This window comes from Myxine glutinosa, chromosome 3 (genome assembly GCF_964187855.1).
Source record: "Myxine glutinosa chromosome 3, kmMyxGlut1.1, whole genome shotgun sequence".
NCBI lineage: Eukaryota > Metazoa > Chordata > Myxini > Myxiniformes > Myxinidae > Myxine > Myxine glutinosa.
The window spans coordinates 200929250-201001338 of record NC_136263.1 but is presented as its reverse complement, the minus strand read 5'-3'; the positions used below and the strand labels follow the sequence as shown (position 1 = coordinate 201001338).

At 47.0% G+C, this 72089-nt stretch overlaps 2 protein-coding genes across 3 annotated transcripts; one reads left to right on the top strand and one right to left on the bottom strand.

Moving 5' to 3' along the window:
- Positions 1–13325: 13325 nt before the first annotated feature.
- On the top strand, positions 13326–17274 carry LOC137415517 (zinc transporter ZIP10-like). The gene is made up of 3 exons (XM_078774975.1): positions 13326–13640; positions 14234–14688; positions 15474–17274. The coding sequence occupies exons 1-2, from the start codon at positions 13479–13481 to the stop codon at positions 14384–14386; spliced, it is 315 nt and encodes a 104-aa protein (XP_078631101.1). The 5' UTR covers positions 13326–13478; the 3' UTR covers positions 14387–14688; positions 15474–17274.
- A 729-nt stretch (positions 17275–18003) lies between these two features.
- On the bottom strand, positions 18004–55243 carry LOC137415516 (dynein axonemal heavy chain 7-like). 2 transcript variants are annotated; one of them, XM_078773539.1, is made up of 7 exons: positions 55104–55243; positions 43219–43258; positions 42200–42312; positions 29516–29668; positions 28254–28431; positions 25056–25159; positions 18004–18291 (listed from the first exon to the last, which is right to left on the bottom strand). In XM_078773539.1, the coding sequence occupies exons 4-7, from the start codon at positions 29654–29656 to the stop codon at positions 18085–18087; spliced, it is 630 nt and encodes a 209-aa protein (XP_078629665.1). In that variant the 5' UTR covers positions 29657–29668; positions 42200–42312; positions 43219–43258; positions 55104–55243; the 3' UTR covers positions 18004–18084. The 2 variants fall into 2 exon arrangements, with proteins under 2 accessions (XP_078629665.1, XP_078629666.1); XM_078773540.1 differs by lacking the exon at positions 43219–43258.
- Positions 55244–72089: the final 16846 nt, after the last annotated feature.

Sequence of the window (72089 nt, the reverse complement as noted above, 5' to 3'; positions counted from 1 at the left end):
TTCTAGTACTGAGAGAACGAACTCTCTGCTGGCGAAGAAAAAAGCTCTTCTTGCTGATCTATGTGCAAAGCAAGCTAGAGGAGCGCTGATTCGTCTCCGAATGGAGAACCTGCGTCATTTGGATACCTCCTCCAAGTTCTTTTTTGCACTGGAAGTCCGAACTAAGAGAGGTCAGCAGATAACTTCAGTAAGGACGAAGGAAGGAAGAATAACACACGATCAAAAAGACATCAGGTATTCCCTCAAGAACTACTTCTCTGACCTGTATCGCGCTAAGGGAATCGATAACGAGATCACGGGATCCTTGACTTCCTCGTTACCCACCTTGTCGGAGTCTGCGTGCCTGCAACTGAACAAGGAGCTAACCATGGAAGAACTCCATGCTGCTTTACAAACCTTACCTTCAGGTAAGGCCTCTGGCTTGGATGGGATACCTGCAGAATTATACAAAGCTTTCTGGGACCTCCTGGGACCAGAGTTACTCGAAGTTTTGGTTGACAGCCTACGATTAGGCTTACTGCCGCTAAGCTGTCGTAGGGCGGTACTCGCCCTGGTCCCAAAGAAAGGAGACCTCCAGCAACCGCAAAATTGGCGTCCCATCTCGCTGCTTTGTACGGATTACAAAGTTTTCTCCAAGGCTCTTACCAACCGGCTCAGGCCCGTGATTGGCGACATCATACACCCCGATCAATGCTACTGTGTTCCGAAAAGGACAATACATGACAGTATTTTTATCGTGCGTGATTTAATTGATATCTGTGATCTTAAACAAAGAAATGTTGGTTTGGTTTTTTTAGACCAAGAAAAGGCCTTTGACACCATTGATCACTTTTATCTTTTTTCGGTTTTACGTGGGTTTGGGTTTCCAGAAAATTTTATCTCTCACGTACAGTTACTGTATAATAATATCTTTAGTCGACTCAAGGTTAATAATATTTTATGTCCACCTTTCCCGGCCAGTAGAGGCATTCGCCAAGGATGTCTTTTGTCTGGCCTCCTGTACTCCCTCGCACTTGAACCTTTGCTTGTTCGCTTGCGTGCACGTCTTCTCGGTTTCCTTCCGCAACCAACGGCGCACCCAGTTAAGGTGATCGCTTATGCGGACGATCTTTGCGTAATCGTTCATTCGGATGAAGATGTCTCAGCCTTGGTCCAATGTGTCCATGAATTTAGTTTGGCAAGCTCTGCAAAGGTCAATTGGAAGAAGAGCAGTGCTCTTTACCTTGGTCCACAAAATGGAGCCATTCCTCCGACTCTTCCCGAACAACTTGAATGGACAAGGGATGGAATCCTTTATCTCGGTGTTTTTCTTGGCCCTGGAAACTTCATTTTAAAAAACTGGGAGTCTCTTATAATCAAAACTGAGAGACGGTTGCTGAAATGGAGGGGTTTACTCTGTCAACTTTCTTATCGAGGCCGAACCCTTGTTATAAATAATCTTGCGGCATCAATGCTTTGGCATGTTTTAATGGCACTGCAGCCCCCAGATCCCGTTCTCAAAAAGCTACAAGCTACTTTTATCGACTTTTTTGGGGGAGGTAAGCACTGGCTTCGACCTGGTGTGCTCAGCCTGCCTGCTGCTCAGGGAGGACATGGACTGATTGCTGTTTCTAGCAAAGTGATGGCTTTTCGCCTCCTTTCACTTCGTAGGCTGCTGTACACCGACGTCTCGTGGAAAGCGTCGGCTCACTGCCTGCTTCAGCAAGCAGGGAAACTCAACTACGACCAAGAACTGTTCCTTATAGACACCACGAAAGTTGATGTAACACCAGTTCCTCTATTCTATAGGAGTATGCTGAAGGCATGGCAAGCGGTTCCTGTTCGCCGTGACAACAGGAACTATTCTCTTGAGCTGTTTTTAAACGAGCCCATCTTTCTAAACCCCATATTTGAAGGGGTCTGCAGTAACCGTGCTTTTATGCAAAAGTTTATCGACGTTGGATGCATCAAGGTTAAACATCTCAGAACCCCTTTTCCTTACAAATGGAAGCCAGCTGCTGACATTGCTGTAGCCACCGGAGTTCGATCCATTTGAGTCATAGGAAGGATCTTTTCTGTGATCCTGCGTTTTTTCAAGGGAGCCGGGCTAAAATGGGCCCCACAGGCGGAAGCTAGCCCTTCTTTATCCGAATTTCTCTTTCCTAGACTTCTACTTCATTTTCAGGGCTTCACCTCTTTTCATTTGATGGAGAAATCTTGTGTTTATGCTTTGTGTGTTTTAACCCTTGTTCATGATGGACCCGCAGAACCGCAAGCGCACTGGGGGAGAATGTTCCGGACCACTCCTTTCACCACCATCAATTGGCTTACTATGTACAAGGCCCCCATCGCCAAGCGCTCCGGAGACTTACAATGGCGGCTGGCGCACTACATTTTACCATCAAATGTTTTATCGCATCGCATATGTTCCGATAACACGGAATTATGTCCGTTTTGCGGTGCGACGGAAACCATTTCTCACATTTTTGTTGATTGTCCTCGGTTGGCACCCCTTTTTACAGTTTTATCGCGTGTGGTCCGGGGGCTTGGCCTAATTTTTACGCATTGTGTTTTTATCTTCGGTTTCACCACTTCCCGCCTGTGTAAAGATGAGTGCCTTTTAGCCAACTATTTGTCTTCTGAAGCAAAACTTGCCATATACTTGTCGAGAAAACACAGGATGCAAAATGCCTGTAATTCTGCTGATGATGCTGTTCACCTCTTTAAAGCCTTCGTCACATCGCGTGTAAATCTCGAGTTTCAATCGAATGATTGCACAGTGTTCTCACAACGGTGGTGTGTCAAGGCATCCTTATGTCAACTGGCTGATGGTTCTCTTGCAATGAATTTATGATTTATCTTGTCTCCCATTTTAAACTTGTACAGCCATCGCCTTGAATTGTTTTTTTGGGTTTTCACTGTGAACAATGTTTTCCTGGCAACAAACGGGGACAAATGTCGAATGTTTCTCTCTCTCTCTCTCTCTCTCTCTCTCTCCCTCTCTCTCCCCCTCGCTCTCTCTCTCTCTCTCTCTCTCTCTCTCTCTCTCTCCCCCTCTCTCTCTCCAAATTTGGGGGGGGGGGGGGTTACAGCTCGACCCGGGGGTAAATGAGTGAACTGATCACCGCTGTAGCCCCAGAAAGCTTGCAACTCCAAAGCTTCATACAAATGGAGCATCTGTAAGATGGAGAACCTACAAGATGGGGCACCTGCAAGATGGATGACCTGCAAGATGAATAACCTGCAACATTGCGTGCCTGCAAGATGGCGCACCTCCAAGATGGAGCACCTCCAAGATGGAGCACCTGCCCATTACGATCGGCCTTTTTTCAACACCTCTGGAGTGGCTCACAAGTCCCCAGGTTCATCAAGGAAAACATATCTGAAAAGTGTTATGATGTAATGCGTTCACAAACATTCCTCCAACAGTGAACATGGTGACGTGTTACATGGTGCATTCAGAAAGGAACACGGATGGGAAGGACACGGATGCTCTGTCGCTCCTGGCTACTGGTTGTGCGAGGTTTGTCTCCTGGTCTGTCCATTTGGATCGCATTGGGATCACCAATAAAAAAAAAAGAAAGAAAAAAAAAGTCTCTCTCTCTCTCTCTCTCCCTCTCTCTCTCTCCCCCTCCCTCTCTCCCCCTCTCTCTCTCCCCTTCTCTCTCTCCCCCCCTCTCTTTCCCTTTCTCAATTTTTCACTTTATTTAATCAAACGCTTAATTTGCTCTTGATGTGTTCATAGTTCTTGTGTGAGCATTTCCTTTAAAATTGTTTGTGGTTACTGTTTGTGTCCTCACCTTTGGTTGGTAAAATTTTTATACTTGCTGATTTCTTTTGAATATCCTTTGTTCTTTTTTGGTGTGTTTATGATCCTTATACAATGTTTCTTTGAACTCGTTGCTTGGTTTAACACTGCTTTGTGGAATGGTTTTATACTTTTATAATAAAAAGATACAAAAGTCTGTCTCTCCCTCTCTCTCTCACTCTCCCTCTCTCTCTCGCTCTCTCTCTCTGTCTCTCTCTCTCTCTCTCTCTCTCTCTCTTTCTCTTTCTCTTTCTCTTTCTATCTCTCTCTCTCTCCCTCCCTCTCTGTCTCTCTCTCTCTTTCTATCTCTCTGTCTCTCTGTCTCTGTCTCTGTCTCTGTCTCTCTCTCTCTCTCTCTCTCTCTCTCTCTCTCTCTCTCTCCCTCTCTCTCTCTCTCTCTCTCCCTCTCTCTCTCTCTCTACCTCTCTCTACCTCTCCCTCTCTCTACCTCTCTTTCTCTACCTCTCTTCCTGTCTCTCTCCCTCTCTCTCTCCCTCTCTTTCTGTCTCTCCCTCTCTCTCTCACTCTCCCTCTCTCTCTCTCTCTCTCTCTCTCTCTCTCTCTCTCTCTCTGTCGCCATCTGCTGGCTGTTGGTGCGTTGGGTGCGGTGTCATGGCGTCTGCTCGCTTCGTGTCGTGAGTGCTCTGTGTTGGCTGTTTCCTATTTCCCTTATTCGCTCCATTGTGTCCTTGTTTCTGATTGTAAAGTTTTCCCCTTGTTTCCTGTGTGTGTTGAGACTTGAGAGAGAGCGGGAGAGCGCACGGTAAGTGCTTTCGCAGGTTCTTGTTGAAACCTTCGGTTTCTGGGCCTGCGTTTCATTTGCCTTGTTTTTCCGGTCGAACCGCTCGTTGGTGGTTTTGATTCCTCATTTATATATTGTTTTTCCTTATCTTTTTCCTTTACCTTCAGTTGCTGGTTGCTTGTGACAGGTTTCTTTTTGTTTAACTTAAACTTCCCTTATTTTTTTTTTCAGCTATGGCAAACGGACGTTTGTTCAATAGTGTGTACGAGTCGCTCACTTGTAAGGAGGGAGTAATAATTACTCCACCTGATGGAGTTAGTGTTGAGAATGTGGTGATTGGTTTAGGAGACCTTGTTGGAATCGAGAATGTTCTTGCAGCTTCAACAATGAATCATCGCATCGTGGTTTTCCTGTCGGACGCGCGACACGTGGCCCAGGCGGTTGAAATCGGTCTAACCGTCCCGCCGGATTTTTTGGGTAACATCAATCCTTTGGACACAATGGCCGTTCGGTTAACTCTGTCCAATATTCCTCCTTTTTTCGCTAGTGAAGAGATCGTCTCTGCACTCAGTGTTTTTGGCACAGTTGTGTCGCGGGTCTCGATGGGACCGCTTCGTCTTCGCTCTGATGCCTCGGTTCGGCATGTTATGTCGTTCCGACGTCATTGTTATATCATTTTAAAAGACTAGGGCATTGCCCGTACTATATCTATATCTAAAATTATATCCCCCCCCCCTCTATTTACATGAAATGGTTTGGTCCAAAGCGAACGGCTTGCGAGTACGGTGACAATCCCCCCCCTCTATTTACATGCAATGGTTTGGTCCAAAGCGAACGGCTTCCGGAGTTTGGTAAAGAAATCGCCATCGTGTGCACAAACGCGCAGGAAAGCGAATGAATCGCAAATTCGGTTTTATTAGTTTTAAAACATAGTTTAACGCCAACATAGTTTGCAAACGTGAAATAAATGAATACGCTCTCAAATGTGCCATCCGAGGCAGAGTGTGTCCTCCACGTTCGGCACACGCGATCGTTCGCTGCTCTCTGATTGGTTGAATCGTTTTTTGGACATAGCTCGGTAAGTAATTGTCCGATTAATATGAAACCTTGAAAAGGCACATCCTCGGGTCCCCAGCAATATACCTGGCAAGTTTCAAGTATATCGGACCGGTAGTTGTCGAGAAACAGCGGTCACAGACAAACAAACAAACGTACAGACGTACAGACAGACAGACAGAGATTACTGGAATTATAGATAGATAACGCTCAATCACTCAATGCAGTTATGACGTTGAAATATAAAAACCACAATTATCAAATCTATATTGCAACGGAAACTACAACTTGCTTTAATTGGGGTGAATCGGGGCATTTAAAAAACGTTTGCCCCAAGAATACCGCCGGTGGTGCATCGATACCGGTGAAGACCATTAACACTAAAAGTGGTCCATCTAGAGTCGGGGACCCTCGTGATGTCCCAAACACGAGTAATTTACCTGAGGTGGCGGGGGTGGCTCAACCCCAGGCAGATGGTGAGGGTTTTACCGTTGTTCCCTATAAAAGGAAATATAAATTAAAACATTTAACTGATAACAGTCAGGATGTGGCGGCGAGCTGTCCAAAAAAGATGGCACCGGCTGACGAACACGACGAGTCCCGTTTGGAAGCAGCAATATCTGATGTTTTTAAAACAAGAAATCAGTTCGACGTTCTTGCTCTGGAGGATGATAATGCTTCTGCTTGTGGAGTTGGTGAACTCGAGCAGGAAGTTGGTGTGGTGCAACAGGAAGCGCATGTGACCACTCCCATGGTCACAGGCACCGTGTATGTGAACGCCGAGTCCACTCTTGTCCCTCTTCCTGCTGGGGGTGAGGTGTGTGACGTTCCTGAGTTGCAGACAACCTCGAGCCAAGGTGAATCAGAATGTAAGGCATCAGCTGATGACGTGCCGGGTTTGCCCCCAGCAGAATGTGAAACTTCTCCTGATAGTACATCTCTTCCTCTCCCTCTTCCTTCTCCCACTCCCATTCCTCCTCCCACTCCTCCTCCTCTTCCCACCCCCCCTCCTCCTCCCACCCCCTTCCTCCTCCCACTCTCCTTCCGCTTCCCACTCCTCTTCCTCCTCCCATCCCCCTTCTTTCTCCTCCCGCCCCCCTCCTCCTCCTCCCGCCGCCCTCCTCCTCCTCCCGCCCCCCCTCCCCCTCCTCCCGCCCCCTCCTCCTCCTCCCGCCCCCTCCTCCTCCTCCCGCCCCCCTCCTCCTCCTCCCGCCCCCCCTCCTCCTCCTCCCGCCCCCCCTCCTCCTCCTCCACATACTCCTCTTCCATCTGCTTTGGGTGCGGAATGTGACGTTTCCCTCGTGAAGCCACCAGCTCCATCTCAGGAGCATGAAATTGATGTCATGGACATGGACCGACACTCGGAATGTAATTCGGACGGGACCTCGTCGCTCGCCTCTGCCGGGAGTTTCGAAGCCTGGAATGACCCGGGTTTTCCCCAAGATTTGGGGGGTGAGACCAGTGTTCCACCCTCCGAGATCATAAAATTTCTCCAGGACACTTTTCGGAAGAAACGGGTAAAAATTAAAGATTTTTTCCCTGACCTAATCGGCTTTGTGGTCTCTGCGAAGCGATTGCTTGTTAAAGCCGGACAGCTTGGCGTGACCGAATCACAGGTCTATCGTCTCCGGAAATGTATCCTGAAAGCGAAGAAGGAGCTGCAGATGTAGCCCAGCCAAGCTGTTTGGCACGTTTGACACGTTTATATACACCCTTATATCATGGCTTTCTCCTTCGCCAGTTTGAATATTAATGGGGGACGTTCTTCCCTACGTAAAATTGAAGTTAAACAGTTTGTTAAGGAAAATTGCATCGATATTCTACTTCTACAAGAGACAAGATGTAGTTCCTCTTGTATGGGGGAGTGGCAAAGGATAATGAAAGGAAAATGGTTTTTTAGTAGTCTGCAACACCCAAGGGCTGGGGTAGCTGTCTATTTACAGCCTTCCTTCTGTAGCTCTCATATAGTTTTTAATGACATAATCAAAGGGTATTTAATTTCAGTCACTTTTACACACAATGGTTTTAAACACACCGTTATGAACATTTACTCACCTAGTGATAGCACAGAAAGACTTGCCTTTTCTACTAAGTTGGAAACATCTCTCATGCACATTGATTTTAATGGACTTGTCTGTTTGGGTGGAGATTTTAACTGTACCGTGGACCCTGCCCTTGATCGTAATGGAGAGGAGCCTCACCCAGCAAGCGCAGTGCCTCGGTTAAGATCCTTGTCCAAGTTCTCCCTTGTTGACGTGTGGAGAATCCGCAATCTTTCTGTCCGCCAATACACGTGGTGTCGGTGCTCAAAGAGTCGTCTCTCGCTTGCAAGATTGGACCGGTTCTATATTAACAGTATTTTTCTGAATATCGTGAGTGGCGCGGACATTGTCCCGAGTGGCTTCTCAGATCATCACATGGTTACGCTTTGTGCTTGCCTACCAGTTCGGAATCGTGGTGCTGCCTACTGGACCTTTAATGTGAGCCTTTTGGAAGAAAAAATGTTTGTTGATGCATTTCATGCATTCTGGAGGGCCTTGCTCCAACGTAAACCATCCTTCCCCCACCTTGGGCAGTGGTGGGACAATGCCAAAGTACAGATGAGATTGTTTTGCCAACAATATGGAGCTTATCGTACTCAACACAACTCTGCCCTTCAATCCCTGATTGCCAAGGAAATATTATCCTTGCAATCCAACCTCTCGGCCTTTAGTACTGAGAGAACGAACTTTCTGCTGGCGAAGAAAAAAGCTCTTCTTGCTGATCTCTGTGCAAAGCAAGCTAGAGGAGCGCTGATTCGTCTCCGAATGGAGAACCTGTGTCATTTGGATACCTCCTCCAAGTTCTTTTTTGCACTGGAAGTCCAAACTAAGAGAGGTCAGCAGATAACTTCAGTAAGGACAAAGGAAGGAAGAATAACGCACGATCAAAAAGACATCAGGTATTCCCTCAAGAACTACTTCTCTGACTGACTAAGGGAATCGGAATCGATGACTAAGGGAATCGATAACGAGATCACAGGATCCTTGACTTCCTCCTTACCCACCTTGTCGGAGTCTGCGTGCCTGCAACTGAACAAGGAGCTAACCATGGAAGAACTCCATGCTGCTTTACAAACCTTACCTTCAGGTAAGGCCTCTGGCTTGGATGGGATACCTGCAGAATTTTACAAAGCTTCCTGGGACCAGAGTTACTCGAAGTTTTGGTTGACAGCCTACGATTAGGCTTACTGCCGCTAAGCTGTCGTAGGGCAGTACTCGCCCTGGTCCCAAAGAAAGGAGACCTCCAGCAACCGCAAAATTGGCGTCCCATCTCACTGCTTTGTACGGATTACAAAGTTTTCTCCAAAGCTCTTACCAACCGGCTCAGGCCCGTGATTGGCGACATCATACACCCCGATCAATGCTACTGTGTTCCGAAAAGGACAATACATGACAGTATTTTTATCGTGCATGATTTAATTGATATCTGTGATCTTAAACAAAGAAATGTTGGTCTGGTTTTTTTAGACCAAGAAAAGGCCTTTGATACCATTGATCACTTTTATCTTTTTTCGGTTTTACTTGGGTTTGGGTTTCCAGAAAATTTTATCTCTCACGTACAGTTACTGTATAATAATATTTTTAGTCTACTCAAGGTTAACAATATTTTATGTCCACCTTTCCCGGCTAGTAGAGGCATTCGCCAAGGATGTCCTTTGTCCGGCCTCCTGTACTCCCTCGCACTTGAACCTTTGCTTGTTCGCTTGCGTGCACGTCTTCTCGGTTTCCTTCCGCAACCAACGGCGCACCCAGTTAAGGTGATCGCTTATGCGGACGATCTTTGCATAATCGTCCATTCGGATGAAGATGTCTCCGCCTTGGTCCAATGTGTCCATGAATTTAGTTTGGCAAGCTCTGCAAAGGTCAATTGGAAGAAGAGCAGGGCTCTTTACCTTGGTCCACAAAATGGAGCCATTCCTCCAACTCTGCCCGAACAACTCGAATGGACAAGGGATGGAATCCTTTATCTCGGTGTTTTTCTCGGCCCTGGAAACTTCATTTTAAAAAACTGGGAGTCTCTTATAATCAAAACTGAGACACGGTTGCTGAAATGGAAGGGTTTACTTTGTCAACTTTCTTATCGGGGCCGAACCCTTGTTATAAATAACCTTGCAGCATCAATGCTTTGGCATGTTTTAATGGCACTGCAACCCCCAGATTCCATTCTCAAAAAGCTACAAGCTACTTTTATCGGGGAGGTAAGCACTGGCTTCGACCTGGTGTACTAAGCCTGCCTGCGGCTCAAGGAGGACATGGACTGATTGCTGTTTCTAGCAAAGTGATGGCTTATCACCTCCTTTCACTTCGTAGGCTGCTGTACACCGAAGTCTCGTGGAAAGCGTCGGCTCACTGCCTGCTTCAGCAAGCAGGGAAACTCAACTACGACCAAGAACTGTTCCTTATAGACACCACGAAAGTTGATGTAACACCAGTCCCCCTATTCTATAGGAGTATGCTGGAGGCATGGCAAGCGGTTACTGTTCGCCGTGACAACAGGAACTATTCCCTTGAGCTGTTTTTAAACGAGCCCATCTTTCTAAACCCCATTTTTGAAGGGGTCTGCAGTAACCATGCTTTTAAGCAAAAGTTTATTGACGTCAGATGCATCAAGGTTAAATATCTCAGAACCCCTTTTCCTTACAAGTGGAAGCCAGCTGCTGACGTTGCTGTAGCCACTGGAGTTCGATCCATTCGAGTCATAGGAAGGATCTTTTCTGTGATCCTGTGGTTTTTCAAGGGAACCGGGCGAAAATGGGCCCCACAGGCGGAAGCTAGCCCTTCTTTATCCGAATTTCTCTTTCCTAGACTTCTACTTCATTTTCAGGGTTTCACCCCTTTTCATTTGATGGAGAAATCTTGTGTTTATGCTTTGTGTGTTTTAACCCTTGTTCACGATAGACCCGCAGAACCGCAAGCGCACTGGGGGAGAATGTCCGGACTACTCCTTCCACCACCATCAATTGGCTTACTATGTACAAGGCCCCCATCGCCAAGTGCTCCGGAGACTTACAGTGGCGGCTGGCGCACTACATTTTACCATCAAATGTTTTATCGCATCGCATATGTTCCGATAACATGGAATTGTGTCTGTTTTGCGGTGTGACGGAAACCATTTCTCACATTTTTGTTGATTGCCCTAGGTTGGCACCCCTTTTTACAGTTTTATCGCGTGTGGTCCAGGGGCTTGGCCTAATTTTTACGCATTGTGTTTTTATCTTCGGTTTCACTACTTCCCGCCTGTGTAAAGATGAGTGCCTTTTAGTCAACTATTTGTCTTCCGAAGCAAAACTTGCCATATACTTGTCAAGAAAACACAGGATGCAAAATGCCTGTAATTCTGATGATGATGTTGTTCACCTTTTTAAAGCCTTCATCACATCTCGTGTAAATCTTGAGTTTCAATCGAATGATTGCACAGTGTTCTCACAACGGTGGTGTATCAAGGCATCCTTATGTCAACTGGCTGATGGTTCTCTTACAATGAATTTATGATTTATCTTGTCTCCCATTTTAAACTTGTACAGCCATTGCCTTGAATTGTTTTTTGGGTTTTCACTGTGAACAATGTCTTCCTGGCAACAAACGGGGACAAATGTCAAATGTCTCTGTGTCTGTGTCTGTCTCTGTCTCTCTCTCTCTCTCTCTCTCTCTCTCTCTCTTTCTCTTTCTCTTTCTCTTTCTCTTTCTCTTTCTCTTTCTCTTTCTCTTTCTCTTTTCGCTTTTCTCTTTTCTCTTTTCTCTTTTCTCTTTCTCTCTCTCTCTCTCTCTCTCTCTCTCTCTCTCTCTCTCTCTCTCTCTCTCTGTCTCTCTTTCCAAATTTGTGGGGGGGTGGGGGGGTTACAGCTCGACTCGGGGGTAAATGAGTGAACGGCCCAGAAAGCCTGCAACTCCAAAGCGTCATACAGATGGAGCACCTGTAAGATGAAGAACCTGCAAGATGGACAACCTGCAACATTGCGTGCCTGCAAGATGGGTACCTCCAAGATGGCGTACCTCCAAGATGGAGCACCTGCCCATTACGATCGGCCTTTTACCAACACCTCTGGAGTGGCTCACGAGTCCCCAAGTTCATCAAGGAAAACATATCGGAAAAGTGATATGATGTGATGCGTTCACAAACATTCCTCCATCAGTGAACACGGTGACGTGTTACATGGTGCGTTCAGAAGGGAACACGGTTGGGAAGGACACGGATGCTCTGTCGCTCCCGGCTACTGGTTGTGCGAGGTTTATCCCCTGGTCTGTCCATTGGGATCGCATTGGGATCACCAATTAAAAAAGAAAAGAAAAGTCTCTCCCTCTCCTTCCCTCTCTCTCCTTCCCTCTCTCTCCTTCCCTCTCTCTCCCGCTCTCTCTCCCCTTCTCTCTCTCCCCCTCTCTCTGTCCCTTTCTCAATTTTTCGCTTAATTCAATGAAACGCTTAATTTGCTCTTGATGTGTTCATCGCTCTTGCGTGAGCATTTCCTTTAAAATTGTTTGTGGTTTCTGTTTGTGTCCTCACCTTTGGTTTGTAAAATTTTTATACTTGCTGGTTTCTTTTGAATATCCTTTGTTCTTTTTTGGTGTGTTCATGATCCTTATACAATGTTTCTTTGAACTCGTTGCTTGGTTTAACACTGTTTTGTGGAATGTTTTTATACTTTCATAATAAAAGGATACAAAAGTCAAAAGACTCTTTCTATATCTCTCTCTCTCTCTCTCTCTCTCTCTCTCTCTCTCTCTCTCTCTCTCTCTCTCTCTCTTTCTCTATCTCTATCTCTCTCTCTCTCACTTTTCCTGTTTATGTATTCCCTTGCTTATTGTGTGCAACTCTTGGCCCACTTTTACCACTGTCAGTTCATACCATCCTCAGTCAATTTGCTCTTCCATAAACCTCAATCTTATAAAGAAGATGAAAGAAAGGAAAAAAATCTCCATCTCTCACAAATGGATTGATGGATAATTTTTGCACAAGCAGAAAGATGCTCATTAATTCAAGAATTTGTCGAAGAGGTTTTGAATACAATTTCAAATCTTCACATTGATATGCACTTTAAGATAAAGTAGGGAAACTCTTGTTTGTGCAGCCACCTTCATTATTTGGCCGTACATCGATAAACATTTTTGTAAGAAATAAAATCTCAATGACACGGCTATTTTTTCTTCAGATATTCATTTTGTTTGTTCAAATTGGCGACATTTGTGAATGGATAAATCATGCATGCCTTTTGTAATTTGCTGATTTTATTTAAGGGTCACGCTGAGATGACATTGATTTTGACACGCGTGCTTCCTTTGACATCATACGTATCAGGCCTCCGACAATTAGTGCATTTGCGCCTTTTCCTTGTGATTATGTAAAAATAATTAAAGTGTTTACACATTTGTTTGTGTGTGTGTACATTATTCTTGCACGGCTGAACCATAGCGCATAGATGCTCCAAATTTTGGGTGTATGTAGGCCTACTTCAGGATCTGGGCAAGGTTTTAAGCTACCATATGTTGGCCTTGACGTCCGTTTTGAGGCCATTAAAGGCTGCTCTAAAGTATATATTGGGATGTGGGCTCAGGCAGTGCGACCAACAGCCCGCAGATAAAAGGTAACCACCCTGAGGTCAATAACTCCATATCTTTTCCATGTCAAACACTTCCTGAAACCACCACCAGGAAAAGGTCACCCAGCCAGGCAGTGCCAGGTATCCGCTCGCTGTTAGTAGTCCATAAGGTTACAATGTTGTCTTGCCTTTTGTGTATGTGTCGATTATATTAGAATTCCATCCTTGTTTTCCCGAAATATGTCTGAAAAGGTACATACCTGCCATATTGTCTTGTGTGCCTGACAGGCGACTTCGCTGTGTTGCTGAAGGCTGGCATGACAGTACGGCAGGCCATGGTGTATAACCTGCTTTCTGCATCGCTTGGATACCTGGGCATGATTATTGGCACAGAAGGTGGGCAGTACACCCATACCGTGACGTTGTGGATCTTTGCCATAACAGCCGGAAGGGTTCTCTACGTGGCTCTGGTCGACATGGTATGGAACTTCTTAAGGTGGGTTTTCACGGGACACGCGAACGGTTCGCGAAGGATGCGAATGTCGAAAAAATGGCAAAGTCCAACATTCGTATTTTAGGCTCCAAAAGTTCGCCAAACATGCGCGGGGGTTCGGAAGCGTCGTCAATTGTTCGCAGGAGTCGTTTTTTGTTCGGCGGGTATTTCAAAAATGTTTGAAAACTCCTGCGAACAATTGACGACGCTTCCGAACCCCCGCGCATGTTTGGCGAACTTTTGGAGCCTAAAATACGAATGTTGGACTTTGCCATTTTTTCGACATTCGCATCCTTCGCGAACCGTTCGCGTGTCCCGTGAAAACCCACCTTAAACTATGCAACAAATCAATGTTGCGAGTATTTGGTGTTTGAACCCAAAATCCCAGCATCTTTCGCTCACTGCCACATGGGAACACCAAACTGTCTCGCATGATTTACAACCCATTTATCAGATATCAGGGAATGAAGGTAAATCAAGAGGCCTGGCATACTATTCGGTTTCAAGCTTAAAACTCCATTTCAACTTGAATTGTAACAAATCCCTCTTGTGTTTTCACTCGCCCTCCACTTCCTTTAGTTACCGGAGATGCTGCACTGTGAGGTCTGCAGTCATAACTACGGGCGCCTCGGCTGCTTTCTGCTACAGAACTTGGGCCTTCTGGTGCGATTTGCTGCGATGTTGCTCATTGCTCTCTACGAGGAAAGTATCCTGGTCAGCATCAAGTTCTGACAGCTATTTTGTCCTTCTGTTCGCCTTTAACTTAGAGGCTGCTGGCTTCCGATGGTCCTTACCAAAATTGATGCATCATGCCGCCTTGAGAAACATGTCATCTTCAGAGTTGTCATGTTTTATGCTGGTGCTTGTGTAGTGCGTGTGCACTGATGGTATATGTCTCAAAGCCACATGTTTGGTCGGGCATGTCATCTTTGTTTTCTAGTCAATCATCATAAGATCCCTCGGTTCACATCAAGGAAACTTTGATGCCTTTTTTGCTGCAGTGCCAAGGAAGGCTATTTTGTGTGTGTGCCACGGCCACAGTTTGGCGCATGTGTTATTTTGGCGCATGTGTTAGTTTGGCGAATGTGTTGGTTTTGCGCATGTGTTAGTTTGGCGCATGTGTTAGTTTGGCACATGTGTTAGTTTGGCAAATGTGTTGGTTTGTCACCTGTGTTAGTTTGGCGCATGTGTTAGTTTGTCGCATGTGTTAGTTTGGCAAATGTGTTGGTTTGGCGAATGTGTTAGTTTGGCGCATGTGTTAGTTTGTCGCATGTGTTAGTTTGGCAAATGTGTTGGTTTGGCACATGTGTTAGTTTGTCGCATGTGTTAGTTTGGCAAATGTGTTGGTTTGGCGAATGTGTTAGTTTGGCGCATGTGTTAGTTTGTCGCATGTGTTAGTTTGGCGAATGTGTTGGTTTGGCACGTGTTAGTTTGGCAAAGGTGTGGGTTTGGTGCATGTGTTAGTTTGTCGCATGTGTTGGTTTGGCGCATGTGTTAGTTTGTCGCATGTGTTAGTTTGTCGCATGTGTTAGTTTGTCACATGGGTTAGTTTGTCGCATGTGTTAGTTTGTCGCATGTTAGTTTGGCGAATGTGTTGGTTTGGCGAATGTGTTGGTTTGGTGAATGTGTTAGTTTGTCGCATGTGTTAGTTTGGTACATTTGTTAGTTTGTCGCATGTGTTGGTTTGGCGCATGTGTTAGTTTGTCGCATGTGTTAGTTTGTCGCATGTGTTAGTTTGGCGAATGTGTTAGTTTGGCGCATGTGTTAGTTTGGCGCATGTGTTGGTTTGGTGAATGTGTTGGTTTGGTACATGCATTAGTTCCCCCCCCCCCCCCTCTTTCTTAATTTTTTGGGGGGGATATTTTTTTGGTGGGGGGTTAAGGGGATTGCATTAGATTTTTTTTTTTTTCCCCACTTTTGTATTATTGTTGTTGAAATGCGTAGACTGTCCCATGAAACAATACAACATTGTTCCGCATTGAATTGACTGTGACGTACCAAGTGTTTTCGCATTTGTCCCATGATCCGACTCGCATTCATGGAAATGGAGCAACGGCATTCAGGATTTCGAACCACTCACAATGGATTGTCCTGATTGCATTGAATCGTGTGGTTCGTCCACATGCTTATCCTGCATCCTGCTCACTAGAAAGCTTGTTGTGCATTGTGGTTTATGTGCTCGAAGTACTTGGTGTAGCACCATCGTGCTTGGTCACGAAGGCAGTTTCAAACACCAACTGTAGATCCAACTGTAATATGGACATGCAGATACTAAATTGAAAAGTGTCTCTCTTGTCTGTGCCTGCTGAGCTTTCCGTATCTCTCTCTCGAAGGAAACCCCATTTGAAGAGGTTGTGCAAACCGAGACTGAGGTCAACTCAGACCTGAGAGCTCAGTGTGGACCTTCAGGACTGTAGCAATGGTGTTTGGCGTTTAGACCATTCTCATAACCGTTGTTTCTGTGGTGACTAAAGAATCGCACAATGTCTCATATCAGAAGTGCATTATTTTCTGGAGCTCCCAGCATTTGTGCTGGCATTGCCATACATGCATCAAACGAATAACGGTCCGTATCACCACTACTGTGCCTGCTGTAGTGTCGCAGATTCTGTTTCATTCGCACATGACATGACGGTGTGTAAAGGAGGTAAATCCCTTGACTATTTTTGCCATTATGTGAATTTGCAGCTTTTTCTCTTTTTTGACTTAAGGTGTGTTCACATAGGTTAGTTCGAAGTAAATCCGAAGGTGCGGGAGCCCAGGTCTGTGTGGATGCAAGTTAGGTCTTCAAAACCTCAGATGAGCGGATCCATTCAAGACCGCTTCATCGGTGGTCGGAAGAAAGTCGGGTATGAACACGGTACAAGTATTCGGTCCGAGGGCACGCTGCAACGGTATTTACGTGACCCATTGGAGTCTCCTGGCTCCTGTTAATTAATTTTCACGTGACGAGCAAAACTCAGTGGATCAAACTTCTTCGGAATCAGTAAGGGAGAGTTGCTCCAGGCGATCTGTGTGAACTCAGCTTATGTTTTGATGATTGTTTTTAATCCTCAGAAGTTAGTGATCCTTAAGAGCTTTGGCATTTGACTTGGTTAGGTCTTCTATTTTTGTTCCTCACATTCGGCCAAAAACAATCCACAATGACACCACGTTTGTGGGTTTATTTATTTATTTATTTGACTGCACAGTTTTTTTTTTTGGGGGTGATTTGAATTGTTGTCTGTGGCTGTATTGTATGAATGTTATTTAAGTTTTGCAAGTAAATAAAATTTGTTTTATGTCTTACTCCGTTTGTTCATACTTTGTGGGAGCTGATTGCATCACTCCATCAAACTCATGATCTTCTGGTTCAGTTGTTCCTAAAGTAGGGTGAACTTGGGGAAATACAAAACGGCCGCATGTATAGCTGTGGAAATTCAGGAGATCAACTACATGGTATTCTTATTATACTTACCCTGCGCGGTCAACTTGGTGCGAGCCAACTCTTCTGTTTTTGAAGGGTTTTTTTGTTTGATCCAATATGGCTGCCAGATCACGTGAGGAATGACATCATAAATTTATATTCTCTAATATAATTGTTGTGTAGATCACACTCAATAAATTTCAAACTGATCAGACTAAGCGTTGTCCCTGTTGAATTATGACATAATTACGGCACCAATGACGTCATCATTAACAACACTTATTCCCCATGTGGAGTTCTTTACACTGAGCCACGTTTCAATTTTTTTTTCCATGGAGTGGTTTTGGAGATAGAGGTGCAACTTTTTTCGATTTTTCCAAGATGGCGCCTGGACCACGTGACCTATGATCTCATAATTGTCATTGAAATATTCTACAGGAGGAGGAGGTGCTCCTATGTTGAAAATTTCATGTCAGTCGAACCATTAATTGCAGACAAAATTCATACTGATCGAAACAAGCGTTGTACTTGTCAAATTATGACATCATAATTAAGGTACCGATGACATCATCAACAAATCTTATTCCCCATGGGGAGTACTTGACAATGAGCCATATTTCAATATTTTCCCATGGAGCGGTTTTGGAGATATAGAGGTGTAACGTTTTTCCTAGATGGCGTCCGTACTACGTAGCCTATGATGTCATAATTATGATTAAAACAATTCTACAGGTGGAGATGCTCCTATGGTAAAATTTCATGTCAATCAGACCAATGGTTGCCGAGAAAATGAATTTCAAAAACGCAGACACTCACGTTCGCCACACGTACGCACCCGAATGCCTAACCCTGCTTTTCGCTTCACGAGCGCAGGGTAAATATGGTATGACTCGTGTGAGGAAGTAGTTTGTTTGGACCGACACCACAGACATTAAACAATCCATGAAACTATGAGGCTTTATTTTGTTCAAGGTTAATCGTCCAACCCCCCTTGATTCCTTCTTCTCCACACTAACATGACTTTCTAGTCGTTAAGTTGGCACAACAAAGCAACTCCACAAAGAATCCAGTGTTCCTGTGGCAACTCGGAGGGGATTGCCATGGAGCCGACGAAGTTTGTAGAATGTCCTGTTGTGGAAAGCACACCACGTCGCTCGCTTGTCTTGTAAAGAGGAGCCAAATAAGCAGGACGAATGGGAATCTCTGAACGCTTCAGTGGTTTCAGCCACATCTAGGGATTTGGTGAGGGAGTGAAGAACAAAAAAAAGAAGAAGTAAATATCGTCAGAAGCTTCATCTATACTCTCAGTGGAAAGTTCATAGAACACCTTACCCGACGCAGTGTTGAAATACACTACCGGTCAAAAGATTTAGAACACCGCAATTTTACCAGTTTTTATTGTAATTTACTCAGTTTAATGTCTCTATGTACTCTGAAATTAAGCATAGAACAAATAAACCATTGGAGATAAAAAAAAAATCATAGAATCATTTTGTTTAACAAAATTTAGTTTAAATTTTTGACTCATCAAAGTCATCACCTTTTGCAGATACAAACACCGAACACACTCGTGGCATTCTTTCTACAATGGAAATCAAATATTGTTCAGGAAGTTCTTCCCAACACTGTTGCAGAAGTTCCCACAAATGTGTTGCACTTGTAGGTTGCTTTGCTTTCACCCTTCTGTCCAGTTCATCCCAAACCAGCTCGATGGGGTTTAAATCTGGAGACTGTGCTGGCCATTCCATGATTTGAAGCCGACCGTCTTGTTCTTTTCCTCGAAGGTAGTTTTGACATAGCCTGGAGGTGTGTTTAGGGTCATTATCTTGCTGTAGGATGAACCCCTGACCAACTAGATGTATACCAGAGGGTATTACATGACACTGCAAAATGCTGTGGTAGCCCTTTTGGTTCAAGGTGCCAGTCACTCTGTGCAAGTCGCCCACACTCTGGATCCAGCAAAAGAGCCCCAGACCATCACGCTTCCTCCTCCATGTTTGACAGTTGGTGTCACACACTGAGGAACCATTCTTTCGTCTACTCAATGGCGTACAAAAACCCTGCGTGATGAACCAAAGATTTCAAATTTTGAATCATCGGTCCATAAGACCTTCTTCCAGTCTCCAGTAGTCCACTGGCGGTGCTTCATGGCCCAGACAAGCCTCTTTTTCTTATTTTGCCTTCTTAGCAGTGGCTTTCTTACTGCCACTCGACCTGTCAAACCTGCAGCTCGAAGTCTTCTCTTCACAGTTGAAACTGAGACTTGCTTACTTCGACCAGTGTTAATCTGTGCTTGAAGCTGTTGTCCTGTGAGCCGCCTATCACGCAAGCTGTTGACTCTCAGAAATGTGTCTTCTGATTCTGTTGTGGCTTTGGGTCTGCCAGACCTCTTCCTGTCAGAGTTTCCTCCAGTTTCCAATATACTACTTCCTGCAGTGCAATATTGTCCAAATAATGCTTCAGAGGGTGTAATCGCAGTCTGTTCCAATACTGCTTTTATACAAACAGGGGGTTTGTAATCAAGTAATCAGCAGAGGTTGGGACACCTGTAGGAATTCTTTGCATCAACTTTCAAGGTTTAATTTACTTACATTGCTGCAGAACAACTGTAAGTTGTTAACCCATTACTTGTTCCCTGAAGAAGGCCTCTTTTGCAATATAACTGTGCAATTTACATTATTTTCCCGTTTTTGCTGATCTAAACTTTTTTTTTTTTTTTTACCTCGAGCAGTTTACTACTTACCTTTGTACCATTTCAGGTTATTCACTGGACATTAAACTGCGTAAATTTCAATAAAAACTGAAATAATTGAGGTGTTCAAAAACTTTTGACCGGTAGGGTATGTCATTAAATTGAAATAAAATAATGACTTGAAGGTCATAAAGAAATTGATTCCAGACTGCCGGTGATTTACTGCCGGTGATGCAGTTAGCAATTACATCATCTTATCTAACACTTTACAATAGTTATTCGTGCCGGTTGTTTGTGTCCTTTATAACGTCCTTAAAAACAGTTTGTTTCCTTTTTGGATTGATTGTCAATTTTATTTGACTGCCAGATAGGCATAGAGAAAGTAAAAAATTGTCTCACTCGCCGTAAAAGTAAAAACATAAATCATCGCCGCAGTCTCAGGTCTTTTGAATTCTGAAGCAGGTTCTCCGAAAGGATTTACCTGTATTTGGCTCAATTCAATGTTCCCTCCATCCTTACAATTCTCTCAGTCCCTGCTGCTGAAAAGTATCCCCACAGTATGCTGCCACCACAATGTTTCATGGTGGAGATGGCGATGGGTAGGCGATGATCTGTGATCCGTTTCCGCCAGATATAGTTCTTTGCATTCAGACCAAAGAGTTCAATATTCGTCTCAGCAGACCACAGAATATTTTTCTTCCTGCTTTGAGTCTTTCACGTGCCTTTTTTTAAACTCCAGGTGTGCTGTCATGTGCTTTTTTCTCAGTCGTGGCTTCTGTCTGGCCACTCTTCCATAAAGCCTAGATCTGTGAGGTGCTGCAGAGACTGTTGTCCTTCCGGCAGGTTCTCCCATCTCAGCCAAGGAACTCTGTAGTTCTGTCAGAGTGGTCATTGGGTTCTTGGCCACTCCCAGACCAAGGCCCTTCATGCCCGGTTGCTCAGTTTGATCAGATGGCCAGCTCAAGGAAGAGTGTGGACAGTTCCATATTCTTACCATTTCCTGATGATGGAGCTCGCTGTGCTCTTGGGAACTTTCAACACTCTAGAAATGGGTTTTTACCCTTCCGCAGATCTATGCCTCCTCACAATTCTATCTCGGGGTTATACGGACAGTTCCTTGGACTTCTCTGGTCGGGTTTCTGCTCTGACATGCACTGTCCACTGTGGGACCTCATATAGAAAGGTGTGTTTCTTTCTAAAATATGTCCAATCAATTGAATTGGCCACATGTGGATTCCATTCAAGTTGTTGTTTCGTATGTAGCCTGTGGCTGCTGGTTTGCATCATTTTTCTGGAAGCGCGATTGTGCCGCTGATGCAGTGCCCCAATTACCAGTGAGCTGGTACTCAATTTGCCGACCTCAGAAGGATGACAGGCTGAGTCAACCCCCCTGGCGTTAATTCAATGATCGACCGGGATTCAAACTCAGGATCCTGGGATCCCAAGCCGGCACCCTAACCGTTAAGGCTTAAGCCAACACCAGACTCCATTCAATTTGAGTCATTGCAAAGGGTTGAATACTTGTTGATTCCAGACATTTCAGCTTTTTAAAATTAATTTGTAATAGCTGGCAGTGATGGTAGTGTTTCTAAAAGAAAAATTCAAAATAAAAAATGAAAGTAAAAAAAAAAAAAGTCAAGGGGTGTGAATACTTTCTGAAGGAACTGTATGCAGTGATCTTGAATTTGGGAGTTTCACCAGAATGTTGATTGTGAACCATGCACCCTGGAGGGAACTGGGGAGAGTAGGTGGGAAAGTGGGAGGGTGGCGAGGCGGATAAAGAACGGAAAGAGCGGAGTGTGCAATATCAGAAAGGATGTGGTACAAGACAGAGACCACTGATCTGGAAAGTGTGATTACCTTCGCAAAAGCGGAAGGTTATGTTTTGATCGCTGTGTATTTATTTGTATGTCTGTGTGTGTGTGTGTGTGTATGTTATTCGCATAACTCAAAAAGTATTCAACCGAATTGCATGAAATTTGGTGGGATGATTGGTTATTATACGGGACACATTTGATTAGATTTTGGGAGCAATCGGGTCAAAGGTCAAGGTCAAGGTCACGAAAAGGTCAAAATCGTATTTTTGTTGTTCTGTTCCCTACACTCCCATGCCAAGTACAGAACAGTAGCTGCGGCGAAGGTATGCGCTCTACCGAGTGCCCGTTCTAGTTATACATTGTTTAGGCTCATGGAAGAGCGAGGACGCATAACAGATCAGGACACACAATGACAAAAGGGAACAGCAGGAGAAAGCGGAAATGCCAATAGCAAGGTGGAGAGGGAAGGGAGATGGAGAAACGAGGGATGCAGGTAATAATGACTTCCGGGAGAACGCAAGGGGTGGACAAGATGGATGCATAAGCAACATTTTTGGAGGGGAGGGGTGCCTCGTTGGTGGATATGAGTTCAGGTGTGCCAAGGAAGGATTTTGTTGACGACTGGCTTTGGAAGTCTGCCGAAGAAAGATTTTAGCCGATAGTGAGACCCAGGAGTTTGAGTGACTGAACTTTCTCAATAGGATTGCTGAGAAAGTAGAAGGATGGGGTTTGCCAAATTGGTGTGTGTGAGGGTGTGTGTGTGTGTGTGTGTGTGCGTGTGTGTGACAGAGAGAGAGAGAGAGAGAGAGACAGAGAGAAAGACAGAAAAAGAGAAAATAAATAGTTCTGGATTGAAAGACAAGATATTTTACATATATCTTGACGGTCCTTTTGATATTAAGACCTTTACACTCCAAAAGCCCCCGAACAACTATTGGAACATACTACCCTTTCAACCCTTTAAACATTTTTAAGACCCAAGGACCCTTTTGACCTTTAAGGCCTTAGACACCTGAAGACTCCTGTGACCCTTGAGACACCTTCGATCTGAAGACCTTTTAAACCCCTTTAGAGCCTAACTACTATTTGGATGTGCCCTTTATAACCCTTATAGACCCTTTGGACCTTTACACCTTTGACCACACACACACACACACACACACACACACACACACACACACACACACACACACACACACACACACACACACACACACACACACTACCATCTCTCATCACTTTGTGAATGGCTGAGGCTACTAATGGGTCTGAGTAAGTACTGATCTTCAAGGTGCCCCACAACCTACAATCTTCCCCTCCACCTTGCACTTCACTAATTATTTGGGGAAAAATGTAGAGATCACATGGTGCTTTTCAAAAACAAAAACTCCACCCTGTGCATTTTCTTTACAGGCAGCCATGTTCATTTATGGGTTGATGATTGCAGGACTGGAAGAAGGTCTTTGAAAGCTGGACACTTGGTGCGGATAGGGGAAGAGAGAATGGCAAAGAGAGGGGATAGGTTGAGGGAACAAGGTACGAGGAAAAGAGGTAGACCGTGGTAGAGATGGAAGGATTGTGTGAAGAGGGATACCAGGAAGGTGGGGGTGGTTGGAGAGTGGAGAGAGTTGGCTGAGGACAGAGGGGAGTGGAGGAGTATCGTGATCGAGGCAGAAGCTTGATGCCATTGGACCTCACTCCTTACAAAAGGGTGGTTAAAAGAAGAAGAAGATTGACTGCAAATGTATGTGTAACGCATTTGGCCGTTTATATTCAATCCATTTTGACTGAAGACGTTTCAAATAGGCACGAGTGTATTTGAAATGGTAATTTATTGTCATAACATTTATGACAGTAAGACATGTGGTTTCATCTCGAAAGTTCTTCTGGAGAGCGTCCATGTGAACTTTGCGTCATTCGTTCTTGAAGACCATGGTACATAACTTGAATTATGCAAAGATGAGTTCGTTGGTTTGCAGTACTCTGGCCTAATTTCCACAGAACACGTTTACTGTACTCCAAAGTAATTTTGAACCTGACGAATGGGAAATGAATTTGAAAGTACTGTCATGTGACTACCCCGTAGTGAACACCGCAGGGAGACACAGATAACCAAACGAGCTTTACTCCAAGGCGTTCAATCCAAAAAGGACGGTATTCTTTACACGCGAGGGAAAGCAGGATGACAAACTTACCTGGACGGCTTCTACCCGACTTCTTCGCACCTGGATAATTAATCAACTCAAACGACAAATAATTTACTGCACCAAAATACCGTCTTTATTAACGAAATGCTGGTAACAAAATAATGTACGAAAAAAAGAAAGTCCTAATTGGCGCACCTCTACACAGACTCAAATACAAACTTTGGGAAAAATAACTGTGAAAACAAATGCATTAATTTGTGGGCAGTTAGCTCCGAGCTGCTCTTGAATCTCATCAGGAATCGTCAAAGATCATCACAGGCCTCTACGGCCTTGTGCGCAAAACTGCAGGCTGCACTCCCCGTGGGCACGAACTAGGCCTCGCCATGCGGTCCACTCATTCCTGGCTCTGTGCGCGAAACGAACAGGCCACGTCCGCTCGGTCGTTCCAGCCGCCCATGTCCTCACAATCTTGTTCACCAACACCAACACCCACGTCTCCCAGCGCAAGAGTACCACAAACTCCGACCAGTGGCCGAAGCAGAGCGAGATATCAAATCGTGACTGTTCACCACCAAAGCCAGAAGGTCAGAGCCAGCCACGAAAAGACAAAGAAGAGAAGAGAGAGAAAATGTTGGGCAGAGCGTTCCTTTATCTCTCAAGGCTCCGACGTCATATGTGCCTGCTCCACCAATCCCACAGTCCCATCTTTGCCGTCCTTGCGCCATTCAATGCCGGACAAATCACTGCTCTTCGGGGAGTGACCCCACGGCCCTGCCTGTGCTCACCAGGTCGGTGTTATCAGCTCCAGTGCTCAATGTCCTGCGTCTGGTTGGTTTTTATTTAGGGTGGTAAATGTGTGATTTCCTGGCTATGTGTGTGTGCTGCATGTGTCATAAGGAACAGAGGAAAAAATAACGCCATTACATACAGGGGATTTACCATTAATCCCTAACTAATTAACATAACCACACCCCTTGTGATGGGAACGAAGATAAACTTTTCCCCGACATATGGCCTGACTTATGTACATCAAGATGGCTACACGACATGCGGAGCATACTACCTATGCAATTCTACCTGGACTAAGGTATTGCCTACCCCCCACAAACGCAATAGTCCGAACCAATTACGTTGTACACAATTTATGCCACGTGGCAGAACATACCTGCCTTTATGGAAATCTTTACTAAAGCTGCTGCTTAACGATGCATCTTATTCAAACAAGATTACAAGCAAATGTTTTGCTTATGATAATAGAGCAATTCTCAGTATTTATTTGTAAAAGAGCAGTCACTGTAGTGATGGCATTGAGTATCCCGAAAAGTGGATTGCAGCTTACCATGGGCATCGGCTCATTGAGGACTTTGGGCAGAGACTCTGCCAGCTGTTTACTTTCCGAGTCCCAGCGTGCTCGGTCCAAGAACAGGCCATGGATATACACCCCTGTGGGTGTAGGGAAACATGTATTTCGGCATAAGTGAATATTTGAACTAGAGATGGTTTTACTCTTGAGCGATAGTATAATCATATGGTGAGAAAAATTTCTGTTCATGGAAGAATCCATAATTTTTTATGAAGCAAACAAAAATATATACGTATTTGCAGCTTTGCTGTAAGACTGAATCTAAACATGGACGTGGTTTTAATGAGTCTTCAAAATATGATTACAAGTAGTTTTTAGTTCAGTTGTCAATAATTGAAAATGGAATGCCTATTGGTGATGCAAGTGGTCTTTATGCCTCTGCCGACGAATCACTGGAGGCATTATGTTTTCAGGTTGTTCACCCGGCTGTTTGTCCGTCAATGCATCCGTCCGTGATAGGTTTTCGTTACCGTGATACCTTGAGAACGGCTGAAGGGATCCAGGTCAAATTTGGTACAGGTATGTATATTGTATAATGAGGTAAAGATGAACTGATTCGATTTTGGGGTTATGGTGTGAAAGGTCAGAGGTCATGTTCGGTAAAAATCATGTTCCCACAATAACGTGTGAACCAGTGATGGGATTTTGACCAAAGATGGTACAAGTATGTATTATGATGCAAAGATGAACTGAATTAATTTTGGGGTCAAAGGTCAGAGGTCATGTCAGGTACAAATGTGATACTTGAGAACAACTGAACGGATTTGAGTAAAATTTTGTACAATTATGTATATTGATATAATAATGTGGGCAGAGGCATATCGGTCGACGTCGCAACGTCTTCGAGTGGTGCTCTAGTTATTTTCAACTCGAGGTACCTGCGACGCCATGCATGTTGTAACGTCTCTTCTCCCCAATCAGCGGGCCAATGAAGATGAAGAAATCACCCCCTTCTTCACCTCCACCGTGATGCCAATCTACTATGTTTGTCTGTGCTCCATCCTTTAATGGATGGGTGTCAAGCAAGCACGTACCCTATAGTATAGTCTTTAGTATGACTCAGGCTACATTTAACCTCCGACCCCCTTAACTCAGAGTGGGTGCTCAAACTGTAACGCCTCTGAGTCTGATGGTGTTTATAATGGGAAAAACCCCACCTTGAGAAAACAACGAAGTTGTAACAATCTGGCTTGTTGTAGACGGGACACTCCAGATTTTTGGCGAGAATTTGGTTTTTCAACTCCCAAGACAAGAAATCGCCAGAATTTGGGTGCAAGGGAATTTTAGGCTTCAGGTGTGGAATTTTTTAGAGTTCAGATGTCATCTTTCCTGAATGTTTTTACTGTGGTGATGTGTGGTGTGCACTTTTCATTGCCATGAGTGTTACTGAGCAGTGTTCATAAGGCAGGACTTTGGCGCCTGCACAAAACTGCAAACGATACAATTATGCTTGTTTTGAAGTTGATTTTGGATTGCTTTACTGTCGTCACATTTCTATAGTAATTTCCAGTTTGAACAAAATGCACTGTTGTCGACGTGTCTGCATGAGCCTGTGTATATCTCCGACTTCATAATGGTGAGATAACTTTGCATATAATTTTTAGCTCACCTGGAACGAAGTTCAGGGGAGCTTATGCAATGGCGCGTCGTCTGTCAGTCCGTCCGTAAACACTTGAAACTTCTTTCCCCAAAAACGCTGATGGGATTGCGACCAAATTTGGCACAAAAGATACTTGTTGTGTTGTGACTAAAGTTTGTTCACGGCTTTAAAAAAAATCGGGCTTTAAGGGGGTGTACTGGGGGTCAAAGTGGATCCAGGTTTGACCCCCCAAAATAGTAATTTGCTTTTTCCTCAAATTACACACACTATTTCGATGAAACTTTATCACAACCTTCATCACCTGTGATTTACCGAAGATTAATCATGGCATTAAAAAAATCTGCCCCTTTGGGGGTTAATTGGGGGGTCAAAGTGGGTCCAGGTTTGACCCCCCAAAATAGATATTTGCTTCCCTCTCAAAAACTACACACACACAATTTCGATGAAACTTCACCACAACCTTCAACACCCATACCATACCAACCTTCAACAACAATACCATAGTTTGTTCACGGCATTAAAAAAAATCTGCTCCTTTCGGGGTCTACGGGGAGGGGGCGGGTGGGGGGAGGGGTTGCCCCCAAAAATATGTGTTTGTTTTCTTCTCAGAAACTACACATGCAATTCTGATGAAACTTGACCACAACCTTAATTACCCGTGTTGTACCAAGGTTTATTCCTGGCATTTAAAAAATCGTGGTCTTAGGTGGTCTCTGGGGGTAAAGTCCCGTACTGATCAGATAAAGCATTTGACGCATCCAATTATGATGTCATAATGAAGGCACCGATGAAGTCATCGTTATCAAATGTTCTCCATAGTGCGTTCCTGATGTGTGCCAAGTTTCCTTTTTTTTCGTGCACTGGTTCCAGAGATGTCCGAAGTTTTTCGGTTTTCCAAGTTGGCACCAATACCACATGACCTATGACGTCAGAATTATCATTTTAAAATTTTACATGATTAGATGCATACTATAGTGAAAGTTGTGTCAATCAAACCATTTTTGTCATTTTTTCCTATGCATCACTTTTAGAGATATAGAGGTGCAAAGTTTTTCGGTTTTTCAAAGATGGCACCCATACCACGTGTCCTATGACGTCATACTTATCATTTAAAAAATTCTACTGGAGGAGGTGCTCCTATGGTGAAAACTTCCTGTCAATCGGACCAACGGTTGCAGAGAAAATCATATTTATTCTGTGTGGACAAACAAACAGACAAACAAACTGACTCAAATGCAATACCTTCTCCTCTTGCAAGGGAAATAAAAAAAAAACAATAGGGAATCTATCTTTGAAGGATTGTATCCCGAATAATCACACTTCACAGGCTAAAATTCTCTTGTTCCAAATGTGCTTCTACATTTTGATGTTCGTGGCACACCAAGTCTTTGTGAGGCCTAACCTAGGTAGCTGTACAGTAAGGAGTATCGTTTTTACCAGATGACTTCCATCCTCCTCAGACTGGCACATGGCATCACTGGTGCATAATGGTTTCAAATGTTTTGATTACTTGTATACAGTGGGTTGTCTTTCAAAATTCACTGCCTATGCATGCGAGAATGAGTCCGACATACCATCCTCTGGTGGTTCCACATCCTCTCTGTCCTCCAAGACCTCGTAATCGAGACCCAGGAGATCTATTGGTATCGTATACTTGCGAGCGTAGTTTTGCTGAGCACCTGTCAGGAAGGCTTGCGTGAAGAAGAATCCTGAGAGCCAGAAGACTGATGGTGCATCATGGTCATACCAGTCCTGTGGGTTTGATGGGAACAAAAATGATATATCGCACGATAATCTCAAAAAGTTGTGGACGGATTATGACAACACTTAGTGGATGACTTGAGTAAGTTCAGGTCCGGCCTGTTGGTGGGATACAAAACAAAATCTGTTCAGTCTGGCAGAGGTACTTGATCTTACCGAGTGCTGTTCTAGTTAATTGGAGAAAATGAGCTCTTTTTTTTTCTTTTTTTCTTGTATACAAGATCGAGGCTCGTGTAAGAGCTAACATTGATCACAAAAAAGGCAAACTGACACACAAATTGACAAAAACATATGATAAAGGGAGCGGGAGAACAAGATGGAGAGCAGGGACATCGGGAGATCTGTAGGAGGGAAAGGGATTGGGGGGAGGAGGCATGGGAAAGGGTGGGGGGGGAGGGAATTATAAGTTATAAGAATAAGAATTATAAGTTATATAGTTATATAAGTTATAGTTATATAAGTTATTAATTATAAGTTAATAAAAGGATTATAAGTGAATCAACTTTTGTCGAGAAATTAATTTTTCCAATCGTGTCAAGGCGAGAACACAAAACAGATCAGGACGTAACAGTAGGAAGAAGGGTGGTGTGCACCAACAGCAGGGCTGAGGGACAAAATAGAGGGAGACTTGGAGAATTAAGGAATATGGGGACGAATCGGGACGCAGGGGGTTTAAGTAAAATCAGAAAAGGTCTTTTTCAGACCAGTAGTTGAGGTCATGTGCTAATGTCATTAATTAAATGTGCTACTGCCAAGTTTTAAACCAGGTGCTGCCAAATAAAGTGTTGCTCATAGTTATCAAATAACTTACTGGATAACAACCAATCAGGGGCGCAGGAAAGTGTTTCGAAGCAGATACTCAACCATGGATCACCTTCAAACAAAATTGGTCTTGGGCTGTTAGCATTTATTGATTATGAAGCGGCTTCAACAGTGGGAAATGAATACTGACAGTTATTGTGCTCTAAATTGACATATTGAGCAAACTCTTCAACGTTGGAACAGCGACCTTAAAACTTCACCAAAGTCCGAACAACATCATGGTAAAGTCCAACCTGCAATTTGTTGCAAGCACCTGCAAGAAGTTGAGTCGTGCAAGAAAGTCGTTGATGTAGCTGCCGAGAAGTTTCAGGCTGGGGAACGATTTCTTCATCCACATTGCTGGAATTTTGCCCTTGAGGAAACTTCTGACCATGGCCTCCAGCTCTCCTGACATCACAACTAACCCCTGTGGTGGACAGAATCGTTGGGTTTTATTTACCTGTGTTAAATTGAGGTCAATTCTTACTCATCAAGCATTGTCTACATATGTGTGTAAAGTCGAAAATGAGAGGATGGAAAGGTACTGTATCTGCACCTTGCCAAAACACCCCTCCCTTACTACACATGAATGGCCTATCAATAAGCATGATGCATTTTCATAAATTGATATCTATAGAATGGAAACTAGATTAGAAGAGTTCCTTCACAAGGCCTAATGATTAAGCGGAGCAAATCTGCCAAAACAACCTCAAACAAAAAATTTGCTTTCGACAAGAACAGAATCATGAAGATGGATATTAGCAGCTTCTTCAAGAGCTTGCACATGAGCATTTCCACATCTTGTACTTCGGTTTAGGATGGAGTCAGAGTGGCAAATTTTTTTGACCTGAAGTTTTTATTAATTTTTAAATTAATTTTAAAAATTACATTTTAAAAATCTGATTACAAAATTTTTACATTTTTAATGACCCTCATAATGAAATCCTTCAGTTTTCGTGGTTAGACATTAATTTACTGCTGTCTATAGTCACTCTAACAGACTGTCTAGAGGTCTAAACTGTCTGGAGGCTTCTGACAGGGAAAACAACAAGAAAATTCAGATGCTACGCCTGACATTTGAACAAAGTTTAAATGCAATTGGGATGCTTGAGGCTGGTGTAAGCCAGCTACGGGAAGCGGTAATACCAGGTTGAGAGCATCACTTTCCACCCACTCAAACGAATGGCAGTTTTGGTAATGCGGTCAGAAACTACTCAAGTGTTTCTACATACGGGACAGTAGACATGACCTGTCATCAGCCTGAACCCTGTTTTTTAACACATGGCCTCGTATCAAGTTGTTTTATCAACTTCGAGCAATGTTGCTGTAGTTTCTTTTTCAATAATTGTCTTTTTTTTTTAATGGAAATTTATTTTGTGATAAGTAGTAGTGGTGGTAGTAGTAGTGGCAGTAATAGTAGTAAAAGTAGAAAATTAAGTTATTGACTTGTTGAAACAATCATACTTATTAACTACTGCCCATTTGTTATTTTCACGTTGTTCAATAATGGTGTAACATTATTGTTTTAACTAGAAATAAGATCAGTGGAACTGTGTGGTTTTCCCAGCTACGTGAACATTTCTAAGGCCAAGTATACTTTATGGGTGGGACCTGTCTGATTACAAATGTTTTTAGTTCCTTGTTCTCATACATGATCTGTACCCCCCCCCCCCCCCACACCCCCCTCATCCCAAATTAACCTTTCCTAACCTAAACGTGGCACTTCTGGTTTGTTCCCTCCACCTCTCCCCCTCCACCATTCCCCCTCCACCATTCCCCCTCCACCATTCCCCCTCCATCTCTCCCTCTCCACACCCTAGTCTCTTACTCTCAGTCACACACTCACACTCTCACTCTCACTCTCACTCTCTCTCCATTTGTCTTCTCTCTTTCCCTCCCCACCTTGTCTCTTCTCTCTCCCACCCCCCACCCCCATTTGTCTCCTCTCCCTCCCCCACCCCCCATTTGTCTCCTCTCCCTCCCCCACCCCCCATTTGTCTCCTCTCTCTCTCTCTCTGCCCACCTTGTCTACTCTCTCTCCCTCCCCCACCCCCCATTTGTCTCCTCTCCCTCCCCCACCCCCCATTTGTCTCCTCTCTCTCTCTCCCCACCTTGTCTACTCTCTCTCCCTCCCCCACCCCCCATTTGTCTCCTCTCCCTCCCCCACCCCCCATTTGTCTCCTCTCCCTCCCCCACCCCCCATTTGTCTCCTCTCTCTCTCTCTCCCCACCTTGTCTACTCTCTCTCCCCACCTTGTCTACTCTCTCCCACCCCTCCCCCCATTTGTCTTCTCTCTCTTTCCCTCCCCACCTTGTTTCCTCTCCCCCCCCCCCCCCCTCCACATTTGGCTCCTCTCTCTCCCTCCCCACCTTGTCTCCACTTCCTCCCCTCTCTCTGTCTCTCCCCAATTTGTCATGCTCTCCTAAGGTGTGCCCCACTGTAAATTCTACCTTGCTCCTGTAAAAATAAGCTTGAAGGCTGACAATGGCAGTTCTATGATGGGGAGTGCTCAGATTTCTGCAATTTCAGGAAGAAAATTGAAGCGTTCTATGAACAATACAGTAAGAAAGGCCAATTAACTTCCAGTGAATACCAATAAGAATCAATGTTCTACAAGAAAGGCGCATGAAGTGTAAAGTGTTGGACATTCAATCAAAGATATTGGTGAATTGGCAAAATTATGAATTACAAAGTGCTTTGGAAAACTCAGAGCTGGTATTAATCCACAAAGAAAGGATTAGATGGACCTGGAGAATTACTCTCCACTTTTTATAAAGAGTTCCGAATGGATATCACAACAAACTCATGAATGAACTGGATAACAACCAATCAGGGGAGCAGGAAAGTGTTTCAAAGCAGATACTCAACAATGGATCACCTTCAAACAAAATTGCTCTTGGGCTATTAGAATTTATTGATTATGAAACCACTTCAACAGTGGGAAACGAATACTGACAGTTATTATGCTCCAAATTGACAAATTGAGCAAACTCTTCAACGGCGAAACAACGACCTTAAAATTGCGCAGAAGTCGTAACGAGATCGATATCGGAAGAGATGCGAGACAAACAACTACAATCTCACCGAAATTGTAACCTGCTGCATTATAGAGGCATTATAGCATTATAGAGGCATTATAGCATTATAAAGCAGCATTATGGAGGAATAACGTGCTGGGGAAAGATCGAACCACCTTTGATTCACAAGATGGCAGTTTTCATTTAAAACATTGCTGAAAAATGTCATAATGAAAGAGCTCAGACATCAGAGAAAAGATCAGACAAAAAAAGGAATATGGTGGACAAAAATCATGTTCACTATGCAATAAATTGGAATTGATCGTTGCGGAATTGGAGAAACGACCGATAGGAGAACTCGTCCAAATGGATATGGATCCCAAAAGAAGACCGAAGAGATGGACCGCAGCAGGATGGACCTAATTTTGATGTTGAAGAAGTCAAAAGCAAACTGGCTTTGTGTGTGAACAATCAATTTGTAACACGAGCAATGATGCACCCCCGCTACCTTTCCAATGAGGTTTCAAAATGAAAATGAAATGAAATTTAAAAAATGAAAAAATCTAAAAATTCCAAATTTTAAAAAAATTCAAAAAATGAAAATGAAAAAATATGGAAAAAATGAAAAATTGAAAATGAAAAAATGGTTTCAAAAATGAAATGAGGTTTTCAAAGTTGTTTCCAATGTTCCTCCAATGAGGGAGATGGAGCAAAAATTGATCACCATGCCACGGGCTGTGGAAAGATTGTGTCTAGGCCTTCAAATAGGATAAAAGAAGCCTTTGCATCAGAAAGAAGATTCTCGATGACAGAAGGGTCACATAAACCGCGGGAAACAATCACGAATTACAATGTGGCAAACTAGAGGAGCTGAAGTCCAATGGTTTGATGGAGATTCAATTGACAAAGATCACAGGACAATATGCCTGACCTTAAGAAGACAGATAATAATGGATTATGGTTTTTTTTCTTTTTTCTTTTGGTATACAAGATCGAGGCTCGTGTCAGAGCCAACATTAATCACAAAAAAATCGGACACACAAAACATACAACAAAGGCAGCGGGAGACAAGATGGAGAGAGAGGGAAGCACACAAACACAACAGCAGAGAACAGGGACATCAGGAGATCTGTGGGAGGGATGGGGCTTGGGGGGAGGAAGCATGGGAAGGCGGGGGGGGGGGGGGAGAGGGAGTGGGAGAGGTAATGTTTAATGATGTTGATGAATCACCTTGCCTGCGAAACACTAGGGTGATGGTTTATAGCCAGGTTAGGATTCGAACCCAGGCTAGACAGCTGAGAAGCGAGTGTGCACATACCTCTACTCTATTCTGCCAGCCCATGGATAGACGAGAGTACCCACTCTTAAATTGCATCGACAATTTCACTCCACTGTAGGATGGAGTCCTCCTCCAACAGGTGGGTGAAGTCAAAATTAGGCCTTTCACTCACTCACCGCAGGCAGGTTGGTGGTCTTTCTGTCTTCTACCGACTCCTCTCCAGCCTTGCTCCCCCAGCTCTCTCTGGGCTCTGTCCCCCAAATATTCCTGCAGGTCGCACAAGATCTGCCTGCAACCCTCTTATGGTTAAACTGCCAAAATCTCGGCTCTCTATTCACCTTCACTCCTTCATTCCTCTTTTCTCCCGCCTCTGGAACAAACTCCCCCACTCTCTTCAATCCCACTCCTCCCTCCAGGTTTTTAAAACAGCTGTTCACCACCATCTCTTATCTTCCCCCAGCTGTGCGCGCTCTCTTGTACATTGCCATCACTACTCTGATCAACCATTCCTCCACTCCTAACTTCCTCAATGCCCATGTCAATACTTTGCGTGGAACCCTATCGAATGCTTTCTCCAGATCAACAAACCCAAGAAACAACTTCTTCCTCTTCTCCATGTACTTCTCCTGCAACTGCCTCACAATAAAAAGCGCGTCTGTCGTTCCTCTTCCTGGCATAAATCCAAACTGCATTTCGTCATTCTTCACTTTCTTCCTTATCCTCCTCTCCAACACCCTTTCCAATACCTTCATTCCATGCTCCAATAACTTTATCGCTCAGTACGAGCTACACTCCAGAGGGTCACCTTCCCCCTTGTATAGAGGGACGAGGGTGTGGTGAAAATGTACCAAAGTTAAACCCAGGTGAGATGCTCACTTAATCCGCTGAGCGGCGTCAATAAGACCTCGGACGTCCGCGACTCGAGGCCACTCCTGCGACATTATACAATGACATGTAGAATTGAATGGTACGTACCCACTTATATTCTAGGCTTGCTTGCATTGACTGATATATTCAATCTTTCTCATATGATGCCTAGATCCTGACATATATATTGCATGATGTATTTTACAGGATGATGCAAAGATCTGATTGAGATTAAACCTACATATGGGACAAGTTGTGGACTTGGTTGATTTTCACAACACTTAATCTCAATCAATGATCTGCGGAAATGGCGGGACATGAGTCTGGCGATGGCCGGATGAACGCAGATCTCAGACGAGCATTTCCCGACATTCTCCACGCTCCTGCGAGGCCCACCTCGGAGAAGAATGACCAGCGGAGGACCCGTCGAGCTAGCTCCAGCCACGGAGCTCCAACTACTCTCGCTGCCGGACTGCCTCGAAGGGACCGGATGCGTTGGGACCTCGCAAGCATTTTGCGGAACCGCGTCATCAAAGCGCGAACTGCTCTCCTGAGGCCCGAACGCCGGAGCAGGCGTGACGGACTCCGGCAAGACGCCTGGAGAACGATGCTACTGGGCAACGTCCTGCGGCCGAAACCCCGTCGGAACGACGGACCCGCTTGGAGCCGAAGGTACGAGTCTAGCCTCGGTTGCTCGAAACGCTAACGGCTCCGTCCGAGAGAATCATCCTAGAGTTGCGTGCCTCGGCCCGAGATGAGATTCCCACGCGAGTGTTCACGACTCCCATGACTGCCATGCCTCACACGGCCGGCCTACCCGACCAACTGATTTGCGTGCCTCGGCCCGAGATGAGATTCCCACGCGAGTGTTCACGACTCCCATGTCTGCCATGCCTCACACGGCCGGCCTACCCGACCAATCGCTGCTCGGTGGAATCACCTCCTACGCGAAGCCGCACGCTGCGCCCATCGCCGGCACCACTCTGCGAGGCCGGCGATTCCGATCGCTGCTCTTCGGAATCACCTCCTATGCGCGAATCGCGTGCTGCCCCCATCGCGGGCACAACCCGACCAATCGCTGCTCGATGGAATCACCTCCGTGCGAATCGTATGCGATTCCCCTCGCAGGCCGTACCCTGCGAGGCCGGCGGCCCCGATTGCTGCTGGTCGGAATCCCACCTACGCGTGGCTACTCAACGAGGCCGGCGAACTCCGCTGCCCGGAATCACCTCAATGCATGAAGCTCGCTTGGCAAGAGGCTCGCTTGATTGCTGCTGGTCGGAATCCTACCTACGCGTGGCTACTCAACGAGGCCGGCGAACTCCGCTGCCCGGAATCGCCTCAATGCATGAAGCTCGCTTGGCAAGAGGCTCGCTTGGCACCATTCGAGGACTTGCCGCAGCACGGATGAGTTTCTAAGGACGTCGAGCGGGACCTTCATAGACTTTCACAGCACTCGGGCATTAATAGATGATCATATACCATATGTATTCTATATGACTAACTATGTCTAAAACTCCGGACAAAACACGGCTCGAAAGCTATCAAACGAGACGCTACTTCAGGACGTGATATGTATAACACGGTCCGAAGGCTATCAAACGAGACGCTACTTCAGGATGTGATATGTATAACACGGTCCGAAGGCTATCAAACGAGACGCTACTTCAGGACGTGATATGTATTCGATCCTTTGGCCCGAAAGCTATCAAACGAGACGCTACTTCAGGACGTGCAGTTTATCGCTGCCAAGCGTGCTCGCCCACTCGACTCGGCGTGCTCGCCCACTCGACTCGGCGTGCCGCACTGGTTCAACGGGCCGAGCTCGACTTTTGGTTTTCCCTCGAACGCAGTGCGCCCTAGATAATACAATTCACTCGTCGGCCGGGTTCGTATTCCGTACACCAATCTCGAGCCCGCTCGAATGCTGGTGCCCGATAGACGCAAGACTATAGATTTCGGTGTGCTACTTTACTCCGTCTGGGGATACCGCTCAGCTGGAACTTGCCGTCAAACCCACCCGCACGTGCCCGAACCAATTGATGACGTCATCGACTAATCACGCATTTGCCCTACAGCGCCATTAACTGCTTCCCGCGCTTGCGTCATCAGAGTACGTCTACCTGAGTTCGCCTACCTGGGTACCTCTACAGATAGCAGAAATACTCAGCCTGACCGCCCCTGCCCAAAAGTGCGTGTCATAACGTGGCGGCCTTCGAGGGCGACTAGCCAACATCGAGGACTTATGCCGTTAATCGATAAGGCATGGGGAATTTGGGAGTACACGGTGACCCCATGAGATGGTAACATTGAGCGTTGCGCCCGACTCCCTTGTCTCCTGAGCAAGCCACGCGGGCACCGTCCCACCTGTTCGCCCTTGACTCTGGGCTTGTTGCTTCTAGGACAGGGCTCTTGGCTCGCCTCCACGACACATTTCGAGACTGCGAGATGCCTCGCCCGGCCGCTGCCTGTTTGCGTTTCCCTCTGACCCAGGCTGTGAAGGTCGCTCGACTTCGGTACGCGGCGCGCGGCTGCTATCTCAAAACTAGCAAAAATTGGATGAGTGAGGGGGTGAGATGATGGACAATCCATCCGGGACATTCTCTCGGTTTGTCAATGGGACAATCCATCCATCCGGGACATCCTCTCGGTATGTCAATAGGACAGGCCATGGATGGACAATCCATCCGGGCCGTTCTCTCGGTAGCCAGTATAGCCGATCTTCTCCGATCCTCCGAGCGCTGTACTGCAGGACGGGATTGCCGTATGCATCGCGGAGGTTCTGCGCGCTTCGCTGGGGAGGCGCATTTCGGTCGTTTTGTGCGTCGTCAGTTTCGGTCGTTTTGTGCGTCGTCGTAATCTGCCATGCCAGTCGTTCGGGCAGCCTTCGGAGGGCGCTCGTGGCAAACGTATATTTGCCGGAGCTTGTAATTCATACGCGCTGCCATCAGAGGGCGCTCGGGTTTCGTGAGAAGGATCGCTGCCAACGGTAGTTTCACGTGCCGAAGCAAGAGTTTGTAATTCGTATGAGCTGCCGTCAGAGGGCGCTCGAGTCTCGTGATTTCAAAAAGGGCCGCTGCCGGTATCGAGCAACTCTCGTTATAGTGGGGCGGCTTAGCCCAAATATTCAAAATAATTGTGCATTTTGTGATACAAGCACCAAATTTGGCACAAATGTACATTAATATGTTGCGAACATTTTCAGATATTGGGCCACTTGAAATTCCGTAATTTTTTTTTTCAATTTTTTTCAAATTTCGTAATTTCAAATTTTTCGGGTGACACCATCACAATTTCGGTCTTCGAGGCCGGCCGATAGGCAAAGTGTGACCGGAAGGGACGAGGTTCTCCTGACCACGTGGCCCTCGATCTGGGAAGCGAGAGGCGTTCCATTAGTGGACGCGCCCCTCACGCCCGACTTTTGGGCGGCCCCGGCAGGCCGTTTGTTTTGACGTTCCGTGACAGGCCCCGCACCCCCACCTCCGGGCCGACCGGAAGCTTGTGCTGAGTACATCATACCTGAACAACTCAGTGAGGCAGAACACAGCAGTGCACACCAGGGTGACCCCTTCAGTGCATAAACCAATTAACCTGTCCACTGCAGGGCATATAGAAATGAAGTTATTTTCTGCATATAATAATAATATAAGTTCAGTTCTATATAACAATTTCTGTTATCACCACTACCACTACAACTACCACTACTACAAGCTTTGTCTGGAATTTTGTGGACTAACAGACAAACAGACATACAGACAAGCTGGGATCAAAACATTACCTCCTTCCACCATTGAGTGTAGAGGTAAACATCATGGAAATTATATCATGCCCTAGATTTAATTCATGCTTACCCGTGTATTTGCTTCACTGGTTCACAAGGTCTTTTGCATACATGTAATTCAGACTCTCGTCTTCATTGCTGACCACACAATGTTCGCAACATATTAATGTACATTTGTGCCAAATTTGGTGCTTGTATCACAAAATGCACAATTATTTTGAATATTTGGGCTAAGCCGCCCCACTATATCGGCCGGCCTCGAAGACCGAAATTGTGACGGTGTCACCCGAAAAATTTGAAATTACGAAATTTGAAAAAATTTGAAAAAAAAAATTACGGAATTTCAAGTGGCCCAATATCTGAAAATGTTCGCAACATATTAATGTACATTTGTGCCAAATTTGGTGCTTGTATCACAAAATGCACAACAGGTTTGCTATGCTGCTACACTATTATGGCTCTCATCGATTCTCTCCCTCGGCAATTCCATGACATGGATCGACCATGTACCCTTGGGAGCCTAGGCAGGTACAGACTTACTGTAATGGACTTACTGTAATGGCCTCCTGTCATGTAATCTTACTTACTGTTACAGCTTACTGTAAAGAGGCTTACTGATTGACACATCTTCCACATCGACACATCTTCCTGTAATGTGTTGCATTGCGACGAATGGACATTCGCTCTTCGACAAGGTACAACTTATCCTATCTAGCTACTGTGCCGACGACCCCACTGTAAGACTAGACTATTGTGACCCAGGCTATGAGTGCGCCTAGGGGAACATCTGCCGTCCCTCCCGTCGCCTGATACACCCCTGCCTGAAGCAGTGAAGGCACTGAGGTGCCCCTCCGACACCTGCCTCCAGCGGCTACTCCGAAGCAGGGGACTCCGGGCTTGGGGATGTCGTACCCGGTAGTTTTCGAACCTGTGCTGGCAGGGTAATTCACCACCCTGACCGCTACGGATGGACCGACTGACCTGTAATAATAATAATGGATTTATTTTATATAGCGTTTTCCAGGAAGCCCTAAAGACGCTTTGACAGAGTGCGAAACATAAAACAATTGCGCCAAGACAAGAATCAATAGGGAAATATTTCTTTGACAACCCCAATAATGATATAATGACTTCCGCAATCCATTAATGCTGACGCGCGCTCGCTTCCTGCCTAGCGGCAGTATAGTTATAACGGCGGGGAGAATGTGGTGAAAATGTACCAAAGTTGAACCCAGGTGAGATGCTCACTTAAACCGCTGAGCGGCGTCGAAAAGACCTCGGACGTCCGCGACTCGAGGCCACTCCTGCGACATTATACAATGACATGTAGAATTGAATGGTACGTACCCACTTATATTCTAGGCTTGCTTGCATTCACTGATATCTCCAATCTTTCTCATATGATGCCTAGATCCTGACATATATATATTGCATGATGTATTTTACAGGATGATGCAAAGATCTGATTGAGATTAAACCTACATATGGGACAAGTTGTGGACTTGGTTGATTTTCACAACAGAGGGTACTCAGTTCCCAAACCACTGGAATGCGGCCTTCTTTCACCACCAGATTACAGATCTCTGTCATTCTCTTCACACCCCAACTTCCTGCTGCCTTCAACATATCTCCCACAACTCCCGTCGGCCCTCCCGCTTTTCTACTCTTCATTGCTTTTATCACTTCCTCAACTTCCTTCTCAGTTATCTTCTCTGCCGGTCCGAAAACTGGGTTACTCTCTATGCTGCCATCCCATTCATTCTCTGCATTCAACAGCATTTCCATATATCTCTTCCATCTTCCTTTAATTCCATCTGGGTCCACAACGATTTGTCCCACTTCATCCTTCAAGCAACTCACCCCCATCACATCACACCTCTCTTTCGCTATCTGCTTTGCAATCCTGAATACTGCTTTCTGACCCTCTTCCGAATCCAAGCGTTCTCCGAACATTTTCCTACATGCCTCCTGCACCTTTGCTACCTCTTTCTTTGCAGCCTTCTTGGCTGCCTTATAACTTTCATGCTCTGCTTTTTCTGCCCCCGTACCCTTCGCCTTCTGCCACTCCTTGAATTTCTTCCTCTTCTCGTCAATCCTCTTTCCAACTTCATCATCCCACCACAATGTTTGGCTGCCTCGGTGGTCCTTTTGTCCATCCACATACCTCACCAACGGCTCCCAACAGACTATCTTTCATTGACATCCAACCACGTTCAAGCTCAACCACATCATCCTCTACCCTACTCAGCCTCTCTTTTAATGCCTCCCTTACTGTCACCTCTTTCAACCTCCACACCTTCATTCTCAGTTGGTACTTCACCTGCCGAGCTCTCCTCACACCTTTCACCCTTATGTCGCAGACAACCAAGTGGTGCTGTGAAACAGCCTCCTTCCCCGGAATCACCTTTGTGTCCCGGAGGTGCCCCCTATCTCGCCTACGCACCATCAGGTAGTCAACGGTTGTCGTCGACCCACCTGACGTGTATGTAACAAGCTTATTATCCCCTTTCTGGAACTGAGTATTACAAATCAACAAATCAGCTCCATCAGCAAACTCCAAAATCCTTTCACCATCTCCATTTCTCATACCATATCCGTAACCCCCATGAACTCCCTCAAAACCATCCATACTCCTTCCCACATGACCATTTATGTCTCCTCCTACCACAACAACTTCCTCATCTTTCACGTTTTCCATCAGCTTCTCTATCGCACACCAGAACTTGTCCTTCTCTTCATCGCTCCGACCAACCTGGGGAGCATATCCCGAGATGACGTTCACCAAGAGCTTTCCAATCATCATTTTCACCATCATCAACCTATCACTCAGTCTAGCCACACTCACCACACTGTCTACAAACTCCTCAGAAAACAGGACACCAACACCATTCACGCCCTCCGGGCACCCTTGCCACACAAACTTGTATTTCTGTCCCTGCCTACCCTTCACCATTCTCACACCACTTCCCTTCCATCTCGTCTCTTGCACACAACATATGTCCACTCTTCTTCTGACCAATACTTCCACCACTTCTCCGGATCTCCTTGTCATTGTCCCTACATTCCATGTCCCAAACCTCAGAAACCAATCTCCACTTCTGGCTGTACCCTGTCCATATGTAGTTGTAATTGTCATGGTTCTCTTTTTGAGGCAATGTTTTTACGGCCGGATGCCCATCCTGATGCCAACCTTCTTAGTCGCCTCTTACGACACGCAGGGATACGGTGTACCTATTCTAAACAGGGTACACACCGGGACCATATGAGTATATACCATGTGAATATACCATGATTCTGTTCCGTGCTCTGTCCTTCAGCACTTGGGACAGCTTCTGCCTGCATTATATTGGGGCTGACACTGCATCTTCAGGCCCTGCCACTGCCGGGGACTGGCACCATTTGCGTGCACCTCCACCTTTCTTGCCCAGTTTGTGTATGTGATTAGTGTGTGTATGGGCCCATGGGGGGGGTTCGTTTTTGCTGTGTAGTTGATTTTCATGATTAATAACTGGCTTCATTCTCAGGAGTCCATTCTGTGTCCTCATGTGTGTTAATAACTTATCTTGTTCTTAATAGATAGTGCTGTATATAGATGGTGCTGTATATACATGATATATAAATGTTTGTCCCAAGAATGTGTCAAAAAAACGGCAATTTGGCGGCCATTTTCTTTATGCAAATTAGAAAGTCAAAAACTCAAAATTCGGCTTGAGAACCGGGTTAATCGAATTCAGCATACCCTAATTATGTTAAAAAGTGAGGTTCCCAACTTTTACCCAAAAATGCACCGATAAGCTTATACATGGCCTTTTTCCATACATCCGTCCAGTCTATCTAGCCTCCATTGTTGTCGGCAACCGCTTCGAATGCGGTTATTGTGAGGTTGCCGTTCATGTGACAATATTATACATGGCGTTAATAAATGTCAAATAATAAAAATGTTTCAGAACTCTCCTCAGACTGAGCAATTTGAAAAACATCAGTATTGCACTAAAAAACAAATTAATGACTCACCCGAGCACGCGGATGTTTGTTTCAAATACCGAGACGACAACGTCGTGATCGAACCTGACGTACTGAATAACACGTTTCACAGCATCTTCAAACTCATCAAGCTTGTTCAGCACCTGGGTGGAGAAAACGTAGGTGTTCTTTATGTGGACACACAGACAGTAGGGAAACGCTAACACGGGACAATGATGCAAGCTCATACAACAACCAAATTCCTGTGTGGGTTTTAGATAACGGTTTGCAATCATATTTATCATGAGACCAATCATAAAGTGACCTTGTAGCGGTTGTCGCTGAACATACACAATCGCCTTACACCTGCCGAGGACGCAACCACGGAGCGATCGCTGTGCCGGGCTCGCCCGGAGACGCTCAGTCTCGCCTTTCCCGGGTATGCCCGGACTCGCCTTTCCCGGGCTCGCCCGGCCCGTCCGGCGACACCCAGTCTCGCCGTTCCCGGGCATGTCCAGGCATGCCCGGCCCGTCCGGCGACACCCAGTCTCGCCGTTCCCGGGCATGTCCAGACTCGCCCAGGTCTCCCGGACACGCCCAGTCGCGCCTTTTAAGGGCAAACGCTCCGGCATGAGATTTAAAAAAAAAAAATTTTCTATACTGAATCGAGGCTCGTGAAAGAGCTAACATTTATTTCACAAACAAATCAACCAGACAACAAGATATACAAAAAGAGGGAGCGGAAGACAAGATGGGGAGAGAAGGGGAAGCACACAACCACAACATTTGAGAGCAGGGAGAAGTGTGGGAGGGAGAGGGCTTGGGGGCAGGAGGCGTGGGAAGGGGAGGGGGGGGGGGGGGGGAATTCGAGTGCTTGTATATAATGCTGCCCGTTTTTGAAAGTACACGAGTTGATTTGATGCAATAAAGAAACTCGGAGGAATTCCAGCTTTTTTTCGCGTCCATTCTTTCGATTCGAGTTGGAGCACAGCTCCTTCAACCTAATAATATTAATTCAACCTATTAGTTTATCGAACAAAAATTAACAAAACTACATGAAAAAAACATACCACAAGAGTGTCCAAGGTGTCCACTAGGGTAAGAGACAATCTGAAAAAAAAACCATGTGTGAAAAACAAAAACAAAAAGAAAACACACACACACACACACACACACAAATTACATATATATACTGTTTAGACCAAAATACTCACGGTTCTGCAAATCACATCCCCCCCTCCTCCACCCCCCCCCCCCCCCAGTCTCCCAATACCACCTTCCTCCCCCTGCCCCCAGAGGAACGCACATCCAAGCACGTAGGGTCCCGAGACAGTTATCTCATCAGTATTTGTAATTAGACAGCCCAAATCCTTGGTTTAATGGGTAAACAGGGTACATACAGTGCATTCAGAAAGTATTCAGACCCCTTCACTTTTTTCACATCTTGTTATGTTGCTGCCTTATGCTGAAATCGTTAAAATTCATTTTTCCCCTCATCAATCTACACTCAATACCACATAATGACAAAGAGAAAACAGAATTTTAGAAAGTTTTGCAAATTTATTAAAAAGAAAAAACTGAAATATCACATTGACATAAGTATTCAGACCCTTTGCTATGACACTTGAAATTTAGCTCAGGTGCCTCCCATTTCACTTGATCATCTTTGAGATGTTTTTGCACCTTGATTGGAGTCCACCTGTGGTAAATTCAATTGATTGGACATGATTTGGAAAGGCACGCACCTGTCTATATAAGGTCTCACAGCTGACAATGCATATCAGAGCAAAAACCAAGCCATGAGGTCGAAGGAACTGCCTGCAGAGCTCAGAGACAGGATTGTGTCGAGGCACAGATTTGGGGAAGCCGACAAAAAATCTCTGCTGCATTGAAGGTTCCCAAGAGCACAGTGGCCTCCATAATTCTTAAATGGAAGAAGTTTGGAACAACCAGGACTCTTCCTAGAGCTGGCCGCCCGGCCAAACTGAGCAATCGGGGGAGAAGGGCCTTGGTAAGAGAGGTAACCAAGAACCCCATGGTCACTCTGGCTGAGCTCCAGAGATCCTGTGTGGAGATGGGAGAAACTTCCAGAAGGACAACCATCACTGCAACACTCCACCGATCTGGGCTTCACAGCAGAGTGGCCAGACGGAGGCCAAACAGTTCAATCTTGGTTTCATCAGACCACAGAATCTTGTTTCTCACAGTCTGAGAGTCCTTCAGGTGCTTTTTTGCAAACTCCAAGTGGGCTTTCATGTGTCTTTCACCGAGGAGAGGCTTGATAGCGATATCAGCAAACTGAAACAAAACAATGACATTGCTGTTGCATCCCCTACAATGTATGGTGGAACCAGGAACCATTGTGCTGAAAACAGCTTTAAACCACAATTGCCCTTTAAAGCAGGAAGAGGTTCTGACACAAATCGTATAAATCACGAATCTAAAAAGCGAAAAGCGAGCCTGTCGGAACAATTGGGAGTGATTACATTGATAAAATCTCAATCAAACGTTTATCAATAACAATAGTCTTGTTTTGTGTGCAAGCACACAGGTGTGAGCAGCATCATTGGCTGAGGGTGGGCTTGGCTATGCTGCTGATGCAACACCCCCTATAGGTTAGGGCAGGAGTTTGGGATTAGGCCAGGGTGCCGGCGAGAGCTCACATCTCTTTCCACGAAGGACAATATGGGATCCTGAACATCCACCAACTAATGCTGGCACATGAGATGCCCACTTTTCTGTCAATCTGAGGGACTGGACACACATTGATGACTCATCCTGCTTGTGAGACACGGGTATAACAGTTTGTATTGAGACATAGGTATAACAGCTTGTATTGAGACACGGGTATAACAGTTTGTATTGAGACATGGGTATAACAGTTTGTATTGAGACACGGGTATAACAGTTTGTATTGAGACATGGGTATAACAGCTTGTATTGAGACATGGGTATAACAGTTTGTATTGAGACATGGGTATAACAGCTTGTATTGAGACATGGGTATAACAGCTTGTATTGAGACACGGGTACAACAGTTTGTATTGAGACATGGGTATTGAAGGAGCTGTGCTCCAACTCGAATCGAAAGAATGGACGCGACAAAAAGCTGGAATTCGTCCGAGTTTCTTTATTCCATCAAATCAACTCGGGTAAACTGAAAAGCCCGTTTATCGGGCAGCATTATATACAAGCACTCGAATATCTCATGCCGGAGCGTTTGCCCTTAAAAGGCGCGACTGGGCGTGTCCGGGAGACCTGGGCGAGTCTGGACATGCCGGGGAACGGCGAGACTGGGTGTCGCCGGACGGGCCGGGTGAGCCCAGGAAAGGCGAGTCCGGGCATGCCCGGGAAAGGCGAGACTGAGCGTCTCCGGGCGGTCTGGGCGAGCCCGGCACAGCGATCACTCTGTGGTTGCGTCCTCGGCAGGTGTAAGGCAATTGTGTATGTTCAGCAGCAACCGCTACACACGCCCCCCCAGAATCGACTTGCACCGGCAGGGTCAATTTAAGGGGGGTCCTGATGACCCGGCCGAAGCGACCCCTGGAGGGTCGTGGGGGGGGGGGGTCCGGTGTGGGGGTGGGTGGTCGAGCGGGAGGCACCGTGGATGGGAGGCGGCCTCGCCGCGGAGGAAGGGCCAACCGAGGTGGTTGGTCGATGTCCACGTGTGCCGGCTTGAGGCGGTCCACCGAAATCCGGTCCGACCTGCCGCCGACATCGATGACGAAGGACTTGTCGTCCCGTCGCAGGACCCGGAAGGGTCCGTCGTATGGCGGCCTGAGTGGCCCCCGGTGTGCGTCATGACGCACGAAAACGTACTCCGCTGTGCGAAGCGCTGGGGGGACGTAGGACTGGGGGTCACCGTGGTGGGACGTTGGCACGGGGGCAAACCGTCGGGCGGTCTCCTGGAGGTCCGAGCGCTGGCGAGCTGCGGACCAGGGACTGGTAGCGTCGGGCACGAATTCACCCGGGACGAGTAGCGGCTGGCCGTAGACCAGCTCGGCGGTGGACGCCCGGAGGTCCTCCTTGGGGGTCGTGCGGAGGCCCAAAAGGACCCACGGTAGCCGGTCAGTCCAGCCGCCGTCCTGAAGGCCGGCCATGAGCGCAGCCATCATGGAACGGTGGAACTGCTCGCACAACCCATTGGCTTGGGGGTGGTAGGCCGTGGTACGGTGGAGCCTGACCCCCAGGTTGCGGGCGACCGCGCCCCACAGCTCGGAGGTGAACTGCGGCCCGCGGTCCGAAGAGATGTCCGCCGGTGCGCCGAAATGGGCGACCCAGGTGGCAATGAAAGCTTGCGCCACGTCGGCGGTGGTGGTGGAGACGAGGGGAACGGCCTCCGGCCACCTGGTGGTCCTGTCCACCATGGTGAGCAGGTGTGTGAAACCCCGTGATGGGGGGGGAGGGGGCCCACCAGGTCCACGTTGACGTGGTCGAAACGCCGTTCGGGCACGGTGAAAGGTGCCAGCAGGGCCTGGGTGTGTCGGTGGACCTTGGCCTGTTGGCAGGCCGTGCAGGTGCTTGTCCAATCGCGGACATCCCGTCGAAGGCCGTGCCAGACGAATCGCGCCGACACCAGCTTCTGGGAAGCTTTCCGGCCCGGGTGGGAAAGGCCGTGGAGGGAGGTGAAGATGCGGCTTTGCCAGGTAACGGGCACGATGGGGTGAGGCTGGCCTTGGGAGACGTCGCAGAGCAGGACAGTGTCCGCGAAGGGGACGTCGGCCAGGCGGAGGCCCGTGTCCGCCGCCCAGAGGGCTTGCACCGTGGTGTCGGTGGTCTGGTCAGCCGCCATAAGCGCGAAGTCCACGCCGAGGTGGATCGCGTTCGCGCTGGCCCGAGAAAGACAGTCGGCCACGGCGTTGTCTTTGCCGGCGATGTGCCGGATGTCCGTGGTAAACTCCGACACGGCGGAGAGGTGGCGCTGCTGGCGGGCCGACCACGGCTCCGTGACTTTGGCCATTGCGTAAACCAACGGCTTGTGGTCGACGAAAGCCGTGAAGGGTCGGCCCTCCAGGAGGTGGCGGAAATGGCGACCGGCCAGGTGTAGACCGAGGAGCTCGCGGTCAAACGTGCTATATTTGAGCTCGTTCGGCCGGAGTTGCCAGCTGAAAAAAGCGAGTGGCTGCCAAACCCCGTTCACCCATTGCTCATGTACGGCGCCCACCGCATAGTCGGAGGCATCCGTGGTGAGGGCGATGGGAGCGTTGAGCACCGGGTGAGCGAGCAGTGTTGCGTCGGCAAGGGCCCGCTTTGAGCTTATAAATGCCACGTCCATGGCTGCGTACCAGACGACGTCGTGTTTGGCCGGCTTGCCCCGGAGGGCTTCGTAGAGGGGCCGCATGAGCTGAGCAGCGCGGGGCACGAAGCGGTGATAGAAATTCACCATTCCGAGGAACTCCTGCAGGGCCTTGATGGAGCGGGGCCTCTGGTAGGCCTCTGGTAGGCATGAACCACTGTAAGTTGCCTGCATCAGTGCTGTGGTTACATGAGTGAGTGTACGTTTGGACATGTGGGAGAGACCAGTGTTTCCTGAGAAGAATAAGATCAAGGGTGTGTTTGTAGGGTCTCGGGTTTTGATTTTATCAATGTTTAAAAATTTCACGTGTTTTAAGGCCTCACAAAGCTAAACCCTTTGGGGTTATCCCACGCTACAATTTATTCTTATGTCATCATTTTTTGTGCTATCATTTTCACAGTCGCTGACATCGTTTATTTAAGACTCGACTAAAAGAAATCCCAAGAAAATCGGACAAAATTAGACGTTTTAGAAAAAAATCCGTTTTAAATAACTAAATAGATGAGTGGCTTTTGGACCTGTCCCCTTGGGTGATTGCTTATCCATAAGGTTTATTCGGCATGTTTGCATTTTTAGAGATCTCTCAAACTGTTCGGAATGAAATTGGGAGAAATCTGGGGGGAAATTAACATTTTCTTTAATCTGGGAAAAAATTAAGAGGGTCCTGCTGCTGTTTTGGGCGATGCAGGCAAACTGTTTTAACGGACCCTTTTGGAAGCTTTTCCCGGGCATAGGGAGAGGGGTCCAGACCGGTCCCCTTGGGTTTTCGTTGTCTATTTTCCCCTGGATTTCTTTTGATTTCATGTGGAACACCTCAAGGGACCTCTAAAAACCTTGAGGGACCTCTAACAATGTGATGCATGCATAGTGCATACTATATAAGACCCCTTCGAAAGCTCTTCCTGGGTGCGGGGAAATGAGGGGGTAGAAGAGGAGAGAAAGGAGAGGGGTCATTCAGGGATGTGGAAGGAGAGAGAAAGGGAGATGACATGGCGGAGAGTTCTGCCATGACTACTTTGAAAGCTTTTGAAACACTATATAGGTCCCTTTAAAACCTATTGCTGGCAGTGGGGGGTGGGGGAGGGAAAGGAGGAGTCAGAGGGAAGAGGAGGAGGGAGAAGGAAGAGGAGGACAGAGAGAGGAAACGAGGAGGGAGAGGTGGAAGAGGAGGGAGGGGGATGAGGAGGAGGGATTGTGGGGAAGGAGAGAGAGAGGATGGGGTAGGGGGAAGTCAAGGTTTTGACGTCAAATTTTACATTACGTGGAATTTCCACGGATCCCTGCTAACCACTATAATAATACACTTGTTCATCCGTCCTTCCATGGGTAACGCTTCTTTCCATCCATTGGTTGGAATAGCTGGCCTGACTCAACTCACAATTGCAACCTGAAAAATCATACAGCCACTATTTTGGTGTTTATGAAGCCAAAGACGACTTTGGAGCTCCGATATTCCCAATCGCTAGGCCTACGGATAAGATTTCCATAGAGTGTAAAACAACTAAAGTGAGTGCGACTGTAAAAAGGATCATCAAATATCGAAAGGTTGGAGCCGATTGGCCTCGTGGACCTCGTGAAGGCCATAGCTCGTATATGCCTCAGGCTTCAGGCCTTCGGTGTCAGCCTACGGTCCAGTGTAATTGGAATCTATCTGAGCTATGTAACCATGATGTAATATATATGCACACAGGCAGTGGGCATGTTTTTTTTCTTCAAAACTGGGTTGTTCCTTAATGTTTGGGGGGAACTGTGGCAGCAATCGAGGGAGTTGGATAACTGACCCCACTGCCCCCACCCTGCTCCCCCCCAACCCCCTACCTCTTACCCTCAAATCGACATTGTATGTATAATTGTATATATTATTGCAAAAAAAAGACTTGGAGGTTAATTCTTCACTAGTTATATCTTAATTTATGGAAGCATATGCGTTTGTAACCACATTAGCAATGGCCAGGATTGGTTGTCGAGGCTGCTCATTGTCACATATACAGTCACGTGAAAAAGTAAGTACACCCTTGGCTCTAATAGGTGGTATTGCCCCCTTTGGCAGAAACAACCTCAAGTAGACGTTTCTTATAACTGTCTACCAGTCTCTGACATCGACTGGGAGAAATTTTTGCCTACTCCTCCATGCAGAATTCTTTCAGCTGTGCGATGTTTGAGGGGTTTCTTGCATGCACAGCTCGTTTCAAATCCCCCCACAACATCTCGATGGGATTTAGATCCGTGCTTTGACTTGGCCATTCCAGAACCCTCCATTTCTTTCTTTTCAGCCATTCCTTGGTGGATTTACTGGTATGTTTAGGGTCATTGTCATGTTGCAAGGTCCACCTTCGGTTGAGCTTCAACTTTCCGACAGATGGCCTCACATTATCCTCAAGCACCCTCTGGTACAATGAAGAATTTATAGTCGATTATATGATGGTGAGCTGCCCAGGCCCTGATGCAGCAAAGTTGCCCCAAACCATAATATTTCCACCACCATGCTTTAGAGTTGATATCAGGTTTTTGTGGTCAAATGCTGTCTTTGGTTTTCGCCAAACATGTCTTCTGGTACTGTGGCCAAATAGCTCTTTGACTCACCTTAGACTCATCTGTCCAGAGCACATTGTTCCAGAAGTGCTGGTCTTTGCCTCGGTGTTCATTGGCAAGTTTTAGTCTTGCCCTGATGTTCTTTCTGGACAGCAAAGGTTTCCTCCCGCACACCTCCCATGTAGATCAAATTTGTGCAACCTCTTTCTAATGGTAGACCCGTGCACTTTGACATCAACAGTGGCAAGAGCTACCTCTAGGTCCCGTGATGACATTCTGGGGTTCTCAGAGACTTCTTTCAGCATCTTGCGGTCTGCTCTCTGGCTGAACTTGCTGAGGCGGCCTGGCCTGAACAAGTTGGCAGTTGTTTGGAATCTCCTCCACTTGTAGATGATCTTCCGGACAGTCGAATGATTGATTTCAAATTGTTTGGAGATCTTTTTAAACCCCTTCCCAGACACGTAGGCATCTATAACCTTCTTTCTGAAGGCCTCAGAGAGCTCTTTTGATCTAGGCATGGTGACGCCGCACACTTCAACAACAAAGAGCAAACCAAACTAAGTGTCTGAGGTTTAAATAAGACAGGTTCCTCCAAGATCCTCTCTAACGAAGTTCTAATCATTTGCACCTGAGCTGGTGCACCTCATTCTAATTTTAGGTATTTGAAGTAGTGATAAATGTAGGGGTGTACTTACTTTTTCCACATGCGAAATTTGCATTTATGTTTATTTAAATTATACAATGGACTACAAAATGTAAATGTTTCATGATATTTGTTATATTATATCACCTTTATCTCTCAATATTGTTGAAATGAAGATCAAATAGCTGTATGTTGAAATATGTTGAAAAAGTCAAAACTTTACATGGGGTGTACTTACTTTTTCACGTGACTGTATATATTATAATACGCTTGTTTATCCGTCAATCCGTCTGTCTGTGTTTAACATTCCATTTTTTTTTGGTATACTAAAGCATGGCTTGTGAAAGATCGCACACATACAACATATAATAAAGGGAGCGGGAGACAAAGGGGGGGGGGGGGAGGAGGGGGAGAGAGAAGCACCACAATAGTAAAGAACACGGACATGGGGAGATCTGTGGAAGGGAGAGGGCTGGGGTGGGGTACACGGGATAAACAAGATGGACAATACGAGGACTTTCAGGAAAGAAAACGGAATTTGAAGGAGGTGGATTTGGGGTGTATTAACGTGGTATAAAAGATCAAGGTTTTGGATGGGGGAAGATAAGAGAAGGTGCTGATCAGCTGTTTTATCGTCAAATTAAGGGTGTCCTTCAGAGGAAAGTTGGGGAAATACTTTAGTCAATCCTCAAATCTTTCCTATGGGGTTAAAGACTTGAAGTCACATTTTATATTGTGCGGATGTTCCCTGGGTCCCGGCTCGTATCATACATTGTACGAGCGTGAATCGGCTCGCGTAAGGCACACCTTGTTTTCACCAAGGATAATGAGCTGACTGAACTCGAGTTGCTGTGTTGTCATGATTTACACCAATCATAATATAAATATTTATTTTGTGCAAATGTATTTGTAATATTTGTGATATTATTTCTTTGTAACTGGCAAAAGTACCCGGCGTTCCCGGGTGACAATGAATCTCTTCCTGACGGGAATACGATATATGCAATCTGGGTCCATCATCTAGAGCGAATTGTAAAATAGATCGCAGGTACAGTGGACTCTGATGCAGTGGAGGCACCCGATCCCATGGAAGTTCCAATCACAAACTGCTTACTAAGTACCACGCTATGCTTCTGCAATTTACTAAACCATTCGTGGAAGACAATGACATTATTTTGCTAGTTCAGCTGACAGTTTCGTTCAGTTACGTTCAGGTTCAGTAACACACACACACACACACACACACACACACACACACACACACACACACACACACACACACACACACACACACACTATATGACAACCAATTTCTATAAAACTACAGGCTATAATATAAACAACATCGGGGCAACAGCCCTGGTGCTCACCTGGTGGAATAAACAGTATACTACACTGACTAAAGATATTTTAAACCAATTTCAGTGGTTGCGAGAACCCAGGGCAGCAAATCATTGGAGCTTCAACGAAGATTTGACCCTCCCAGCCGAGAAGAGCGAGCACGTCACACGTGGATTCAACTGTGAATGCGTTTTGCCCAAATGTTACACAATAATGATGAGAACATGGACTCGCCATGTACAGAACATGGACTCACCAGCAAAATCAACCCCAATTTAACATCACCAAGTGACTCAGAATATCCACAGTCAGTACACAGTATGTGATTCTCAGAATATCCACAGTCAGTACACAGTATGTGATTCTCAGAATATCCACAGTAAGTACACAGTATGTGATTCTCAGAATATCCACAGGCAGCACACAGTATGTGTTTCTCAGAATATCCACAGTCAGTACACATTATGTGTTTCTCAGAATATCCACAGTCAGTACACAGTATGTGATTCTCAGAATATCCACAGTCAGTACACAGTGTGTGATTCTCAGGATATCCACAGTCAGTACACAGTATGTGATTCTCAGAATATCCACAGTCAGCACACAGTATATGATTCTCAGGATATCCACAGTCAGTACACAGTTTGTGATTCTCAGAATATCCACAGTCAGTACACAGTATATGATTCTCAGAATATCCACAGTCAGCACACAGTATATGATTCTCAGGATATCCACAGTCAGTACACAGTTTGTGATTCTCAGAATATCCACAGTCAGTACACAGTATATGATTCTCAGAATATCCACAGTCAGTACACAGTATGTGATTCTCAGAATATCCACAGTCAGTACACAGTATGTGATTCTCAGAATATCCACAGTCAGTACACAGTATGTGATTCTCAGGATATCCACAGTCAGTACACAGTATGTGATTCTCAGAATATCCACAGTCAGTACACAGTGTGTGATTCTCAGGATATCCACAGTCAGTACACAGTATGTGATTCTCAGAATATCCACAGTCAGTACACAGTGTGTGATTCTCAGGATATCCACAGTCAGTACACAGTATGTGATTCTCAGAATATCCACAGTCAGTACACAGTATGTGTTTCTTAGAATATCCACAGTCAGTACACAGTATGTGATTCTCAGGATATCCACAGTCAGTACACAGTGTGTGATTCTCAGGATATCCACAGTCAGTACACAGTATGTGATTCTCAGAATATCCACAGTCAGTACACATTATGTGATTCTCAGGATATCCACAGTCAGTACACAGTGTGTGATTCTCAGGATATCCACAGTCAGTACACAGTATGTGATTCTCAGAATATCCACAGTCAGTACACAGTATGTGATTCTCAGAATATCCACAGTCAGTACACAGTATGTGATTCTCAGAATATCCACAGTCAGTACACAGTGTGTGATTCTCAGGATATCCACAGTCAGTACACAGTATGTGTTTCTCAGAATATCCACAGTCAGCACACAGTATATGATTCTCAGAATATCCACAGTCAGCACACAGTGTGTGATTCTCAGAATATCCACAGTCAGTACACAGTATGTGTTTCTCAGAATATCCACAGTCAGTACACAGTATATGATTCTCAGAATATCCACAGTCAGCACACAGTATATGATTCTCAGAATATCCACAGTCAGTACACAGTATATGATTCTCAGGATATCCACAGTCAGTACACAGTATATGATTCTCAGGATATCCACAGTCAGTACACAGTATATGATTCTCAGAATATCCACAGTCAGCACACAGTATGTGATTCTCAGGATATCCACAGTCAGTACACAGTGTGTGATTCTCAGGATATCCACAGTCAGTACACAGTGTGTGATTCTCAGGATATCCACAGTCAGTACACAGTGTGTGATTCTCAGGATATCCACAGTCAGCACACAGTATGTGATTCTCAGGATATCCACAGTCAGTACACAGTATATGATTCTCAGAATATCCACAGTCAGCACACAGTGTGTGATTCTCAGAATATCCACAGTCAGTACACAGTATATGATTCTCAGAATATCCACAGTCAGCACACAGTGTGTGATTCTCAGAATATCCACAGTCAGTACACAGTTTGTGTTTCTCAGAATATCCACAGTCAGTACACAGTTTGTGATTCTCAGAATATTAATCAAGGTTTTTGGGAAAATGCTTGTGATTCACACCCATGGATATTAATAAAGGATTTGCTTTTCCTCATGTACTCGGTGTGCGTCCAGATTCAAGTCTAGAAAATAGCACAAACAACTGAGGACTTGCCATATGAGCCACACGTGCACCTTTTCACAAAAAGCAGGGTGCATGTTGGAATGCATGTACTGTAATGTTGGTAAACATGCAACAAATATGATATCATGGCAAATAATCAAATCAGCCCAGGAACACAAATCCTTGCACACACACCGATGCACTCACTCTGAAGTATCTCACACACGCACACATTGTTATTTTCCCATGAAGCCGCTTCTCACAACATTAGGGATAATTTAATCGGCTAAGACAGTTATATGGCAAAACGAAGCACTTTGTAAAAGGATAAGCAAGTGACCAATTTTATGACAGCTTGGATCATCAGCTCGGGTCCATTCTTCAGAGGAGTTGGGACAATCTGCCGACGTTTTGGTGTTTTGACCCTCTGTGCCGACGCATGCACACCTGTGCCCAAGCATATACAGTGTGACACACACACACACACACCACCCCAACACCCACCACCCCACACACACACACACACACACACACACACACACACACACACACACACACACACACACACACACACACACACACACAACCACCACCCCACCACACACACACACAACCACCCCATCACCCAACCACACACCCACACACAACCACCACACACCCACACACAACCACCACCCCACCACACAACCACCACCCCACCACACACACACACACACACACACACACACACACACAACCACCACCCCACCACACACCCACACACAACCACCACACACCCCCACACACACACACACACACACACAACCTCCCCCCCCCCCCCCACACACACACACACCATCACCACCACCACACACACAACCACACACACACACACAGCGGGATTTCACACCTCAGTTGAAGGCGTTCATCCACTGACATGCCCAGGGCCAGAGCTTGCATTGGACACCAGAAGAGACATAAGAAGAGACTCAACCAGACGCGCCACCAGGAAGCAGCAGATGCTAACCGGTGAAGACGGCCGCCATTGCAATGACGTATGTCTGTCGTGACGTGGCTCAAAGCACTACGAGAAGCAGAGAAGGGAACAAATGGGGGCACTCCGCAATCGTTTAATCGCACAACTCCTATCAGCGTCGTGGTCGCGTTTGTTATAGTCAGGTGGCTCAGCAACAATTTTTAGGCGTAATGTTACAAGCTGGACAAAAGTCCCAAATTTGGTATGGAGCTTCGTTTGGACCTATAAATTGATTTTAGCCTAGGAGCCATCCTGACCGTTTAAGATTTTCCAAGATGGCGGCCAAAATTCAAAATGCCGCCAGCAAAACTGAAATATCATATATCTCTGGCTGTAGAAGTCACAGATCGACAAATGAGGTATCAAATCAGGGGTTTTTGAGGTCAGTGAAACTGATTCAGGGAAAGGTACATTTCATATGTCACTTATTTTCAAGATGGCGTCCAAAATCCAATATGGCCACCAAGGAAAATCATACTATAATGCAAGGACTTCAGTGCATTCTACGACACAGGAAACACCTGGATTCCGCATGTATGGCCGACAGTTGCGGTCGCGCCTGGATTTGCTTCCACCTGTTGCACCTGAAGTTGTTGCGGCGACCAATGTTCGTTCATTCACGGTGGACCAGCCAGTCATGGCACTGGACTATGTGCACCGTAGAAATGGGTGCCGGCTGTTGTGCTCCGAGTTTTCGGTCCGGCTAACTACCTTGTTCGTACTTCGGCCGGGATTACCTGGAAAGGTCATGTGAATCAGTTGTGGGTCAGCTGCCCCTCCTTCTGGAACTGGATGTTCATGGCATTGAGAGTAGTGTGGATGTTCCTCCGGTTTTGGTTGAGCCTAGTTTGGTGTCTGGGGGGGGGGGGGGGGGGGAGGAGTCGTCATCTGTGTCCAATGCCTCACCGTCACCGGTCGTGTCCACGGCTCAATGCCCGTGTGTTTCTTCCAGACACGTTGTGCGACCAGAATATTTGAAAGACTGTGACTTAAGGGGAGAAGAGTGTGGTGCTGTGGGCGGGGCCGAGTGAAGCTGCTGTGGGCGGGGCCGAGTGAGGCTGCAGTGGGCGGGGCCGAGTGAGGCTGCTGTGGGCGGGGCCGAGTTTGGCCGCCGTGGGCGGGGCCGAGTGAGGCTGCTGTGGGCGGGGCCGAGTTTGGCCGCCGTGGACGTCATGGTTGCTATTGGTAACATGAGGGAACAACAAAGAAAGCGATGCATCGTGGAAACATCAGGAGGTTGGTTGTTGTGCACCAGAGATGTCGTGCTTTCTCATCGCGGTCTTGCTGGACCTCGGGAGTAAATCATCCAGACCTGTGTCAACAGGTAAGTGGGGATTTTCAAATGTACCCTCGGTAAAGCGAAAGGAAAAGATTGCAGGGCCCATTTGGTACTTTTTCAGGTTTGTTGAAAGGGGAAACATTTGTGCCCTTCCAGGGTAGGTGAGAGGAGTGTTTTATTTTACCTTTTTCTGAGTTTCATTGACAATGTAATCGGATCCCACGATGAGCCCACGATGATCATCCGTATTAAACACTGCTAGGGTGTTCCTTTATAATGGGACAGCCGGCTTGATGTCCTATCCTAATGTTTGATTTGCTTGGTGTGCACCTGATACCATGTTTGATTTGCTTGGTGTACACCTGAAACCATGTTTGATTTGTTTGATGCACACCTGATACCATATTTGATTTGTTTGGTGTGCACCTCAAACCATGTTTGATTTGTTTGGTGTGCACCTGACACCATGTTTGATTTGTTTGGTGCACACCTGAACCATGATTGATTTGCTTGGTGTACACCTGAAACCATGTTTGATTTGTTTGATGCACACCTGACACCATGTTTGATTTGTTTGGTGCACACCTGAACCATGATTGATTTGTTTGGTGTGCGCCTGAAACCATGTTTGATTTGTTTGGTGTGCACCTCATACCATGTCTGCTTTGTTTGGTGCACACCTGATACAATGTTTGATTTATTTGGTGTACACCTGATACAATGTTTGATTTATTTGGTGTACACCTGATACAATGTTTGATTTATTTGGTGTACACCTGATACAATGTTTGATTTGTTTGGTGTGCACCTGATACAATGTTTCATTTGTTTGGTGTACACCTGATACAATGTTTGATTTATTTGGTGTGCACCTGATACAATGTTTGATTTGTTTGGTGTACACCTGATACAATGTTTGATTTGTTTGGTGTACACCTGATACAATGTTTGATTTATTTGGTGTACACCTGATACAATGTTTGATTTATTTGGTGTACACCTGATACAATGTTTGATTTATTTGGTGTACACCTGATACAATGTTTGATTTATTTGGTGTACACCTGATACAATGTTTGATTTGTTTGGTGTGCACCTGATACAATGTTTCATTTGTTTGGTGTACACCTGATACAATGTTTGATTTATTTGGTGTGCACCTGATACAATGTTTGATTTGTTTGGTGTACACCTGATACAATGTTTGATTTACCTGATACAATGTTTACAATGATACAATGTTTTTACTTAGGAGTTCCCCACCGATAATTAATACTCACAAAAAGGAACCCCTCGATTGTGCCGGTCCGGCGGGGTGCGCGTTAAGCCTCTCCCTTCCCCGGGGCTCCCGGTGCGATTGTGGTTGGAGTCTCCCGTGCGATTGCCGCCACGTGTAAGGGCTCAGTGCGTCGCCGCCCGACAGTGGACCGAGCGACAGTCAGTCGGGCACGCCCCAGGAAGTATAAATCATGTGGTTAGATAGGACCATGCCTGGTGATGCGATACGGCATTCGTTGGCCCTCGGTGCACGGCTGACAAACAATTACAGGGTGGTCCGCGTCACTCCCCCTCCACCCCTCCCCCAACCTTCCTAACCTGTTAACTACATGACAACAACAGCAAGGGACCAAGAAAGGGGGTTCAGGGTAGGAGGATCCTTCAGACCACCGGGGGCCATGCTGCAGATGCGTATGTCGTGCTGGTTCAGCCGTAGCCGACTCGAGAACAAAAAAATCCATACAGGGCGGACTTGAGACACCCGCCGGGACACGGCTGTTTGGGAGAGTCTTAGAAGGGAATGGTGGCTCGGCTGTCCGCCCAAAAGAGATGAGCAGCTAAACAAGGAGGTCCTCTTCCCTCCCCCCCTTCGTCAAATGGGCACCTTCATAATCCTTTGTTTTCACTGACGTCACAGTTACCCATCTCGCATTGCGCGGCGGCCATTTTGATACCCAAGCTAATCTGTCCGTGTGCGCTGATATTGATTTGTTGCGTTGGTTTATGGTGAATGCGGATCGCAAAAAGTCTGTTTTATAAAGTAATTTTGTTTGTTTTGTCACGTTCATGTGGAGTGTGGTGCCATCTAGTTTATATTACGTATTGTTGCCCAACAAACACAGAACATTCGGTTTAAGTTTGCCGTGGACCAGTGAACTGGTGAACACCTGGGCAGTGGGTCAACCTGCAACCAACTACCTGTAGAACAGACTTGGACTTGGAGTGTACGTAAGGATACGGTAGATCCAGGCTTGAGTATGGCTAGCAGTGCGAGTGCCAACCTTGGCTACCAAGAGACGCTCCCCCCGGACGTTCTTGTTCGTTACAAAGAGAAGATTTCTGTCATTGGGTGTGACCCTTATGGTCTATCAAATGATCAATTTGAGAAGAATGTGAGCAAGTGGCCTCAGGTGACCCACATCGACGTGATCAACTACCTGTTGTTCAGCAAATCGGCCTATACCAAAGATGAGTTGAAGAAGTATAAATCCCTCGAGGCATACAGGTTGTACCAAGATGGATGGGTGCGACAAATCCTACACAAAGAACTGAATGACGTCCACTTGATTCGATCCAAGGTATTAATATATTAAACAAACATGTATTTTTTAAAGCTGCTTGTGTTAATGTTATGGACCTGATTGATTAAGTGCCCTCCATTTGTTCAAAAACCACTGCAGTTTTAAGCTGTGCATGCATGTGTGCATACTTTGTAGACATGTGACGCACAGTGCGAAGTGAGTGCCGCCATGTGTGCTTTGTGCGTATGGCCATAAGTCATAACCTATATATTTGTATGGTTATACAATGAAACATGTTCTTACTTACTGTTAACAAAATGCTCGGAGCAGACAGGTGTGCGATCCCACTGTGATTCTGTTTGGATGTCACTGCGATTGATGGCAGCCTTCCACAACGCCGCCTCTCTTCACTTAAATTTCTTGTTTCCTCACCCTGATTCAGTAGAAGTTTGGGCGTTTTGTAAAACTTAACTCCTGGCCTAACGCCTGGCCTGTTTGAACAACGAAATACGCCGCAAATTGGCATGACTGGTCGTGAACAAAAACTATTTAATGTGAATCCGCTGACGACGTTGTTCGAGAGGGTATCAAAATGGCCGAGGTGTCCCAGGGTGCCCTGCGCGCGTCCTCCGATGACGTCACAAGAAAACAAAGAATTATGGAAGGGAGGCTTGTCAGTGGCCACTCGGGGCCTAGCTGAAGCAGGGACAGGGGGCCGGTCCAGTCATGGCTGACTCCGCAACTGAATCAGTACGGGGCGGCCTTGATACACCCGCCATGACCTGGCCGTATTGAGGAGTCGATGATGGGATGGGCAGCCAGGCTGACCGGCCAGACGAGCTGCTATCTGCCTCCCCTCCTCCCCCCTACCCCCAGAATAGGTTTCTATTGTGTTGAAGGAGCGGCGCTCCAACGCGAGTCGAAAGAATTGACGCGACCAAAGACGGAATTCGTCCGAGTTGCTTTATTGAAACAAAACAGCTCAGGTATTCTCTCCAAAAGCCCGTTTATCGGGCAGCAATATATATACACATTTATGTCGGGAAGTTTGCCCGGCAAAAGCTATACCGGGCATGCCCGGGTGTCAAGGGCGAGCCTTGGAAAGGCGAGTCTGGACCTGCCCGGGCGTGTTTGGCTGCGGCCTGGCAAGTCGAGGCTGGGCGTGCCCGGGCGCTCTGGACGAGCACTGGAAAGGCTCGTGCCCGGACGCTCTGGGCATCCAGCGGGCTTGCCCGGACGCTCTGGGCGAGCCCTCGAAAGGTGATAGCGGGCATGCCCGGGAAAGACGAGACCAGCGTGCCCGGGAGGTTCGGGCGTGCCCGGGAACAGTGAGTCCGGGCATACCCGGGAGAGGCGCGTCTGGCCGTGTGGACGGGGGGCGGCCTCGCCGCGGAGGAAGGGCCAACTGTGGTGGTCGGTCGACGTCCATGTGCGCCGGTTTGAGGCGGTCCACAGAGATCCGGTCCGACCGGCCGCCAACGTCGATGACAAAGGACTTGTCGCGCCGTCGCAGGACCCGGAAGGGCCCGTCGTACGGCGGCCGGAGTGGCCCCCGGTGCGCGTCATGACGCACAAAGACGTACTCCGCTGTGCGAAGCGCCGGGGGGACGTAGGACTGGGGGCCACCGTGGCGGGACGTTGGCACGGGGGCAAATCGGCGGGCGGCCTCCTGGAGGTCCGAGCGCTGGTGTGCGGCGGACCAGGGACTGGTAGCGTCGGGCACGAACTCGCCCGGGACGTGGAGCGGCTGGCCGTAGACGAGCTCGGCGGCGGACGCCCGGAGGTCCTCCTTGGGGGCCGTGCGGAGGCCCAAAAGGACCCACGGCAGCCGGTCGGTCCAACCGTCGTCCTGAAGGCCGGCCATGAGTGCGGCCTTCATGGAGCGGTGAAACCGCTCGCACAACCCGTTGGCTTGGGGGTGGTAGGCCGTGGTGCGGTGCAGCGTGACCCCCAACGAGCGGGCGACCGCGCCCCAAAGTTCGGACGTGAACTGTGGGCCGCGGTCGGATGAGATGTCCGCCGGTGCGCCGAAGCGCGCGACCCAGGTGGCGATGAACGCCTGCGCCACGTCGGCGGTGGTGGTGGAGGTGAGGGGCACGGCCTCCGGCCACCTGGTGGTCCTGTCCACCATGGTGAGCAGGTGGCTGAACCCCCGCGATGGGGGCAGGGGACCCACCAGGTCCACGTGGACGTGGTCGAAACGCCGTGCAGGCACGGTGAAAGGTGCCAGCGGGGCCTGGGTGTGGCGGTGGACCTTGGCCCGCTGGCAGGCCGTGCAGGCGTTGGCCCAGTCGCGGACGTCCCGTCGAAGGCCGTGCCAGACGAAACGCGCCGCCACCAGCTTCTGAGAAGCTTTCCGGCCCGGGTTAGAAAGGCCGTGGATGGAGGCGAATATGCGGCGCTGCCAGGAAACGGGCACGATGGGGCGAGGCTGGCCCTGGGAGACATCGCAGAGCAGGACGGTGCCCGCGAAGGGGATGTCGGCCAGGCGGAGGCCCGTGTCCGCCACCCGGTGGGCCTGCACCGAGGTGTCGGTGGTCTGGTCGGCCGCCATGAGCGCGAAGTCCACGCCGAGGTGGACCGCGTTCGCGCTGGCCCGAGAAAGACAGTCGGCCACAGCGTTGTCTTTGCCGGCGACGTGCCGGATGTCCGTGGTGAATTCCGACACGGCGGAGAGGTGGCGCTGCTGGCGGGCCGACCACGGCTCCGTGACTTTGGCCATTGCGTAGACCAACGACTTGTGGTCGACGAAAGCCGTGAACGGGCGGCCCTCCAGGAGGTGTCGGAAATGGCGAACGGCCAGGAATAGACCGCGCAGCTCGCGGTCGAACGTGCTGTATTTTAACTCGTTCGGCCGGAGCTGCCGGCTGAAAAAAGCGAGTGGCTGCCAAACCCCGTCCACCCATTGTTCATGGACGGCGCCCACCGCGTAGTTGGAGGCGTCCGTAGTGAGGGCGATGGGCGCGTTGAGCACCGGGTGAGCCAGCAGCGTTGCGTCGGCGAGGGCCCGTTTTGCGCTCGCGAAGGCCGCGTCCATGGCATGCGGACCAAACAATGTCATGCTTGGCCGGCTTGCCCCGGAAGGCCTCCTAAAGGGCCCGCATGAGCTGAGCAGCGCGGGGCACGAATCGGTGATAAAAATTCACCATGCCGAGGAACTCTTGTAGGGCCTTGATGGAACGGGGATGCGGGAACGTGGTGATGGCCTCGACCTTGGTCGGCAGCGGCACGGCCCCGGTCTTGGTGATGCGGTGGCCCAAAAAGTCAACGGTCGTCGTGCCGAAGTGGCATTTGGCCGGGTTGACAATTAAGCCATGCTCGCTGAGGCGACCGAACAGTGTTCGGAGGTGGAGGATGTGCTCGGCGCGGGACGTGCTGGCGACGAGGATGTCGTCCAGATAGACGAAAAGAAATGGCAGGTCGCGCAGCACGCCGTCCATTAAGCGCTGGAATGCCTGGGCCGCGTTCTTGAGGCCAAACGGCATCCTCAAAAATTCGAACAGGCCGAACGGCGTGATGACGGCCGTCTTCGGGACGTCGGCCACCCGGACAGGTACCTGGTGGTATCCCCGTATCAGGTCAATTTTGGAAAATATGACCCGTCCCGCCAAATGGGCGGAAAAGTCCTGGATGTGCGGGATCGGGTACCTGTCGGGGGTGGTAGCGTCGTTGAGGCAGCGGTAATCGCCACACGGGCGCCATCCGCCCCCCGGCTTTGGCACGATGTGCAGTGGTGAGGCCCACGCGCTATTGGAGCGCCGCACGATGCCAAGGTGCTCCAACGCGTCGAACTCGGCCTTTGCCACGGCGAGCTTGGCTGGGTCGAGGCGGCGGGCCCTGGTGTAGACCGACGGACCCGTAGTGGGTATGTGGTGCTCGATCCCATGCCGCACTGCAACGGCCAAAAACCTCGGCCGTGTGAGGGCCGGGAATTCCGCGAGCAGGCGAGCGAACTCGTTTGCCGTCGGGAGGGCGCACGCCAGTTCGGTCGGCGCGGAGCTGCTCATCGTGCACGCCAGGGAGCTGAAGGTCTCGGCGTTGACAAGGCGACGACGTTTGACGTCGACCAGCAGCCTGTGCGCGCAGAGGAAGTCGGCGCCCAGCAAAGCCATGGGGACGCAGGCGGTCACAAAGGTCCACTGAAAGCGCTGGCTGCCGAAGCAGAGGGTGACGTTGCGTGGGCCGAAAGTGCGTATGGCCGAGCCATTAGCAGCGACCAAAGAGGGGCCGCAAACGGCGTCCCGCCTGTCCTGCTCGGAGGCGGGTATGACGCTCAGTTGGGCGCCGGTGTCACAAAGGAAACGCCGCCCGGACGCTTTGTCCCGAATGAAAAGCAAGTTGTCCGAGTGGCCGGCGCTCATGGCTGGGAATGAACGCCGGCCCGGCCGTTTCCCAACTTGCCGAAAGTGCACGGGGGTCGGCACGTCCGAGCCTTGTGTCCGAACCTGGCGTGGTAAGAACACCACGCCTGGTCAGGTGGAGGCCCCGACCGTCGTGTCGGAAGCGGTCGGTGTGGCGTGGCGGCCGCCAGTTTCACCGGCAGTTCGGCCTCCAACCGCGCAGGGCGCTCGGGCGTCGTGGGCGTCGCCTCGGACGGCGGCAGGCTCCAGGTAGCCGCGCCGATGTGTTGGCCCGCCGAGGAGATCTTATCGGCTTCCCTGGCGAGGGCTCGGGGATCGGTGATCGACGTGCCAGCCAGGGCGAGGCGTACCGGGTGAGGCAGCTGGCGAAGGAACAACTCGCGGAACAGAAAATCCGGAGAGTGCTCACCGAGCAACGAGAGCATATAGTCCATGCGCTCGGATGGGCGCGTGTCGCCGAGCTCGGGCAGGTCGAGCAGGCGCCGTGCGCGTGCCGCCGGTGAGAGGGCGAAAGCGTCGAGGAGGAGCGTCTTCAGCGCGTCATACTTGTCGGCAGCCGGCGGGTGCTCGAGGAGGCTCAGGGCGCGGGCCGCGGTGGTGGAACCGAGCGCTGCCACGACGTGGTGGAAGCGGGTGTCGGCCGTGGTGATGCCTCGCAGGGCGAACTGGGAGTCCGCCTGGGCGAACCAAACAGCCGCGTGAGCCTCCCAGAAGGAAGGCAGTTTAAGAGTCACTGCCGTGTCCATGTCGGTAGGTCACCAGTGAAGGAGCGGCGCTCCAACGCGAGTCGAAAGAATTGACGCGACCAAAGACGGCATTCGTCCAAGTTGCTTTATTGAAACAAAACAGCTCAGGTATTCTCTCCAAAAGCCCGTTTATCGGGCAGCAATATATATACACATTTATGTCGGGAAGTTTGCCCGGCAAAAGCTATACCGGGCATGCCCGGGTGTCAAGGGCGAGCCTTGGAAAGGCGAGTCTGGACCTTCCCGGGCGTGTTTGGCTGCGGCCTGGCAAGTCGAGGCTGGGCGTGCCCGGGCGCTCTGCATGAGCAATGGAAAGGCTCGTGCCCGGACGCTCTGGGCGTCCAGCGGGCTTGCCCGGACGCTCTGGGCGAGCCCTGGAAAGGCGATAGCGGGCATGCCCGGGAAAGACGAGACCGGCCGTGCCCGGGAGGTTCGGGCGTGCCCGGGAACAGTGAGTCCGGGCATGCCCGGGAGAGGCGCGTCTGGCCGTGTTCTGGCCGGTGCAAGGCGATTGTGTGCATCCAGGGGTAACCGCTACAGTGTCCCCCTCCCATTTTTCTCAGGGAGGAAGATCCCTCAGGCCACTCGGTGCCGTGCTGCATGCTGCAGATGCGTATGGTGGGCCGGTTCAGCCGTAGCAGACTCTAAAACACCAAAATCCATACAGGGCGGACTTGAGACAGCAGCCGCAACACGGCTTTATGGGAGAGTCTTCGAAGGGATGGGTGGCTAGGCTGTCCACCCAAAAGAGATGAGCAGCTAAACAAGAAGTTCTTCCTCCCTCCCCCCCCCCTTCATCCAATGGGGACCCTTATAATTATGGGGGGGAGGAGGTCTACCCGTGGCCACTCGGGGTCTAGCCGCAGCAGGGACAGGGGGCCGGTCCAGTCTTTGCTGACTCCGCAACTAAATCAGGACGGTGCGGCCTAGATACACCCGCCATGAACTGGCTGTACTGAGGAGTCGATGAAGGGATGGGCAGCTAGGCTGGCCGGCCAGACGAGCTGCTATCTGCCTCCCCTCCCCCCAACCCCCACCTTAATAGGTATCTATTGTCTCCCCACCTTAATAGGTATCTAAATCTTTTTGAGGAGGAAGATCCCTCAGGCCACTAGGGGCCATGCTGCCTGCTGCAGATGCGACGGTGGGCCAGGTCAGCCGTAGCCGACTCTATAACACCAAAATCCATACAGGGCGGACTTGAGACACCCGCCGCAACACGGCTGTATGGGAGAGTCTTCGAAGGGACGGGTGGCTAGGCTGTCCGCCCAAAAGAAATGAGCTACGAAACAAGAAGTTCTTCCTCCCTCCCCCTCCTTTGTCAGTCGCCTCGGGCTCTCACTCTTCCCCCCGTATCCCTGGACCTTAATGACGCAGAGAGCGAGGTTAACCTCATTTGCTGGGAAGAGCTTGGCGAGCACTGAGCCCTAGAAGGAGGGACTAATGGCGGTAATCGCACGCCGCCAGTAGCCGAGGTCAGGGATTGGGGGCGGAAGGGGACCGTCTCAATGAGAGGTGACCCTTGAGACTCGATCGTTCGTATCGGGTGGCAGTGGGGGTGGGTGTGATGGCTGGTTGTGCTCGGTTGGTCCGGTATAATGTCCGCTCGGGTCGTCGTCTTGCACTGTCGGGCCCGTTGGCTTGGACTGGCGCTCGTCGTATGTTTGATGTTTGATGTATTGATTTATTTGGTGTACACCTGATACAATGTTTGATTTATTTGGTGTACACCTGATACAATGTTTGTTTGTTTGGTGTACACCAGATACAATGTTTGATTTATTTGGTGTACACCTAATACAATGTTTGATTTATTTGGTGTAAACCTGGTGTTGGGCTAGCGGCTAGGGTGCCGGCTTAGGATCCTAGGATCCTGGGTTCGAATCCCGGTCGATTGCTGAATTAACGCCAGGGGGGTTGACTCAGCCTGTCATCCTTCCGAGGTCGGCTAATTGAGTACCAGTTCACTGGTAATTCCCTGTTTGTCGTTAAAGGCGGCAAAAAGGGTTGGCGTCAGGAAGGGCATCCGGCCGTAAAACATTGCTTCAAAAAGGGGACCAAAAAACGACAACAACCACGGTTCCCGAAAAAGGCCAACCCCCGCTTGCGGGGAAAAATGGCCTCTAAAGGTGGTTATATATATATATATTTTAACCTGATACAATGTTTGATTTATTTGGTGTACACCTGATACAATGTTTGTTTTGTTTGGTGTACATCGATCCAACAAAGGATTTGTCTTGTTGAGAGAGTTGTGGATCCACGAAAAGATTTGTCTTATTGAGAGAGTTGTGGATCCAACAAATGATTTGTCTTATTGAGAGAGAGAGTTGTGGATCCACCAAAAGATTTGTCTTGTTGAGAGAGTTGTGGATCCACCAAAAGATGTCTTATTGAGAGAGAGAGTTGTGGATCCAACAAAGGATTTGTCTTGTTGAGAGAGAGAGAGTTGTGGATCCAACAAAGGATTTGTCTTATTGAGAGAGAGAGTTGTGGATCCAACAAAGGATTTGTCTTGTTGAGAGAGTTGTGGATCCAACAAAGGATTTGTCTTCTTGAGAGAGAGAGAGAGAGAGTTGTGGATCCAACAAAGGATTTGTCTAATTGAGAGAGAGAGTTGTGGATCCAACAAAGGATTTGTCTCATTGAGAGAGAGAGAGTTGTGGATCCAACAAAGGATTTGTCTTATTGAGAGAGAGAGAGTTGTGGATCCAACAAAGGATTTGTCTTATTGAGAGAGAGAGTTGTGGATCCAACAAAGGATTTGTCTCATTGAGAGAGAGAGTTGTGGATCCAACAAAGGATTTGTCTTATTGAGAGAGAGAGAGTTGTGGATGCAACAAAGGATTTGTCTCATTGAGAGAGAGAGAGTTGTGGATCCAACAAAGGATTTGTCTCATTGAGAGAGAGAGTTGTGGATCCAACAAAGGATTTGTCTTATTGAGAGAGAGAGTTGAGGATCCAACAAAGGATTTGTCTTATTGAGAGAGAGAGTTGTGGATCCAACAAAGGATTTGTCTTATTGAGAGAGAGAGTTGTGGATCCAACAAAGGATTTGTCTTATTGAGAGAGAGAGAGAGAGAGTTGTGGATCCAACAAAGGATTTGTCTTATTGAGAGAGAGAGTTGTGGATCCAACAAAGGATTTGTCTCATTGAGAGAGAGAGAGTTGTGGATCCAACAAAGGATTTGTCTTATTGAGAGAGAGAGTTGTGGATCCAACAAAGGATTTGTCTTATTGAGAGAGAGAGAGTTGTGGATCCAACAAAGGATTTGTCTTATTGAGAGAGAGAGAGTTGTGGATCCAACAAAGGATTTTTCTTATTGAGAGAGAGAGAGCTGTGGATCCAACAAAGGATTTGTCTAATTGAGAGAGAGAGTTGTGGATACAACAAAGGATTTGTCTAATTGAGAGAGAGAGTTGTGGATCCAACAAAGGATTTGTCTTATTGAGAGAGAGAGAGTTGTGGATCCAACAAAGGATTTGTCTCATTGAGAGAGAGAGTTGTGGATCCAACAAAGGATTTGTCTTATTGAGAGAGAGAGAGTAGTGGATCCAACAAAGGATTTGTCTCATTGAGAGAGAGAGAGAGTTGTGGATCCAACAAAGGATTTGTCTTATTGAGAGAGAGAGAGAGTAGTGGATCCAACAAAGGATTTGTCTCATTGAGAGAGAGAGAGAGAGTTGTGGATCCAACAAAGGATTTGTCTCATTGAGAGAGAGAGAGAGTTGTGGATCCAACAAAGGATTTGTCTTATTGAGAGAGAGAGAGAGTTGTGGATCCAACAAAGGATTTGTCTTAATGAGAGAGAGAGAGTTGTAGATCCAACAAAGTATTTGTCTCATTGAGAGAGTTGTGGATCCAACAAAGGATTTGTCTAATTGAGAGAGTTGTAGATCCAACAAAGGATTTGTCTCATTGAGAGAGAGAGTTGTGGATCCAACAAAGGATTTGTCTTATTGAGAGAGAGAGTTGTGGATCCAACAAAGGATTTGTCTTATTGAGAGAGAGAGTTGTGGATCCAACAAAGGATTTGTCTCATTGAGAGAGAGAGAGAGTTGTGGATCCAACAAAGGATTTGTCTTATTGAGAGAGAGAGAGTTGTGGATCCAACAAAGGATTTGTCTTTTTGAGAGAGAGAGTTGTGGATCCAACAAAGGATTTGTCTTATTGAGAGAGAGAGAGAGTTGTGGATCCAACAAAGGATTTGCTCATTGAGAGAGAGAGTTGTGGATCCAACAAAGCATTTGTCTTATTGAGAGAGAGAGTTGTGGATGCAACAAAGGATTTGTCTCATTGAGAGAGAGAGTTGTGGATCCAACAAAGGATTTGTCTAATTGAGAGAGAGAGTTGTGGATCCAACAAAGGATTTGTCTTATTGAGAGAGTTGTAGATCCAACAAAGGATTTGTCTCATTGAGAGAGAGAGTTGTGGATCCAACAAAGGATTTGTCTTATTGAGAGAGAGAGTTTCGGATCCAACAAAGGATTTGTCTCATTGAGAGAGAGAGAGTTGTGGATCCAACAAAGGATTTGTCTTATTGAGAGAGAGAGAGTTGTGGATCCAACAAAGGATTTGTCTTATTGAGAGAGAGAGTTGTGGATCCAACAAAGGATTTGTCTTATTGAGAGAGAGAGAGTTGTGGATCCAACAAAGGATTTGTCTTATTGAGAGAGAGAGAGAGTTGTGGATCCAACAAAGGATTTGTCTTATTGAGATAGAGAGTTGTGGATCCAACAAAGGATTTGTCTTATTGAGAGAGAGAGTTGTGGATCCAACAAAGGATTTGTCTTATTGAGAGAGAGAGAGAGAGAGTTGTGGATCCAACAAAGCATTTGTCTTATTGAGAGAGAGAGAGAGAGTTGTGGATGCAACAAAGGATTTGTCTCATTGAGAGAGAGAGTTGTGGATCCAACAAAGGATTTGTCTAATTGAGAGAGAGAGTTGTGGATCCAACAAAGGATTTGTCTTATTGAGAGAGTTGTAGATCCAACAAAGGATTTGTCTCATTGAGAGAGAGAGTTGTGGATCCAACAAAGGATTTGTCTTATTGAGAGAGAGAGTTGTGGATCCAACAAAGGATTTGTCTTATTGAGAGAGAGAGTTGTGGATCCAACAAAGGATTTGTCTCATTGAGAGAGAGAGTTGTGGATCCAACAAAGGATTTGTCTTATTGAGAGAGAGAGAGTTGTGGATCCAACAAAGGATTTGTCTTATTGAGAGAGAGTTGTGGATCCAACAAAGGATTTGTCTTATTGAGAGAGAGAGAGAGATGTGGATGCAACAAAGGATTTGTCTCATTGAGAGAGAGAGTTGTGGATCCAACAAAGCATTTGTCTTATTGAGAGAGAGAGAGAGAGAGTTGTGGATGCAACAAAGGATTTGTCGCATTGAGAGAGAGAGTTGTGGATCCAACAAAGGATTTGTCTAATTGAGAGAGAGAGTTGTGGATCCAACAAAGGATTTGTCTTATTGAGAGAGTTGTAGATCCAACAAAGGATTTGTCTCATTGAGAGAGAGAGTTGTGGATCCATCAAAGGATTTGTCTAATTGAGAGAGTTGTAGATCCAACAAAGGATTTGTCTCATTGAGAGAGAGAGTTGTGGATCCAACAAAGGATTTGTCTTATTGAGAGAGAGAGTTGTGGATCCAACAAAGGATTTGTCTTATTGAGAGAGAGAGTTGTGGATCCAACAAAGGATTTGTCTTATTGAGAGAGAGAGTTGTGGATCCAACAAAGGATTTGTCTTATTGAGAGAGAGAGTTGTGGATCCAACAAAGGATTTGTCTCATTGAGAGAGAGAGTTGTGGATCCAACAAAGCATTTGTCTTATTGAGAGAGAGAGAGAGTTGTGGATGCAACAAAGGATTTGTCTTATTGAGAGAGTTGTGGATCCAACAAAGGATTTGTCTTGTTGAGAGAGAGAGAGTTGTGGATCCAACAAAGGATTTGTCTTATTGAGAGAGTTGTGGATCCAACAAAGGATTTGTCTTGTTGAGAGAGAGAGAGTTGTGGATCCAACAAAGCATTTGTCTTATTGAGAGAGAGAGAGTTGTGGATGCAACAAAGGATTTGTCTCATTGAGAGAGAGAGTTGTGGATCCAACAAAGGATTTGTCTAATTGAGAGAGAGAGTTGTGGATCCAACAAAGGATTTGTCTTATTGAGAGAGTTGTGGATCCAACAAAGGATTTGTCTTATTGAGAGAGTTGTGGATCCAACAAAGGATTTGTCTTGTTGAGAGAGAGAGAGTTGTGGATCCAACAAAGGATTTGTCTCATTGAGAGAGAGAGAGAGTTGTGGATCCAACAAAGGATTTGTCTCATTGAGAGAGAGAGAGAGAGTTGTGGATCCAACAAAGGATTTGTCTTAATGAGATAGAGAGTTGTGGATCCAACAAAGGATTTGTCTCATTGAGAGAGAGAGTTGTGGATCCATCAAAGGATTTGTCTAATTGAGAGAGTTGTAGATCCAACAAAGGATTTGTCTCATTGAGAGAGAGAGTTGTGGATCCAACAAAGGATTTGTCTCATTGAGAAAGAGAGTTGTGGATCCAACAAAGGATTTGTCTTATTGAGAGAGAGAGTTGTGGATCCAACAAAGGATTTGTCTTATTGAGAGAGAAAGTTGTGGATCCAACAAACGATTTGTCTTATTGAGAGAGTTGTGGATCCAACAAACGCATTGTCTTATTGAGAGACTTGTGGATCCAACAAACGATTTGTCTTATTGAGAGAGACTTTGACTTTTATGTGCTTTTATTATAAAAGTATCAAAACAAACACGGAAAAACACCGCAAAATTTTTCAAGAAAAGGAAAGTTGTACAAGCAAAAAGGATGTATATACATGTATATGTGGACATTGAGCGTAAGTATAATTTACAAAAACAAACTCAACACCTCATCTGTAAAACAATCGTCGTTCACACTGCCGAACCTTATCCGGGCCGACACTATTCCTTTAAAGCAAAACAGCACATTTTCATCTCTGCCACTCAATTTGATCTTCCTAGTTTTATATATTGCGAGTTTAGCAATTCCGCACAGAAAATTCAAGAAAGGGACCGCTGTCTTGCTCTTGGTGCTCCTTTCAATGCCATACACAAAAATTGCAACAGAAAAAACAAACTTAAATTTATTAAATAACTGTTGGAGGAAACAAAAAAGGGGTACCAATCTCTTACATTTCACGAAAGCATGGGTCACATTTTCAGCCTCTTCACAAAAAGGACAAACATTCAGTACAGAAGGATCAAACTTATTAAGTAAGTATTTGGTGACCAGGGCCTGATGAACTAGTCTCCAATTTAAGTCTCCGGTTCGACCTAAAGTTGGAGACCTATACATCTCTTTCCACACTGGAGATAGGAACGAACTAGCCAGAATGATCTCATCCCACCGATTTTTTAAAGGTTTTGTGAAACCCGGTATAAGCACCTCTTGGCATATCCCATAAATAACTTTTTTTCCCATCACATGGAACACACCGCAACCATCTGACTTTGAGAAGACACACTGTTGTTTTTTTGAGGTGACTTGGAGCTCGGGGAAATAGAGACGAGAGTCCACCACTTCATCTGCCCCAGTCCACCCGATATTTAATTCCCTGAAAGTTTTAATCACAACTCTCAAAACTTTGTCCACCATTCTAGATGACCGAACCCCCACTTTTGATGTGAGAGAACCGGTGGATAACCATCCATTTAGGGAAGGCTTCATCAGGTCTCGCACTCTGTTTATTCTATTACAGGTGAAGCAATGCATAAATGACCTGGAGGTTGAAATTTCAGGGAATAAAGGATTCAGAACCAATGGCTCATGCATATATTTTTTTGCATCGTAGGACACCTTTAATCGTTGTATTCCAAGGACTTGCCAGGCATTCAGAAGGCTCTGATGAAACTCGGGGAGCAGAGTCGTGTTGACATGCTGCAGGTCCATGAGGAAGAGCTC

Excerpts from the sequence above, each read along its gene's own strand:
- LOC137415517 (XM_078774975.1), top strand. The coding sequence starts at position 13,479 with ATGACAGTACGGCAGGCCATGGTGTATAACCTGCTTTCTGCATCGCTT. Across the intron at positions 13,641-14,233 it reads ACGTGGCTCTGGTCGACATG|TTACCGGAGATGCTGCACTG; the intron begins GTATGGAACTTC and ends CACTTCCTTTAG.
- LOC137415516 (XM_078773539.1), bottom strand. The coding sequence starts at position 29,656 with ATGTCAGGAGAGCTGGAGGCCATGGTCAGAAGTTTCCTCAAGGGCAAA. Across the intron at positions 28,432-29,515 it reads CACGACTCAACTTCTTGCAG|GACTGGTATGACCATGATGC; the intron begins GTGCTTGCAACA and ends TCAAACCCACAG. Across the intron at positions 25,160-28,253 it reads TGTGGAACCACCAGAGGATG|GGGTGTATATCCATGGCCTG; the intron begins GTATGTCGGACT and ends CTACACCCACAG.